The sequence below is a fragment of the Herpailurus yagouaroundi genome, unplaced genomic scaffold (assembly GCF_014898765.1).
Source record: "Herpailurus yagouaroundi ecotype Mexico unplaced genomic scaffold, PumYag 159, whole genome shotgun sequence".
Taxonomy (NCBI): domain Eukaryota; kingdom Metazoa; phylum Chordata; class Mammalia; order Carnivora; family Felidae; genus Herpailurus; species Herpailurus yagouaroundi.
In genome coordinates this window covers 25,159,971-25,232,059 of record NW_024412400.1, presented here as the reverse complement: position 1 = coordinate 25,232,059, position 72,089 = coordinate 25,159,971, and the positions used below count along the sequence as shown (strand labels likewise).

General features: G+C 40.0%; 1 protein-coding gene across 1 annotated transcript; it reads right to left on the bottom strand.

The window, feature by feature from the left end:
* Positions 1-40,904: 40,904 nt before the first annotated feature.
* DAZL (deleted in azoospermia like) lies at positions 40,905-61,067 on the bottom strand. Its single transcript, XM_040480118.1, has 11 exons — positions 60,788-61,067; positions 53,710-53,856; positions 53,343-53,434; positions 52,712-52,763; positions 52,237-52,300; positions 52,007-52,146; positions 50,561-50,632; positions 49,783-49,833; positions 48,391-48,504; positions 47,145-47,243; positions 40,905-42,897 (listed from the first exon to the last, which is right to left on the bottom strand). Exons 1-11 carry the CDS (start codon positions 60,788-60,790, stop codon positions 42,844-42,846), a joined length of 888 nt encoding a protein of 295 aa, XP_040336052.1. The 5' UTR covers positions 60,791-61,067; the 3' UTR covers positions 40,905-42,843.
* Between the last annotated feature and the right edge of the window lie 11,022 nt (positions 61,068-72,089).

Here is a 72,089-nt window from a genome sequence, read left to right as displayed (position 1 = left end):
TCCTCAGATGATTGGAAGGGAGAGCCCTTTGGCCCACAAGGGAGACGATGACAAAAAGTACTCTTGTTACTTTTTGAGAACCAGCAGCTTACCTCACCTTTGAGTTCCTATTTTTGGTTCCCATTATGATACTCAAAAGAAACTTTCATTAACATTTTTACTTAAACAAAACCAAGATACAATTAACAACCGCTTCGGGATTTTCAAGTCCTGACATTCGGGAATTTCCCAGAAAGTGTTTTTAATTTTACAAGTAAAATGTGTTCTGGAGGTGAAATATAGCCCCTGACTCATCTGCCTGACCACACAACAAGTAGTGTGTCATCTATTCCTGATACATAAACCCCCTGGGTGTTGGGGGAATGACCATGATCACTGACAAATGCCAATGCTGTCCCATTTCCAGATGATGGAAACCTGGAAAGCTTTTCCAAATGTGTTTGCCATCAAGACTAACAACAGAGGATACCAGAACTTGGCTTGTTTGGGCTGCCAAACAGGACAAGTGAGGATCAGGCCACATAACCCATTTGGATAAAGGCTAAGGACTGATGTCCTAGGTCGTGTTCCAGATTCTACTGTTGAACAACAAATCATTCCAAAATGCAGCTAACCTCATGGCCACATAATGACACTTTCACCATACACATCCTCCCCAATTCAAGGGGATGGACACAGACACCCACCCAGTGAGACAAGTCACATTGTAAGAAGAGAATGTGGGATGAGAGACCCTGTGGTTGCCACCTTTGGAAATTACAATTTGCCACAAGTCAGGTTCTCTAGAAGCAGAACTTGAAATAGGGATTCTTGTGCCAGTCATTTATTAAGGAATAGGGAAGGAGAAGAAGCTCAATAAGGATGCAGTTTCAAGTGAAGTCTACTCTCAGCCCAATCTTGCAAAGAGCTCTGGAGCATACAGTGTTTTGCAACGTGTGTCCTTCCTTGAGGCAAAGAAATAGGGCACGTGTACACCCACATCAGTCAGCCATTAGCTCAGAGAGGCCCCGGGGTAGGACGCTGTAACTCCCAGGTACCTTAGAGAGAGTCAACTCCAGGCACCCAAGGGTATTGCACAGGCAAGGATTGCCTTGTGAGCCTTCAGCAGCACCCAGTAAAAGAACCGCTATGAACTTGGGTGGGTACAAGGGTTTGTGCTACAATAGCCATGTGAGGACATATTCAGGGGGTAAAGTCTATAAGGAATAGCAGGTTAGGACCCGAGTCTCAGGTAGGCCCAGGAGGTTAGTCCCTAGGATGGAAGATGTTGAAGTGTTGAGTGGGAGGTGTGTTCATGGCGCATCCAAAGTATCTAATCTAAACAGGATTTGGAGACCCAGTCAGAAGACTTGTCAGATTCAGGGCAGGAAATCAATTTAAATTGGCTTAAGCAAAAAGAGAACGTATTGGATCATGAAATAAGAAAGTCAATAAAAAGTGCCAATCCAGGCTGGATCCAGGGCTCAAACAGTATCTTCGAGATTTGGCTTCCTCTTCTTCCCCCTCCACCTCTCTCTTCCATCTCTCTATCTCTCTCTCTCTCTCTCTCCCTCTCCCTCCCTTTTTATGAGCTCTATTAGGAGCTTGTACCTTTTGGAGAAAAGATGGCTGCCAGAAATGCTAGGGTCATATTCCCCAGGCTCAGCAGCCCTGTGAGGAAAGAGCTTTCCTTTCCCATTCTTACGAAAGTCCCATCATTGAGCATCACCAGCTTTGAGTAGCCTGACTTGGTCACATGGTCATCTCTCAACCAATCACTGTGGCCAAGATGATGTGACCCTCTGGCCAGTACTGAGTCATATGCTCATCCTTGGGGCTGAAGGAGTCAGTTCCACTAGAACCACAAAAATTGGAAGTAAAGGAGGAACAATTTCACAGGGAAAAGTAGGGAACAGTTACCAGAAGAAGAAGGTTAAGACAAGACAGGGAAAATACCCCTAGCAGAGGAAATTAAAGAATGTGTGAGGAATCTAGTCACTGGTGAATGAGGATAGCGTGCCTACAATGATCATGGCAGACCCCATTCAGAGTCAGGTGCCTCTGAGCCTAAGTTGCATCTGACTCCTCTGCCCAAGGGCAATCTTGATTCCAGAATTTGGGGCCAGAGTCCCACATGTGAAGATTTAACCACCAGGAGAGGTTATGATTCTCCAGCTTTGGGGCGGGGGCCTCAAAAACAGGAGGCCAAAAAGTCATTACAATCTTATCCTCCAGTTAGATAAGAGATTCTTAGTGACCATGCAAGTTTTTAAAAACTCTAACTGTAGGGGCGCCTGGGTGGCGCAGTCGGTTGAGCGTCCGACTTCAGCCAGGTCACGATCTCGCGGTCCGTGAGTTCAAGCCCCGCGTCAGGCTCTGGGCTGATGGCTCAGAGCTTAGAGCCTGTTTCCGATTCTGTGTCTCCCTCTCTCTCTGCCCCTCCCCCGTTCATGCTCTGTCTCTCTCTGTCCCAAAAATAAATAAAAAACGTTGAAAAAAAAATTAAAAAAAAACCTCTAACTGTAAATTTTGTTTGATCGAATATCACATGATTAGAGGTCTGAAAAATAAGATCTACGAAGAAAGTCAAAGAAATTGGTATTAATTAGCCAGGGAAAATAAACAGAAACACACACACACACACACACACACACACACACACACACCACAGAGATGGAAGAGTATTTTTAATTAAGTCATCTTCCTTATTTAAAAAGATGGTAACTAGCCATTCTTGAGCTCTACTGAGGATGAAATAAAAAGCAAATGGGCTTAATTGCAGCATTGGGGAATTAAACATAAGAAGGAATTCTTTGTTCAACACTGGCCTAAATTTTAAGCTCTATTTAATTGTAAGCTTCCTCTGGGTAAAAAAAAAAAAAAAAAAACTGTGTCTTCTTTATGTTCCCCAAAGTTTGAAAAGACAGAGGGGCGCCTGGGTGGCGCAGTTGGTTAAGCGCCCGACTTCAGCCAGGTCACAATCTCGCAGTCCGTGAGTTCGAGCCCCGCGTCGGGCTCTGGGCTGATGGCTCAGAGCCTGGAACCTGTTTCCCATTCTGTGTCTCCCTCTCTCTCTGCCCCTCCCCCGTTCATGCTCTGTCCCTCTCTATCCCAAAAATAAATAAAAACGTTGGAAAGAAGAAAAAAAAATTTGAAAAGACAGAGAACTGAAAACTCTGAAAGACAGAGACCTATACCAGACTCTAACGTTTAAGATTTTATTTATGGCTGCGTATGAATCTGATTTATCCATTGTATCAGGAATATTTTGGCTGCAAGTAAGCTAACTTTAATGATTTAAACAGATAGTAATTGTTTTTCTTACATAACAAAAAGTCTCAAGGCAACAGCTTGCTGGCTCTGGTTTGCAGCTTACAGACTTCTTTTGGTCCTTCCCTCGTGGTTGCAAGATGGCTACTGCAACTCCAGGTATCACGTCCATCTTCCATCAGAAAGAAGAGGGAAGGGACAACAACTATATCTGGAAAGTATATGCTTTCCAAGAACCACAGAGACAACAGGAACTTAGGTCTTATTGGTCAGAATTATGTAACTTGGAACCTCCAGTTAAAAGGTAGGGTAAGGGATTGAGAACAGGAGTTAGATCAGCCATGGAGTTAGATCCACGACGTTGCATTATTTTTGCAAATATATAGCTGTGAACATGATATGAACCAGTAAATATTTGTCCCAAGCAATGACTTCATTTCTGGAATTTAGGCAGACCTCTTGTCTCTCTTGGACAATCTCAGCTTTCCAAGTCAGATAACCATTCATGTCTGGCTCTTTATTTTGGTGTGGGAAGTGCTTCTCCCCAGGCTTAATCATCAGAGCCTAGTGAGACTGTTGATCCAGAAGGAAGTTCTGACATAGGTGTGTGGGCACATGATCTGGGCCAAGCCATTGATAGTAACCCAATCACCTGTTCCCAGAGATTGGTCTATGGGTGGTCATGAGTCCCTAGCAGGGCCAGTCAGTCATTCCCTAGGATTTTTTATTTTGAGTTAGAGGAAAAAAGAATCCTTAAGTTTGGTGGGAGAGCTGGAAATGGGCTGCTGACAAACACCTTCCCCATGTGGAGAAAGTCTATCTTGAGGAGAAAATGGGGCCACAACCACACAGAGATATAGAGTCCAGATAGCATGTGAGAGCAAAGGAGAAAGAACTACTTACAATCTTGTTTAAGTCTCTGAATCTAATTGTGGATGACCTAACACTCACATGAGCCAAAGTTCCCGTTTTGTTCAGATTGGTTTTGCTGCATTTCTATCCACTGCACCTGAGAGTCTTGATTAATTAAGAGGTTGCACAAACACCCACTAATGCCGATGCCATTTATTTGGAATTAAGGAAAAGGTCTGCCAAGGGGAAATGAGGAAATGCTTCATGTACTTATATTGAGCTAATAAGATTTTTTATTATTTTTTTTTAATTTTTTTTTTCAACGTTTATTTATTTTTGGGACAGAGAGAGACAGAGCATGAAGGGGGGAGGGGCAGAGAGAGAGGGAATCACAGAATCGGAGGCAGGCTCCAGGCTCCGAGCCATCAGCCCAGAGCCTGACGCGGGGCTCGAACTCACGGACCGTGAGATCATGACCTGGCTGAAGTCGGACGCTTAACCGACTGCACCACCCAGGCGCCCCTTAATGTTTTCTTTATTTTTGAGAGAGAGAATGTGAGCAGGGAAGGGGCAGAGAGAGGGAGACACAGAATCTGAAGCAGGCTCCAGGCTCTGAGCTGTCAGCACAAAGCCCAACGTGGGGCTCGAACTCACGGACCGCGAGATCGTGACCTGGCTGAAGTCGGACGCTTAACCGACTGCGCCACCCAGGCGCCCGCTAATAAGATTTTTTAAAGCACTTAGAAACACCATAATATGCAAATGTTGCTGTTAGACAATTACAATTTCTATAGTTGTTTCCTGACCTTTTTTTTTAGAGCCCATTAAAAGGCCTCTATGATGAGCAGTGTTTGCCATCTGCTCCTCTACAATGATTACTTTACATGCTGGAAAATACTGCTATAGAAGGGACCTTAGGATGACAGCCTGGCCAGATGGGAATGGGCTACAATAGGAGCTAGACATCTGAGTTCCTATCTGTGCTTATGCTACTGAAGTGCTGTGTGGACTAGTATAAGTTACTTGGCCTCTCTGGGCTTCAGTTTCTTCATCTGTTCACTCAAAGTCATAAACTAAATCCTCTGAGGCCCTTTTCACTTCTGTTCTGTGTCAGTGTGATCATTAGGACTAACACTTGACTTTACCCATAAGGCCCAGGAGTATGCCCAAGTCTTACTGCGAGGACACAGTCTAGAATGGAGACATCCCAACTCCCAGACTGTCCTTGAAGTCAGACTAACCTCCTTGTCAGTTATAGGAGAATGGCTGCATTCTGTTGGGCTGATAGGAGTTACTTTTATTCATCGCAGAGCACCTGATCATTTTACTCCACGTGACCAAGCATAAAGAATGAGGCCAGCTCATAAGCTCAGTCCCTATGTGGGCCACTTAACTTCCTTCTCTTCATGGCCCAGGAGTTACCCCAGTGACAGGGTGTTGTCTTGCAAATGCGTGCACTTGGCAGAGAAGGACCAGGAAAGATGAGGCAGATGCAACCGGGAGGCCTATTGGGGAATAATGGAAAAAGGCACCTATGTCTATGTCTGAAGGAGTGGGTCTCTGAGTGTATGAGGAAGGTGCATTCAAAATCATCACCCGAGTGGGAGGTCAGATGCCAAGGTGAGGGGTCAGCCACCTCCCCAGACCCACCATCATACCAACAAGGACCGTGCAGTGAGGTCCTTGAGGCAGGGGTCAGTGTGTCTCCAAAGTAGGATCTAGGGAGAGAGTCAGAGGTATTTCAGGGTGATTAAAAATAAAGGAGGGGGGAGATACTCAGTGCTCAAACATGTTTGGAAAGTTCTACACTCAACAGATTTGATGATGCAAACAGACACAGTCTTTAACATCTTTGACTCTTGTGCCTCTCCCAGGCAGCTGAGATCTATGGAGATCTTTCTCTCCACGAGAGTCAGTAGTTTGCTCTGAGTTACTCTACTGTAATTGACTAGGAAATCCCTTTTGAAAGGAATTTTTGGCTGATGAAAGTGTCCTGGAGAAATACTTAACTAGATGATCCCAGTAGACCAGAGTTCTCCAAACATTTTTGACCCTGACCTATGGGATACGGGGAAATATATTTCATCCCATGGCCTGGTACAAGCTCATTTATATGAAAAAAAAAAAAAAACCCAAACAAACAACTGAAACAAAACATTCAGGACACAAAACTGACCCCTTCTTTCTGTGACATATCCTGATAGCTACACCTTGTTCTGTTCTGGTCTGTTTGGTTCAGTTTCCTTTAAAAAAAAAAAAAAGGTTGGGGCGCCTGGGTGGCGCAGTCGGTTAAGCGTCCGACTTCAGCCAGGTCACGATCTCGCGGTCCGGGAGTTCGAGCCCCGCGTCAGGCTCTGGGCTGATGGCTCAGAGCCTGGAGCCTGTTTCTGATTCTGTGTCTCCCTCTCTCTCTGCCCCTCCCCCATTCATGCTCTGTCTCTCTCTGTCCCAAAAATAAATAAAAACGTTGAAAAAAAAAATTTAAAAAAAAAAAAAAAAAAAAGGTGGTGGTTGAGACCCACTCAATCGATCCAGTAATGAATCACAAACCACCGTTTGGAAAACATGGCTTCTCATACTTCCCATGGCTATTTGTTGAGTGCCTGGGTCTTTGCTTCCTCTGTGTGCAAGGTGTTGTGGGTGCTGCTTTCCTGATCTGGAAAAGATAGGTGGAAACTACACAGGAACAGAACTGGGTTTAAATTCTGTTGGACCCAATTCTACCAGATGATGTAGAAAAACTTACTGGAAGAAATGCTCCCAAGTAGAGCCCCTTGGAACAGCGGCAGCTGAAAATGAGGGGGCTGGGACCTAACCAGAGAAGGTGTCCCTGAGCCGGTGATGTCGATCTGCGAACTGAAAGAAGAGACACATTAAGTGAGTGAAGAGGGAACAATAGAATGTGCCACAGCCACACAGCCGGTGGGAGATGGCAGGAACGAGGCTGAAACGCAGCCAGGGCAGGTTAAAGGAAGCCAGGCTGGTGGAGTGCCCACGGGGGTGTCCTAGTTCTGGCTGCAATCACACAATACCACAGACTGAGTGACTTACACACAATGGAAATTTATTTCTCACAGTTCTGGAGGCTGGATGTCCAAGGTCACGGCCCCAGCAGACTCCATGTGATGTCTAGTTAGGACCCTCTTCCCAGTTCAGAGATGGCACCTCCTGGCTGTGTCCTCACACAGCGGAAGGGGTCAGGAAGCTCTGTCAGGCCTCTTTCATGAGACCATTAATCCTATTCACGAAGGTTCCATCCCCATCCATGACTTAAGCACCTCCCAAAGGCTCCACCTCCTAAAATCACCTCCGGCGTTAGGATTTCAATATATGGACCGGGGTGGGGGTCACACAAGCATTCAGCCTGGCTGAGAGGATAAAGCAGTGGGTGGGACACACAGAACCCAGGAAGGTTTCCTTTCATCCCCTGGAGGTTTCGGTAGGGTGGACAGGATCAGATTCACATTTTGAGAAGCCTGTTCTGCCAGCAGTGTGAAGGAGGGGTCGAGGGAACGTGTGGAGGTCGGGGCACTGGTCATCCAGATAGTTGACGAGGCAAGTGTCCCAAGGAGAGTGATGAGGGGTTGAACGGGAGGTGCCGTGGAAAAGGGAGAAGATGGCAATGTGGGGAAGACTTCCGAGGCTGCGTGGAGAGAGCCGAAGTGGCAGAAACGACTCCCTCGTCTCCAGCTCACATGGGCACAAAGCCTCCTGTAAGAACCAGTGTCGGCAGTGAGCTGTGGAACAAGACCCACTGCTCGGCCCTGTCCCCGGTGGCGCCACATACTCTCTTGCCCATGCACCCTGTACAACACTCCCTCTTGCTTTCTGCCAGCCCGGAGATCTCCGCTCCCCTCTCTTGGTGTCCCCTGCCCTATGCTGCAGAGTCCAGTGCACTCGATTCAGCCCACAGGGAGTCTGCACGTTGCAGAGTCAGGCCTCCCCAAAGACCTCACGTAATTCAAGATTTACGTAATCCAAGAGCAATCCTTCTAGAAGCGTGAGGGGTAATTCTGCTTCGTGGCTGTGACTCCCCTACCTGCCAGCAGCACAAACCTACCTTTTAACCCGCTCAGTTTACAGCTCAGAAATACTACCTGATTCTTGACCAGCTTTTACATGTAAAAGGTTTGAATTATTTTGTATCTTGTATATAAAGTGAGACTTCCTAGCTACCTAGAATACACATAATGTGAGTTCAGATCGACTTGTCACTTGGGGTTTCTGCTTCCCTGAGGCCTCTGCAGTCGGCAGGGGGCCTCCAATGCCAGAACCAGCTGTTCAGGCCCACATCTGTCCAGGTCTTGGACCTCCATCCCATGCCCTGGCCTGGCCCTTCCCAACTTGGTCAAGAGCCACGAGCAGACCTTGAGAAGAAAGACGGAGCTTCCTGAGCAGAAGCAGGCTCAGAGGACTGTTTGGAGGCAGCAAAATAGAACAGAGGCTTGAAAGATGCACTTGGTCAATGCAATGGGGCTCAGCACAGTGTGTTTGGGGGTCACTGATCAGGTAGTCTCAGGTATGACGGCAAAGGGTGGGCTGTCTAGCATATAACAGGCGTGCAGTAAAAGTGGCTTTTTTTAATGTTTATTTATTTTTGAGAGAGAGAGAGAGAGTAGGGGAGCAGCAGAGAGAACGGAGATAGAGAATCCCAAACAGGCTCCATGCTGTCAGCACAGAGCCTGATGTGGGGCTCGGTCTCAGGAACCAGATCATGACCTGAGCCAAAACTAAGAGTCGGATGCTCAATGGAATGAGCCACCCAGGCATCCCTGCAGTAAAAGTTTTTTGAATCAGTGAGTGAATGAAAACATTACACAGGGTCAGAAGTTACTTGTCCTGTTTAAGTACTGATTTGTTTTCCAACATTTCATTATGAAAAATTTCAACTTAAAAGTTTAAAGAATTATACAGTGATCACCTATATACCATCCACCTAAGTTCTATATTTAACACTTCACTATACTTGCTATATCACATATCTATCCATCAGTCCTTGCCAAGCTGCCAACACAAGTACACCTCACCCCAAACATTTCAGCAGGCATATTAATAACTAGAGCCCATCACATTATTGTTTACATCCCTTTTTCATGTCTGAGGTAAGATTTACATTCAGTGAAATGCACAAAATTTAAATGTGCCATTCAATGAGTTCTTCCAAATGCATCCCAAGTCTCTATCAAGATCCTGAACATTATCATTACACCAGAAAGTTTCCCCCAATCCTTTCTCATTCATGCCCTGCCCTGCCCCTCCAGAAGCAACCGCTATTCTGTTTTTCTTTTGTACCTTAGATTAATTTTGCCACAAATAGGTGGAGTCATACATTATGTACTCCTTTGTGTCTGGCCTCTTTTCACTCAGCAGAATGGTTTTGAGATTTGTCCTTGTCGCAGGTGTATATTAGTTGCTTATTCCTTTCGATTGCTGAGCAGTATGCTTTTGTATGAATAGGCCACAGTCTGTTTCGTTTATTCACTCTTCTGTTGATGGGCTGTGCTGTTTTCAGTTTGGGACTATTATGAATAAATCTGCTATGAGCAATCTTGTTAAATACTTACTTTTTATTATAATAAAAACTAAAATGCCATGAACTGGAAACCTCAATAAAAATCTCCAGCTATGCCTGACAGTCCTTTGGATGGAAAAATAAACAAATAAAAGCTATCCTTTGTGGTAGATGTCTATTATGCCAGGCCATCTGCAGACAGTGTTCCTCCCATCAATCATTCCATTTCATCTTCACGGCCCCACTTTCCAGATTAGCAAATCGAGGCTTAGAGCAGGGAACTGACTTGTCCCAGCTCTTACAGCTTGCATGTGGCAGACCCTATTGTACCTTTTGGAAAGTGGCGTGAACATCAGTAGTAATCTCAAAGCCGAGAAAAGATGACTATGATGTTTTGTTTTTTCAGTGATCACACTTTATTATAATGCTGACATCGTTTTTATTTGCCTTCTGTGATGGGCCTTAATTACAATAAGGGAAAGCCAAAAGCCAAGGATGACAACATCAGAAAGAAAGGCCATCTCTTTACTAAGAAATCTTCAGGAACAGCAAGGAACTTAAACAAAACCCTTTCCTATTACAAAATACTGAAGAGTAAGAGCTCCAAAAGATACATGCTCAGCCAGCTTTTCATCCACATATAAAAACAGATCTGACCAAATTGGAATGTTTGCCAGGAAACTTGTAAAGGAAGGACAGATTCACCACTACTGTTTATCTAGTCTACACTAAGTGCCAGGAAGTCCTGCTGGATCACTTAACATGCATTTAACTCATTTCATCTTCCAGCAACTGCAATACGTATTCTCCCCTTCTTCCTTAGTAATGGAGCTGCTAATGTTTAACTGGGTATTTGGACTCACAGAATAAAGACATTTCTCAGCTTCCTTTGCAGCTAGGTTTGGCATGTGACTGAGTTGTGGCCACTGGGATGTAAACAGAAGGGGCATGTGCAACTTCCAGAAAGAGGGTGACTTTAAAGGGAGGTGTGCCCTTCTTTGCCCCTTCCTCCTTCCAGACGAATAGAAGCAGATGCAATGGCTGGAGCTAGAGCAGCTATTTAGGACAATGAAGTGGAAGAAATGTGGTGTGAACGGCAGGATGAAAATGTAGAAAGCCTGGGTATTTGACACCCATGGAGCCCCTAAACAGGTTCTGGACTATATGTTGCCACAGTCTGTTTATGTGAGAGAAAAATGCACTTTTCTTGTTTAAGCTACCATTAGTCTGTGCTTTCTGTCATTCTAGTTGAATCTAAACCTGGTACAGGAGGTACTGTCATCTCTGTTTTGTAGATGCAGAGATTGAACCTCAAGTTTGCACAGCTTGAGAACTATGCCCCACCTTTGGAGTTGGTTGATTCCCCGACTTCGTAAGCAGATAGTGGTGAAGTGCCAAAAAAAAATATCCCCTTCGGGTTTTGCTCCCTGGAGCCACACTGCATGTCCACAGAAAGGGACATCATGTCATGACTTCCTTAAAGCCTAGCCCTGGAGAGGCTTCAGATCCCTGGGAGTGAGGCCAGGTTTCCAAGAGCCACAGATCTGGGTATCTGACTCTGAGAAAGTTCCTTAACACTCCAAACATCAGTTTCTTCTTCTCTAAGATGGGGAGGATGGCGATGGTATCTATGACGAAGTTGCCGGCAGGATTAAGGAAGAGTATGCACAGTGCCTGGCACTGACTAAATAATCAACAACTGGGCGTTTTGATTATTAGCTCCTGAAGCTGGGATGGAGTCAGGCTCTAATGATCTCTTTTTCCCTATCTTCCTTTCTTCCATTGTGAGGCCTATCCCCTCTTATATTGTGAGCCTTCCTCCCCAAACAAGATTAAACCAACACCCCCTTTCTCCTTGCAGACTGGGCTCCCTCCCCTCCCCTCACCTCTGCCCACATAACCCCTCACACAATTGATCGCCCCTTGGACTCAGCGGGAAAACCAAACATGCAGTAAATGGCTGTCAACCCCTAGCCATGGGCCTAAATTTTCAAACACAAGGATGTTTTTACAAGAAGTTTGATATTCCTAAAATCAGGACTTACTTATCATTTCCACTGCTCATTCTTAAAATGAATTGGCTCGAAAAAAAAAACACAAAACCTTCAAGAAAACTGTAAGGAAGCAAAATTTGTCTTTAAAGCCACCCTCTAAGTCAAATAGGGGATATTCCTGCAGAACCCACATCCTCTATGGTTCTGTGTAGCAGAGGAGATTCCAGCACAACTTCTCTGGGTGCTACTCCCCATGGAATGAATGAATGAATGAATGAATGAATGAATGAATGAAACATTCCGATTTGATAACGAATACCACATGGATTAAGGCAGTGGTTCCCCACCTGTAGGTTATGAGGCATTTGGGTATAGGGAGGGCACACAGTTTTTGCAAGGAGATCCTCATGTCTTACTGTCCACGGACTCACTTTCTTATGTCTCTTCCACAGGTTATACCACTGATTTTCAAATGTATGTATGTGCTGTTGTGATGAATAATATTTCATTAAAAGCATTATATAAGCAGGCACTTGGGTGGCTCAGTTGGTTAAGCATCTGGCTCTTGATCTTGGCTCAGACCATGATCTCATGGTTTCTGGGTTTGAGCCCTGCTTGGGCTCTGCGCTGACAGTGCGGAGCCTGCTTGGGATTCTATCTCTCCCCCTCTCTGCCCCTCCCCTACTAGTGCTCTCTCTGTCTCTCTCACAGCATTAGATAAGCATTAGATAATCAATAGATACGAAACGTATAACCACTATCACGCAGGAATTAAACCTTGGGTTAATGCTACTCAGCAAAAACTTTGAGAAACAGTCCCGCAGGCAGTGATTCTTATAGTAGAGTTTCAGACACAGAAACAGTCCAGAGAATGGATACGTGGAGGCCTCCAGACCATTTGGTCCCCTTCAAATCACACTGAGCTAGAGCTCACCTGCTGTGTAGTGAGGCTGTACTGAGAAACACAAACCTAGAGCCTTGAACTGGAGCTGCTGTGCCCAGGGAGCACAGCATGCATGCCCCCTTCCCTCTTCTCATGTGGAAACGAGGGCCAGGTCCCATGTGCATCAAGAAGCAGGCACGTGGCAATCATAACCAGGGCAGAAAGGACAAGAAGCAGAAATAGCGAAGGAATGAGCAGCGGTAACGTCTGCAGGCAAGCTCTCTTGTTTCAGCCAGGACTATCCGATTATAAGCAACAGAAATGGACTCTGGACAACTCGAGCCAGAAAGTATGTACTAGAATTAAAGATGAAGAACAAGACCTTAGGAAGGACAGACGAGAGCTGATGGCAACAGACGTTTTAGGAGAGCTCCAACCATTTTCCATCCATGTGGTACTTCACCAAGATTGGGATTCTTTGGAAAAAGCATAGGATTAGGTGGAAGACCATGAGTGAGAAAACCACGAGGGAGCCTCCTCTCTACCCCCACCAAGACTGAAGAAGGCACGCCCCTCGAAGAAAACCAGGGTGCTGGCACTAGAGAGAGGGGGAAAGATGTTGAGCATGGAGGAAACAACAGATGTCTCTTCTCTTTCTAGGACTCCATCTCTCCCTCTGTAAAATGGGATTACATATAAGCTACGTTGTGATAAAAGATAACACAGAACATAGTGTGGCACATGAGAAGTGCCTAATATGTAAGTCTCCAAACTTTCCTTCAGAGAATGAAAATGCTGTTGTAGGCTCTGTATCTTTACAGAGCCTACATCTGTAAAGCAGCCATGCATCCTCGACATAGACTGAAGAACCTGCGTGTCCAGCCACGCCATTTTACAGGTCTCCTGAACCTCACCCTAGGGCAAACAGTGGATCTCTGCATGTTTGATCCATCACTTCCTGCTAGGGGAATAAAAAATAAACTGATTTTTGCATGAGTCCTTTCTTATAGGCAGGCCAGGGCTCTGGAGGCAGTCAACCCAAAGGCCAATTCATCTGAAATCAGAGGCTATAATAGAGCTATTACTTGTTTTTGATATTAAAGATCTCCCTCTGGCATACGGTGTTCTTTATGATGCATGGCCAACTGCCCACTGTGGAAGCTACTACAGCCTGAACAATTTTATTCTAAAATCATATCATTTTGTTTTTATTTCCCACTGAGACACACACACACACACACACACACACACACACACACACACAAAATCTCTTTCCCTTTAAAAAAAAAAAAAAGTGACCATAGGTCAGTTACATTTTAACCTCACATTTTTCAAATTTGAGGATTGTTTGTTCCCATCTGGGTGTAGGCATGTCCCAGGCACTGCCTGATGGATGGCCTTGGTTTTTTCTCCATTCTTTTTGGCTCTATTTTTTTGCCAGTTTGAACATTTTTGCTTTGTTTCAACATCTTCTTTCCATTAAGCCAGACATTTCTGTTGCTTCACTATTTTAGTGTTTTTTCCTTTGTCAAAAGTATGAAATTTGACAGATCATTTACTGATAATGAGCTATTGAAAGATGAGGCCATTTCAAATTATGAGTTTCAAAATCTAGCTCTGGCGAATTTGTTTGAAATAATGAACTCTTAGACCCTTTCCCCTTTCAGGGTTTTTTTTTTTTTAATGTTAAAAATAAAGTGATAATGCTGGACTTCTCATCCTGTTAAGGATTTTGGTTTTCATCCTAAGAACGATGAAAAGACACTGAATATTGAATGATATTTCACAGAGAGTAAAGTGACCAGATTTGTGTTTTTAGCATATTTCTCTAGCTATTGAAAATGGATTGGAGGATGGGGCTCAGGATTGAGAATGAAGGCAACAAAATAGATAAAGTTTGTGTTAATACGGGCAGGAGATGATGGTGACCTGGATCAACAGGGCGGCAGGAGAGTTAGAAGGAAAAAGATAACTCAAGGGAGCTGTCTGAATTCGGTGATCAGCACAGACAAAGATGAATCAAAAATTAAGGAGCTAAACTAAATAATTCCACACACAGACAGAATTGCATTCCGAATTACAGTTCTTCCTCAGAGCAAATATTATAGCTAAGATATAGCCATTGGTGTTCCATCCATTTCCTTTGGATTTACTTCCAGAGTCAAGAAAGTCAACATCCATAGACCTAAATTCTTAATGATTTTAAATGATAAAGTTCATTTAAAACATACATATTGAGGGGCACCTGGGCAGCTCAGTCGGTTAAACATCCAACTCTTAATTTTGGCTCAGGTCATGATCTCAAGGTTCATGAAATCGAGCCCTGAGTTGGTCTCTGCGCTCACAGTGCGGAGCCTACTTGGGATTCTCTCTCCCTCTCTCTCTGCCCCTCCCCTGCTCTCTCTCTCTCTCTCTCTCTCAAATAAATTAACTTAAAAAAACTAGACATGTTGAAAAACTAACCTCTTGAACGTTTCAAGAAAAAACCCATTCTTCCCCTTCTCCACAACAGACACCCTTTAAATTGAACAGTAAGCATACTTATTTAGGAAAGAAACAATCTCTTTATGTTTTTCCTCCCAAGATGGATGGTATTCTTATTCAGAGCTATAAGAATGTCCAGGAGGTTGGACTGTCTGATGTCTTGGTAAAGTGAGATAAACATTCTCAGAAGCATGATTGTGGGTTAAAAAAAAAAAAAAAATTTCCATAGAGGAGTTCTCCTTTGGGAACAGACACTTTTCTTTATATTTTCTCTAGCCACACACAGATGAAAAATATGAAAAAGGCATAATATATCAATTATGGAAACAGCTACATTTTAAAAGAACTCAGATTTTTTTCCAAATATATCTTAAATCTTCAACACAGGAATTCTAGATGGAGACAGGAATGAATTTTCTTGCTTCTAAAAGCACTCTGATCTCCTTCTTGTTAAACATTTTGCACCACTAACACTATAGATTAGCTCAAGAAAAGTATTTGTGGATGAAAAACTGTTCAGAAGAAGGCATTGTATTAGTTAAACTATCTGCCTACAAATAACCAAAACTGATTCCTGCGCTCTTAGAAAAAGAGGGGAGTAACTGGAAGGATATCTGGGGCTTGCTGACTTGATGGTAGGCTGTGGTCCCAGCACCAAGGGGGTTCTGAAAAGGACCATGTCCCAGGAAGTACCTGGTGCAAACACCTCCTTGTCCTGAGATGCACCATGGTTTCCAGATTTCAGAGCCTGGAGGGGAAGGTGAACCCAAGTGCCAGAGCCTTTTTCCCTGACTGTGTTCCTCCCAAAGCCTCACATGATGGAAAAATCCAAAGGCGGTGGGGATGCGAGACAGCTTTCGAATGACTAATGTCCACTCCAGGCACTCCTCTCTACTCCAGGACCACCTCTGCAATTGTCCTTCACTGGGTTCCTTGGATTTGGCTAACTTATACAAAACAGTTATCAATTCAGAGCCTACAAATTCGATATGACAAGAACTCATACAGGGGGTGGAAAAGAGTTTAACAGTGGCATTGACAAAGACAAAAAAAAGGTTTCTAATAAATGAAAGGAAGGTTGTTTAACTACTTAAGAGAGAATTAAATGCTTTGGAACCCTGATGAATTTATTGGTAGTCAAACCACTTAAAGTAGGTAAGCTCCTGGGGCTGGAATTTGATTTTCAAGGCAAGTCTTTACTTGGTAAAACTTAGTCTTTAAATTGTAATGCTTAAATGTGTTTCTGAACTGCTTTTGAACAAGTAAAGTTTGATTTTTTTTTTTTTAAAGGAGAAACTTTATTATTCAGACTCTGCACTAATTCAGGCTTTCCTTCCTACCAACAAGCCCCTTTTAAGATGGTTCCTGACATCACTAATATTGTAATAAATGTTTCAGTAATGAAGACTATATATAATATATAATAATATAATATAATATAATATAATATAATATTATAAAAACTTCCCAAAATATTTTCATGATTATTACCTTATCTCATCTCCACCACCATAATGTATATGAGGTAGATAAATTATTTTCATTTTCCAGATGAGGAACTTGACACTCAATGATACTCACATAACTTATCCCAGGTCAAATAACGAGGAAGTGTCCAGTGATTACTCTTCTATTACATGGCCCCTTGTTATTATGGTTTTGCTTTTTCATCATAACTCACCTCTTTATTATTGTTCCAAAGGCAAACTCCAAATCTGAAATAATGGAGGAAATCAATGCCAAGCCTATTTAACAACAAATGTTTACTGAGGGCTAGTACTGGCAAGGAAACGGGCCGAGCTGCTGTAACAAAGAGACCCCAAGTACACAAGAGCAGTAGCTCAAAAAGAATAGAAGTTTGTTTCTCTCTCACATAACCTTCTAGGGCAGTGGCATTTCAGGGTGGTTCATCCAAGGACCCAAGTTTATTTTAGCCTGCCCATCCTCTAGGGCAGAGGTTCCCAAATTTTCTTGGTTCACAGCCCCCTCAGCATCTCAGTCGTTTTTTCACAGCACCCATAGGTCAAAAGAAATGCTCAGAAAATGTGTATTAATTAGTCAGGTCCAAATAATTTAATAATTGTATCTTAACAACCTATGACTATTTTTTATTAAAAATGTTTTAATCGAAGTATAGTCAACATATGGTGTTATATTGGTTTCAGGTGTACAGCATAATGATTCAACAATTCTATACATTACTCAGGCAAGGATGCAGAGAAAAAGGAAACCTGATGCACTGCTGGTGAGAATGAATACTGGTGCAGCCACTGTGGAAAACAGTGTGAGCCTTCCTCAAAAAATTAAAAATAGAACTACCCTACAATCCAGTAATTCCACTATCGGGTATTTACCCAAAGGAAGTGAAAACAGTAATTTGAGAAGACATGCATCCCTATGTTTATTGCAGCATTATTTATAATGAATAGCCAAGATATGGAAGCAGCCCAAGTACCCATCTACAGATGAATGGAGAAAAATATAAAGATGTGAGATATATAGATATGAGATCTACCCCTTTGCAACAACATAGATGGATCAAGAAAGAAAGAAAGAAAGAGAAGGAGGGAGGAAGGAAGGAAGGAAAGAAGGAAGGAAGAAATAAAGTGTGAGAGGAGCACCTGGGTGGCTCAGTCAGTTAAGCGTCCAACTTTGGCTCGGGTCATGATCTAACAGTTCATGGGTTCAAGCCCTGCATCAGGCTCTGCGTTGACAGCTCACAGCCTGGAACCTGCTTCAGATTCTGTGTCTCCCTCTCTCTCTGCCTTCCCCCACTCATGCTTGGTCTCTCTCAAAAATAAATAAACATTTGGGGCGCCTGGGTGGTGCAGTCGGTTAAGCGTCCGACTTCAGCCAGGTCACGATCTCGCGGTCCGTGAGTTCGAGCCCCGCGTCGGGCTCTGGGCTGATGGCTCAGAGCCTGGAGCCTGTTTCCGATTCTGTGTCTCCCTCTCTCTCTGCCCCTCGCCCGTTCATGCTCTGTCTCTCTCTGTCCCAAAAATAAATAAACGTTGAAAAAAAAAATTAAAAAAAAAAAATAAATAAACATTAAAAAATATTAAAAAAAAAATAAAGTGTGAGAAATAAGACCACCACTCCAATCAAAGGAGGGATGTGGAGACTCAGAGGACAGTAGAAGTGAGACTTTAATCAACGTTCTTGCAAGAGCAGGTGTCTGATGGACAGGCACACTCAGGGAAGTTACAGCAGGCAATTTATCTCCTAGCAGGAAGTCCCTCCCCTGAATCCTCATTGGCTGAATACTACAGAGGTTACAGCCTTACCTGACTTTGCCTATGCTCATGTAAGACCAAAGAGTAGTCTGATTGGAATAAATGTACATTCCTTGAGGTGACTCAGAGACTTCAGTTCTTTGGTGCATGCTCACTGCAAAGCCCACAAAAAATAAGCCTGCAAAATAGAGAGGGAAAGAAGAACTAGGAAGTGAAGTGTCTAAGGGTTTGGGGCTCCATTGTGGGGCAGGGGGACCCTACATATTTCCAGTAGGTTGTAAACCTATTGTTAACAAGACAGCACAGCTTTTATTTGGCACTTCTGAAAATGAATCATCTCACTTACTTCTCACAGAAAGGAAGAAAGAAAGGGAGAGACAAACTAAAAAACAGACTCTTAACTATAGCGAACAAACTGGTGGTTACCAGAGGGAAGGTAGGCGGGTGGGTGGGTGAAATAGGTGAAGGGGATTAAGAGTACATTTATCTCGATGAACACTGGGTAATGTATAGAACGGTCAAACCATTATATCATACTTGTGAAACTAATATAACACTGTATGTTAATTATACTTGATTTTGAGAAATGTACACTAATCTTGAAGAACCTAGCAACTACTTGAAAAAATAATACATACAGATTGAAATGAGAGATGGTGTTTTGTTTTGTTTTTATATATAAATACAAACAAATATAAATAACCACAATGTCTTAATAATGGGATGAGTGTGCCTTTTGGGCACTGCACAACTTCTCAAACCTTGGACTCAGATCGGATATCATCATCGTCATTTCTTATCCCACACTGATTTATGAGTACAGCATGCTTTTTATCATAACAACCACCTGAACCCCAGCTTTATGAGACATGATGTCGTGATCTAATGTTGAAACTGTGAACTATCTTGAACTAGTCATTTTATTTAGTATCTGGCAGAGGTTAATGAGTTTCCCTCAAAAATCTAAACTATCCTGTAGCATTCCTGTGTGTTCACTGAGGTTGCCCAGGGTGTCTTTGCACACATCTAGGAGAACCACTCTACCATAGTGTTATCCTTGTCTCCCTGGCTGTGCAGTCACTGTGCTAAAGTTAGATATGGCTTCTTCTGCGGGAGCTATACCTTTTGGCCTCTCGGGTAATCACTTCCTAAGCTCTCCCCAGACTACTATCATTACGTAGTACCCATGGGTTATGCAGGAAGAATGAATGCTAGTGAGTTTACCAGCAATTTCCTTGCTACCATGCCTCAGCCGGGTGGGATCCAAGCTTCCCCACCCCTGCTTGCCTTACCCCAGTGAGAAGCCCAAAACAAAACTCGACTCACTTAAAAAATAAAGGTGATGATTTGTAGGCTCCTGTATTCCTGTTTGACATAGACCAGACTCTACACTGGGTTGAATTGTGAGGAATGAGATGTCCCTGCTTCCATGAATGCTCCATCCAAACACTGGGAACTGTGTGAGTCTGAAAGGGCAGGGCGTGCAGGACAATGAACTGTAATGGGAGCCAATTGTCTTGGAGCCCACCGGCTCTGATCTGAACCACTGAGCGTCTCAAGAATTGATTGGTGTTGAGGCAATTCTATGTAGACAGCACAACACACAGACTTCAGGCGGAGGTGGGGGGTGGGGGTGGGGGTGGGTAAGAAGTCCAAGTGTCTTTGTTTGGACTGAATTTGATTTCTGTTTCAAACCTCTGTTCTGCTTGGTGATAGAAACGAAATTGCAGGCAGTTCTGGGTTCCCTACGACATTACGCTGAACAATGGGAAATTGCTGCTGTTTGATCATTTCTAAACAACAAAAATGGCAAATGTATAGCATTCAAAGTATAATTCAACTTAATTGCTCCCAGGTTTGTGTCTACATTCTATGGGACTTATGTGGTGATGCGGTCGGGGCCACTGGGCCCCCTCAATCACTGCCCGCTCTGTAACGCCCCTGGGACTGGTCCATGAAGATCTCTTCTCTGTCCTTGCTCCATTTCCAAGGCCTCCATGAGGCTGCATCCCTCTCAGTAATTCCCACAGCCCCTTTGGGTGCATGTGAGATGTGTGTGGTGGGAGCAAGGCATAGTCTCCTTTCTCAGTAAGACTTACTAATATCCAAGTTCTGTTCCCTACTCCTCACATCTCTTCCCCACTCTCTTGCAATCTCATTTATTCTTCCAAATCTATTGTTTCTGGCATAAACTTTGGGCCTTAATTCATTAGGGCTCAGATTTTTAAGCTCCCGCATCTCTAAAAAAATTTTTTTTTTAATGTTCATTCATTTTTGAGAGAGAGAGACAGAGTGGTAGTGTGAAAGAGGCGGAGCGAGAGGGAGACACAGAATCTGAAGCAGGCTCCCGGGCTCTGAGCTGTCAGCACAGAGCCCGATGCGGGGCATGAACCCACGAACGGTGAGATCATGACCTGAACTGAAGTTCAATGCTTAACTGACTGAGCCACCCAGGTGCCCCCAAGCTCCTGCATACCTTTAAAGCCTTGTTGCAGGAAACAAAAAACATGTGCTTCTACTTTTATGCCTTAATGTCCCTCCTCTGACATAGCAGATGCCTCCGGTGTAGCTTGAGGGAGAAAGCCTTTGGGGTAAAAATGATTACAAAAATTAGTATCAACATATCATCCTGCTGTGTAGTGGGGTGCCTCACCCTTCCTCGTGCCTATGTCTTATCCAGGTGTCCAGAAAGACATTGGGCAGGGAGTCAGGAGACTGTGTGAGAGTCCTGACTTCACATTTCCAAGCTGTACAACCATGGACAAGTCACTTACCCTCTCTCTGCACATCAATTTCCTCAGGCCCTCAGAGTCAGAAAATGTATCACCAATAGGCGCAAAGTTCATGCTGTGTGGTCAAAGATATTTAGGCAAGGGAGAAAAACATTTTCCAGATTCAATCAAAGTGTAACTGCCTCCGGTTACATTAGGAGCAGCAAGACCAAATGCTTTAAAAAAAACAAAAAACAAAAACCACCCAGAGATAGTATATTTGAAGCAATCTGTGTATACTTTATTCCGTCTCATCTACCCCCACTGGCCAACCCAAATGAAAAAAGGTACAAAGCACATTTCTGGCTTGACTATTGCCTGTTTAGATACAACCCATGGTGAAACACCCATTTTCCCACTCAGCTGTATTCCTGTTTATTCCTGTTAACACATGGTCTCTAAAATTGGCAATGACTTTCTCTTTGTTAGATTTACCTTCCTTTCGGGGGCCAGCCCAGACTCCTGGGTGGATTCATTTCCCATTGAATTACCAGAATAGGGCAGAATCTGATAGGAAGAAGTGTGTGGAAGAAAGCCCTGTTCCCAGGCCCTTCCACCAGGGGATTCGTCCTCCCATCCAGCCTGGGGGCCGTGGGGAAACTGAAACGGGACATCCTGTCCCCTCCATCAGCATTCTTTCCCTCACCAAGCAGCAGTATTGCCTTTTGTGCTGTCACACAATTCAGACGAGGTGGAGTAGCCAGTGTGGCACGACTGGAAAGACCCCACGGCAGAAGTGCCCCTTTCTCCAATGCTGAAGCCAAGGGCCTGAGGGCACACCGTTGTTTGGGGTGCCTCTGCCTATGGTCCTTTTAAAGAAGAAATACTCCAGGAATGGGCTGAAACACCAGGCAAGTTTGAAGCACAGGCTTCACAAATTTCACTTTTGAGGAGACAGGACAGCCCGGATCTACATTAACCAAAAGTACAAAAGGGGGCCCTGAAGACACACAGCTTCGCCAAGGACCAGCTTTCAGGCATAGGAGAAAGGGCAACGTCCAGGGCACCTATTTTTCTGTGCTGAACAGTATGGTCCCCTTGCCACCACCTCAGCCACACGGTGATGGGCCTGGCCTTGCGCCTGCCCTTGTCCTGAGCGTGGAGATATCTTTGACTCAGAAGTTGTTAGGACCTTCCACTTTCTAAATGTAGGACCCCGGATAAATCGCTTAACTTCTGTCTGAAGCTCAATTTCTTCATATATAAATGAAAGTAGTAAACCCACCTACCTGACAGGGTTGTTTTGAAGCTTAATCAGAAAAAAATATGTGTCTAAGGGTTTTATAAAGCACCATATGAATATAAAGATAGTTTTTCCTGACTTAGAATCTTTTGGAAGAGAGCTTAAATAAATCCTTTACCCTCAACCTCTACTAATTCAGGAATCCTGGACAAAAGGTCACCTACCCTCTGCTTGAATCCTTTCTAATGATGGGAAACTTGCTACCCTTCTTTGATGAGAAATTACAACTACCACAAAACTTTATGACTTGAGTTTGCTTCTTTTAAATCACAGCCACCTTGCATAAGCTCCAGAGTAAACGGGAAGAGTGGGTTTTACTCCCCTAGTAATTGCAGAAGGATCATCATGTAGATTCAGTTGACCAGATGTTTACAGACATTTTTTTCCAATTCTGAAGTGATTATATTCATCTCCCTTTTTTGAAGGTTAAGTGCGTTTGTTTTGTTTTCATTATCAGAAACACATTAAAACCAGCTTAGGGACAATGTTCAGAAAAATGAAAGGAAAGGTAAATTCACAGTTGTTCAAGGCAGTGTATCCGTTGTATGAACAAGGAGTAAAAAGTGGCCCTAGGACTACTTCACTTTGGCTATTTAATCTTTTTTTAAATATTTATTTAGTTTTGAGAGAGACGAGAGAGAGAGAGAGACAGAGCGTGAGTGGGGGAGGGGAGAGAGAGAGGGAGACACAGAATCAGAAGCAGGCTCCAGGCTCTGACCTGTCAGCACAGAGCCCGACAGGGGTCTTAAACTCATGAACCATGAGATCGTGATCTGAGCCGAAGTTGGACTCTCAACCAACTGAGCCACCCAGGCACCCCCACTTTGGCTATTTAGAGAGGACTCCTGTGACTGGTAGAAATGGGGAAGAAAGCTTTGTCCATTTCTTTTTAGCCCAAAGAGTTCAATGAAACAAACATATCAGAGAGATTCCTAACTTAAATCTCTGCTGTGAAATACTATTGAGGACACCAGTATGTGCCTTCCAAAGTCTAGAACTTTCTTTAGCTTTAGTTGCAGCACAAAGGAAAATTGGTTTTGCTTTTGGATTTAAGATTTGGCAAGCATGTGAAATTAAGTACTACTTTGGGGAATTTTTAGAGGGGAGCTAGGATTTTAGGAGTGTTAGGGCTTATAGTTTAAATCTGCAATTAGTATGAACATGCAAAGGTCAGCCTATGGAGACGCACGCACCTGTGATCTGTAGATGGAAACGTAAGGACAGAAGTTGGCAGACAGGGTTTTGCGAAAAGTTGTGCCACAGAGGTTCAAGTTCACACGCATGTATTGCATCAGTGATCTAAAAAGAATCATAGAGATTCAAGAGTGAGGCATCATCAGCCCAGAGGGATGCCATTGACCTTGAGCCTCACAAAGTAAAGGACAATTTTGGCTGAAAATATTAGTCATCAACTCAGTAGTGATTATCTCCTCCTTCTTTGTTAATGGAAAACTAAATCTGTTCAGAACTGCAGCAGATAGTTCTGGAAGCTAGGCTAGGCCCCACTGAAGTCTCAAGGTGTAAATCTTGATTAGTCTAGGTCCAAAATTATAATTGTTTCCATTGTCAGTGATTGTTTTAAGATGAGGCATTTGACACAATTCTGGCTAATGAGAGGTCTGCAAGAAGGACTTCTAGGAAAGTTTTCCTCACTCTTAAAAAGGTGAAACCAAATCAGACTTTCTGATTCTAGCATTTGGATATCGCTGGGAAAGACTGTGATGCTTAGAGCTCTTGTAGCCATCTAATGACCATGAGGGGACAAACCTGAGACAAAGGCAACATGCTTAGGAGAATCTTTTTCATGTTAGGAAGATGGAAAAATCTTGAATCCTGCACTATGTTTTGCTGCTGAAGCAATCAATGCTGGTACTGCCTCCCTACGGACTTATTATCATGTAAGAAAATAGGTCTTTTTCTTATTTATGGAGTCATTTAGAGATGAGACCATAGACTGAGACTTCCTAGGTTCAAATCTTAACTTCACTGAAACTTTACTTAAATATTTTATATAATCAAAGGAAAGACTGTCAGCATGAGTGGTGGTCAGGCTTCAATGAAATAAGGCAGCAGCCCTGCCTTCTTGGATAGGATAGGTTCTGCTGCTATACAAGTTAAGACCAAATCTCAATGGCTTAACACAACAAAATAATATTTCTCATTTGGGTTACAGGTCCAGTGCAGGTCAGCAAAGGGTTTTTTGCTTCCCCCAGTCTATCTGCCATCTTGGAGGAACACCTTTTGGAGCATATGGCCTCCATGATTTCAAGACAGGGGAAGAGAATATGAAAGAGCCAAACTGGTTCCTAGGTGCCTCACACCCTCACACCCATGCCTTCTAGTCACATTCCTATTGGCCAGAACTCATCCCCAGGACTGTAGGGGGGGTTGGGAAATGTGTGTGGCTATTTGGGAAGCACTACTTGTTACTGCCATAGACACTAACCTAATTACAGGGGTGGGGGGTGGGGGAAGATGAAACAAAGGGTTGAAGTTGAAAGCCTTTCTGCCAATCCTCACATTTATCAAAAAATTCCAACATCCAAAATACCCCAACCCACAATTATAATATTTTATTTTATAGGCAAGTCTTCACTTTCTCATTTGATAATCTTAGTACATCTTTGTAAGGAACAAATTAACTCATACTTAAGCTGCATATCAGAATTACATCTGCTGTCATTTCTTTTTAATAATGAAGCTTGAAGAATAGATGGCAAGCGCTAGCATTGGAGAGACTGGCTCCAAATTCCTTGATAGTGTGAAATACAAAAGAACAAATGTATAGATTCACCATAATAATATGCGGATGTTTAAAACTGAGTGGGCCAATCTGGACGAAGCTTCTCTTACTTTCTTAACACTTTACACACACAAAAAAAAGTAGCAGGTAAGGAGGGGAAGTCCTGGGCTTCTTTCCATTCAGCACTTTGGGCAGAAGCTGGGACAATGGAGCTGTCAGAGTAGTCATCCCCGCTGTGCCCAGCCAATTTGCCTGAACTTGAAAGGGAAGTGTTAACTTTATGGAGTGCAAGTCCATCCATCCTCTGCCTTTTTCCTCACTGAGGCTTTCAGCAGTGCCTGAAAAGTCTCCCCCCAACAAGGGGAAGAAAAGGTGGTTGTTTTATTCCTAATTGTACAGAGCAGCTGATCAGTGTCTGCATGACTTCTTGAACAATGAACGTATTTCAGGCCTTCTTACTGCTTGCTTACTTCATTTAAAATTTAACAGATGTCAGTTGTGACACAAACACTTTCTCCCTAGGTGATGGATTAAAGCAAATTTCATTTTAGGCCTGGCACGAAAGCCATGCTATAGTGTGTGTTGAAAGACCATTATTTTAAAAGAGAGAGAAAAAGAAAGGATAAACCATTTGGACTTAAAATGCTGTGATAATGGAAGAAAACCAATTTCCACAAAGGCATTGTTCTGGAAAGCTTTGCTGGCTTAGGGCGCCACCTACTGGGTCCTGTGGCGGATTACACAAGGGCTGTTTCAAGTCACTCGTGCTGTGGGCACAAAGGCAATGTGTGTGGCTGTGAATGCAATTTATGCGGATTCCCATGCCCAGTGAGATTTTGTCTTCAAATTCTAGGTCTGCTTCTAATTAATTATGAAACCCTGTGCAAGCCTCTCAATCTCCCTGAGCTCCAGGGTCCTCACCTAAATGGAGGTTCTTGAAGTCTTCTTTGTGGAATTGCCCAGAGGACTCAGAGAGGGTGTATTTGAAAGCGGGATATAATCCAAGGCTCAGGGACTCAGATACTGCGGGTCATGATGTCATAACATCATGAGGCCCTGCGTATTTTGTCTTCCTCCTTTTGGTAGAGATGCAGGTTCAGAAGTATGTTTCCCAACAATAAGGAAAACAACAGCGCAAGCATGAAAATAAATGGCAGTAGGCAGCAGTCCTCAAGGTTGGAGAGGTGACAGGAAAGTGTGGGGACTGTAATGAACTGGACAACACTTGTCTGGTTTCAGGGGATGGCCACCGTCAGCCCAGTCGATAACGGTCAGTTTCCTGTTTGCCAAAAACAACCCCACTTACCCAGGTGGAATCTCCTGCTTTGTAAATTGGTTCAATTTTTGAAACTCTACAGGACCTAAATAAGCCATACGTGGGAAATGAATTCAGCCTGTAGGTCTCCAAGCTCTACTGCTGTTCTACAGAAGTGTAAGAAGACAGGGCTCCTGGAAATGAGCCTGCTGCCTGAGGGCTGCTGGGTCTGGGGGAGGGGAGCACAACCCTCCATTTCTGGGGGCATGAATCTAGCGACAGGAATGGGAGCTGGTCTGAAATCACCATTGTGCCGGCCCTGAGGTGAAATACACAGCTAAGGAAGCCTCTCCTCTGTTATTAGTTGCCTCTTCCTGCTCTCCCTCCCTTTCTCTCCTGTTTCTTGGGACCTGTCTCCCTTAAGCGCCAGGCCCCCCTGCTGAGCCCCTCCCAAGAGCCAGACAATCACTGGCCAAAGGGAAGAGTGCCAGACCGGGAGTCAGACCCTGCAGATACTGTCACTTGGGGTGTGACCTGGGGCCAGACACCTCTACACCTCTGAGTCTTTGTTTCCTCATTTGCAAAGTGGGGAGACAAACACCTTCCCTGGCTTCTTCTCAGGATGGTGCCTGGGTCTGGGTCGAATGAGATTATGTGTGAGGCAGTGCTTTTGAACTTTTTTTTTTTTCAACGTTTATTTATTTTTGGGACAGAGAGACAGAGCATGAACGGGGGAGGGGCAGAGAGAGAGGGAGACACAGAATCGGAAACAGGCTCCAGGCTCTGAGCCATCAGCCCAGAGCCTGACGCGGGGCTCGAACTCACGGACCGCGAGATCGTGACCTGGCTGAAGTCGGACGCTTAACCGACTGCGCCACCCAGGCGCCCCTGAACTTTAAAGTGCTGAACATTATTTGGTTATTTGAAAACTAGGCCATCTACCCTTGAACAATTCTTAAATGCTGGAAATACAGCATTAAGAATGGATCATCCATTTATTTGGTCAATCATTCATTCAACAAATACTTACTGGGCAGTGACTAAGACAAACACGGATCTTCCTGTCCCAGAATGTACATTTTGAAGGAGGAGGAGGCAGGGAACAAGAAAAGGATGAAGGAAGAAGGGAAAGGAAAAAAGGGAATGAGGGAGGAGGAAAAAAAGGAGGAAGAAAAGAAAGAAGGAAGCTTGAAACAGGCCATGATAAAATTATTTACACCACTAACATTGACAGACTACAAATCAGGGTCCTTTCCAAGGCTGACTATTAAACATTTACCATCAACCACTGAACCAGAGGGCTAGATCTCAACAGTGAGGAGCCACGGAGGGATTCTGAGCACAGCAGAAAGATGATTCGCTATACATTTGTCAAAGATCAGTCTTCCACCATGTGGAGAATAAACTGTAACCGGACACAGTGGCAGCAGGACTGGCCTTGAAGGTCATGGCAGTAATCTAGGCTGGCGATGGAGGGGCTCAGATCAGGCCAATGGTAGAGCAGCAAAGTGTGAATGGATTCAGATAGGTACTGGAGCAGGGTGCACAGCATTTGTTAATGGATTGGCTGGGGGAGAAAGACAGAGATGGGCTGTAGCAAGAAGAAATCAGCAACATGTGAGCATTCACCAGCTGCCTCCCTACCCTCCTGAGCTTTGCATTTATCACTCCTGTGAGCTGCTGGCATAATGAGAGAAGTGGTAGAGATGAAAGTGAGAATGGGAAATCTGAGAGAACAAGTCAGGAGTATGGCAAGAGGGCCAAAAAAGACAAGACTGCTGGTATGAATAAACTATCTGATAGACAGCTTGGGAAAGAGAAAGATTTGGAAGACAGCAGGTGTACTAAAGAGGAGAGCCTTGAAGGAGACAGATGATTGAGTTTCTTTAGGGCTGATGGTAGATTCTATCTTTCCACCCTTCCTGTACGGACTACCTTGGACATGTGACTTTGTAGATAGATATTCCTAATAAAAGCACAGAATATATTTCACCATAATCCTTCCTTATCGTTATCTATGCAAAACTCATCTATGGAGTTTTCAGGAGACTGACAGTAATTAAAGTGCTTTTACATAATCATTTGCTTTACTGACATCTGGGATATTCTATTAGTCTCATATAGCCTATTTTTCTTTCTCTGGTAAAACTTTTAAAGAAAACTGGGGAGCCTGGGTGGCTCAGTTGGTTAAGCATCCAACTTTGGCTCAGGTCATAATCTCAGTTCATGGGTTTGAGTGCCACATCAGGCTCTGTGCTGACAGCTCAGAGCCTGAAGTCTGTTTTGGATTCTGTGACTCCCTCTCTGCCCCTCCCCTGCTCACATTCTGTCTCTCTGTCTCTCAAAAAAATAAACATTAAAAAAATTTTTTGGAAGAAAACAATGAGCTATTTCCCACCTATGTGTCAATGCACATTCTAAATCACATTTCCAAATTATTTTTATATTTATTGGTTTAACTTTATTTATTTGAGAGAGAGAGAGAGAGTGTGTGTGTGTGCACACGAGCTGTAGAAGGAGAGGGAGAGAGAGAGAGAGAGAGAGTGAGAGAGAGAATCTTAAGCAGGTTCCTCACCCACTGTGGAACCTGATGCAGGGCTCGATCTCACAACCCTGAGATCATGACTGAGCCGAAATCAAGAGTTGGATATTAAACTGACAAAACCCTGTTGGTTAATTAAAAATTATTTTTAATATCAAAGTATTTGGGTTCCATTGCTGTAATCCAGTTTTTTTTAAAATAATTTATTATTTTTTTAAAACGTTTATTATTAAGAGACAGAGACAGACAGAACATGAGCATGGGAGGGGCAGAGAGAGGAGACACAGAATCCGAAGCAGGCTCCAGGCTCCTGCTGTCAGCACAGAGCCCAACGCGGGGCTTGAACTCACAAACCGTGAGATCATGACCTGAGCCGAAGTTGGATACTTAACTGACTGAGCCACCCAAGTGCCCCGCTGTCATCCAGTTTTTATCAAAGTGAAGTCTATTGGTCAACTGTAACATAATCATAAAAATCATTTGGGTAACTTTCTAAAATTACAAATATTCTTTCCTCTCTTCTTTCTTTCCCTTAACAAACAGTTCTGCTAAAATGATTAGCTAGAACAGAGCAAGACAGGCATCTGCACCAGCAGCTAAGAGTACAAGGAGGGAAAGTCTAGATGGCATGGTACTCAGAGCAGGTGACAGGGCCCAAACAGGGAAAGGAGGATATCCACAGAGAAGTGCCCGAGCAGGGTAAGCATGATGTTGATGCGTGGGTGTGGCCTGCAACAAGGTGACAGACTTTGAGCTGGGTAAAGAGGTGCCCATTCAGAGAAGCAGCATGGCATGGGTTTTAAAGCCCAAGTGGGGTAAGGCAGGCCTCTATGTTGGAGGGAATGTGGCCCAGAATGTGGATTCAGAGCTCAAGCAAGGTAAGAATTTATCTCCCAGAAGGGTGTCCTAGTGTCCTGGTACAGGATGTCAGAGCCCAAGTGTGGTGGGGAGAGCACCTGTATTAAAAAGGGGGTGGTGGTGTAGAAAACCATATGATCATCTCAACAGACACAGAAAAAGCATTTGGCAAAAATCTAATACCCATTACTAATAAAAACTCCTAGAAAACTAAGTATAGGAGGGAATTTCCTCAAATTGATAAAGGACATCTATACAAAACCTATACTGGACACATCATACTTAATGGTCAATACTGAATGCTTTCCCCCTATGATCAGGAATAAGATAAAGACACTTGTATTTAACATTGCATTGGAGGTCCTGGAGCATGCAATCAGACAAAGAAAAAGAAATAAAAAGGTATTCAATGTGGCAAAGAAGTAAAAACTACCTTTATATATAGCAGACATCATCACCTATGTAGAAAACCCAATGGAATCCACAAAAAAGTTAGAAGAATAACTAAGCTAAGTTAGTTAAGGTTGCAGGATAAAAGACTTAGCTAAGGTTGCAGGATAAAAGATCAATATAAATATCAAGTGTATTTCAGTAAGCAAATAACAATCAGTAAACAATTCATTAAAATTTTAATTTTAAAAACAGCATTTAAAATAGCATAAAAAATATGAAATACTTAGGGCTAAATCTGACAAAATATGTGAAAAATTTGTACATATTGCTGAAAGACATTAAAGACCTAAATAAGTGGAGAAATATACCTCATTTATAGATTAAAAGACTCAACATTGTTAAGATGTTAATTATCTCCAAAATAATTATATATTCAAGATAATCTCAATCAAAACCCCAGCAGAAATTTTCTAGAAATTGACAAGCTGATTCTAAGATTAATATGGAAATGCAAAAGATCTATACTAGACAAAATGATTTGGGAAAAGAACTAAGTTAGAGGGTTAATACTACCTCATTTCAAGACTTATTACAAAGCCAAAGTAATCAAAACAGTGTGGTATCAACATCAAGTATTGACAAAGGTATTTAAAAAATACCTTTTATTCAACAATAAAAAGGAACAATCAAAAACATGGATGCATGTCAAAGTATGTGGAATGCAAGAAATCAGGAAATAAAAGAGTATGTCCTGTATTATTCCATTAATATAAACCTCTAGAAAATGCAAACTAATCTATAGGACAGAAAGCAGATCAACAGCTGCCTGAGGAGGGAGGGTACAGGGAGGGAAAGATTACCAAAGTGCACAAGGAAACTCTTCGGGGTGATGGATATGTTCACTATGTTGATTATGGTGATAGCTTCACAGGTAAATGCATATTTCAAAACTTACCAAACTGTACCCTAAACGTGTTTATTTTATGTCAATTATACCTCCAAATGTTGCTAAAAAAAAAATAAGCTCAGATTAATTCAATAATTAAGAGTCTGACAGAAGGAAAAATCAATTAAGATTTTGCTTGTAGTTGGAAAATAAATAGAGCCAAATGGGTAAAAATTTGCTGTTCAACCCAATTAAATGTCAGTGAAAAACTGGAAATTGCCATTTGTGCAATGGTTTTGTACAGTGTGAATCTACAAGTTAAAGTACCATGCAGGTATTTAAAAAATCATTGTGGGGGCGCCTGGGTGGCGCAGTCGGTTAAGCTTCCGACTTCAGCCAGGTCATGATCTCGCGGTCCGTGAGTTCGAGCCCCGCGTCAGGCTCTGGGCTGATGGCTCAGAGCCTGGAGCCTGTTTCCGATTCTGTGTCTCCCTCTCTGCCCCTCCCCCATTCATGCTCTGTCTCTCTCTGTCTCAAAAATAAATAAATGTTGAAAAAAAAATTAAAAAAAAAATTAATCCTAAATAAATTGAGAAGATTGAAAATTGTGCCTAACCCTTTGACTATGTGTGCATTTTAGTCAAGAACTGGAAAAATACATGGAAAAATAAAAAGAGTTTGTGTTGAGGTGATGGGACTATGGGTGACGACTTTCTTATTAAATCTATGTAAACAATAAGTAATATAACTAGTAAAAAACGGGAGTGAAGTATTTTTAAAGCTATTAATTTGAAATCAATGGCCTAAGGCTGTTTATTCCTAATTACCTTTCTACAACGATTAAAAACCAAACAGATGGTCTAGGGAGCAAAACCAACACTTTTTGAGGAGTTCAGATAATCAGGGAATTGATTGCATCCACAAATGAATCCCTAGGTATTGATTTTAAAGGAAGGCTTTCCTGGGGTGTCTGGGTGGCTCAGTCGGTTAAGCGTCCAACTTCGGCTCAGGTCATGATCTCGCGGTTCGTGACTTCAAGCCCCACGTCGGGCTCTGTGCTGATGCCTCAGAGCCTGGAGCCTGTTTCAGATTCTGTGTCTCCCTCTCTCTCTGACCCTCCCCCGTTCATGCTCTGTCTCTCTCTGTCTCAAAAATAAATAAAGGTTAAACAAATAAATAAATAAAGGAAGGCTTTCCTGGGAATGATGAAACCCAACAGTAATGACAACTGTCATTAAAACCAAAAGGCTTGGGGCGCCTGGGTGGCGCAGTCGGTTAAGAGTCCGACTTCAGCCAGGTCGCGATCTCGCGGTCCGTGAGTTTGAGCCCCGCGTCAGGCTCTGGGCTGATGGCTCAGAGCCTGGAGCCTGTTTCCGATTCTGTGTCTCCCTCTCTCTCTGCCCCTCCCCCGTTCATGCTCTGTCTTTCTCTGTCCCAAAAATAAATAAACGTTGGAAAAAAAAAAAAAAAAACCAAAAGGCTAGATTGAAATATTATTCAAAGCAAAAAGGTTGGCACCACCACTGATTTTTATTAAGCCTCTTCCATTGAAAAGCCCAATTTTTGTAGAGTGCTAAGGTAGGACTTGAGACAAATCTGTAAATTTACCACTTTAGGCTTTTTAAAACTTTTGCACTAGGACTCCTGGTCTCCTGAGTGCCATGGCAACACCAATCAGGAAGGAGATAAAACTCCCCTCAGCTCAAACCTTTGTTCATGTCATTCCTGGGGCCCCCTAGGTGTCCACTGAAGATGATAAAAACTACAGTTCACAGAGGCAATTTGCATTCATTCCACAAGCCTTCCCAAACATCCACTTGTGCCAGGCTTTGCATGCTGGGCTTATAACCACGAGTAACACACAGTTGCTGCCCTAGAAGAATTTACAAAGAAATAGGGGTACTACAGGTGGTGTGAAACTGCAAAGTGCATATAAATGCTAGCTTATATAGCTTAATGTGATCTTTTTAATGTCAAACACTTTTTTTATTTTATTTCTTCTGTTTTTACATTCTTACTGTAGAAAATTCAAACAATTCAGAAAAGAAGAAAATTTAAAACTCCCTAAAATCCTAGCATCAAGAAATAAACATCAATGACACTGGTAAAACACCCTTCCACTTACACATTCATGCATTCAATACATGGGAATCATACTCCAAATGCTATTTTTCAGTATGGCTCTTCTAAGCAGCAATGTGTAGTAGATCTCCTGACATGTTTGTGTACATCTTTTTTTAATATGATGTTAGCTATAATCATTCACTACTTGAAGTCAAAATACCTTGGCCTGTCATAAAAGCCTGCACCTCCAACTTATCATGTAGGTAATATCTGTCTTTTGTTCCAGGGTGGAAGGAACTCTGATCTTGGAATTGAAAGATCTTGGTTCTTGTGCTGACCCACTTTTGACCCTGGGCCATCATTTAAAACTCCAATAAGCTTTAACTTTTCTCTTCTGTAAAACAAGAGTGGTGTTTATTCTACCTACCTTTTTTCATTCAGTCAAAAAGCCTCAGTGCCTTCGGCTAGCTATTCCTTCTCACAAAAGTGTGCTAGGAACAGAGGAAACAACAAACCATCCTTTAACCTTCAGGATTCTACAGGCCAGTAAAAAACAGAGAGAGAAAAAAAAGGAAATTACAAAACACTGTTTTGTAATTTTGAGGTTCCTCAAAAAATTAAAATAGAACTACCTTATGTCCAGCAATCCCACTTCTGGGTATATATCCAAAGAAAATGAAATCAGTATCTTAAAAAGATCATCCACACTCCCATGTTCACTGCAGCATTATTCTCAACAGCCAAGATACAGAAATAGTCAAAGTGTCCCATCAATGAATGAACAGATGAAAAACTGTGGGATATATATATCAAATATATATATATATATATATATATATATATATATATATTACTTGACCTTAAATAAGAAGGCAATCTTACCATTTGTGACATGGATAAACCTGGAGGATGTTATGCTAAGTGAAATGAGCCAGACACAGAAAGACCAATGCTAAATGATCTCACTTATATATGGAATCTAACAAACTCAGACTCAGAACCAGAAAGACTGGTGGTTGCCAGGGGTTATTAGGTGAAAGAAATGGGAAAATGCTGGTCAAAGGGTACAAACTTTCTATCATAGGAAGAGTAAATTCTAGAGTTCTAATGTATAATATGATGACCATCATTAATAATACTGGATTGTATATTTGAAATTCGCTAAGACAGTAGATCTTAAGTGTCCTGACCACACACAATAAAAGTATGAGATAGACATATTAACGAACTGGATTGTGGTAGTCCTTTTACACGTATATTAATTAAATCATCAGTTGTACACCTTAAAAAATCACATTGTATAACCGAGATATAATTTTTACTTGTCAATTATACTTCAAGAAAGCTTGAATAGCAATGGATTCTTAGATATAAGCACAAAGATATAAGCTTAGATATAAGCACAAAAAGCAATATTGATAAATTAATTTCATCAAAATTAAAATTTTCATGTATCAAAGGACATTATCAAGAAAGTGAAAAATCCAACCTACAGAATGGGAAAAAATATCACCTCTTGGAAATCATCTCTGGTAAGAGACTATCCAGAAAAACATGTATGTGTAGTTATGTATTAATACATCTATACCTATATCTATCTATATATTGAGAGACAGAGAGACAGAGAGAGATTTAAAAAAATTTCTTTTTTATTTGAGAGAGAGCATGAACTGGGGAGAGTGGCAGATAGAGAATCCCAAGCAGGCTCCACGCTCAGCACAGAGCCTGATGTGGGCTTGATCCCACGACCCTGGGATCATGACCTGAGCCAAAATCAAGAGTCGGATACTCAACCAACTGAACCACCTAAGTGCCCTGAAAGAGAAATTTTTAACAACTCAACAGTAAAAGTACAAATAGCCGAATTCAAAAATGGGGCAAAGGACTGAATAGATAGTCCTACAAATAAATGAAAATGGCCAACAAGCACATGAAAAGATACTCAGTATCATTACATATCTGATAAACTATTATCCAAAATATATAAAGAACTCTTAAAACTCAACAACAAAAAAAATCCGTTAAGAAATGGGTCAAAGCACTTTTCCAGAGAAGACATCCAGATGGCTAATAGGCACATGAAAGATGCTCAACATCACTCATCATCAAATACAAATCACAACCACAATGAGATACCACCTCACACCTCAGAATGGCTAAAATGAACAACCCAGGAAACAACAGGTATCGGTGAAGTTGTGGAGAAAGGGGAACACTTTCGCATTGTTGGTGGGAGTGCAAACTGGTGTAGCCACTCTGGAGAACAGGATAGAGGTTCCTCAAAAAAAATAAAAACAGGGGCGCCTGGGTGGCGCAGTCGGTTAAGCGTCCGACTTCAGCCAGGTCACAATCTCGCGGTCCGTGAGTTCGAGCCCCACGTCAGGCTCTGGGCTGATGGCTCAGAGCCTGGAGCCTGTTTCCGATTCTGTGTCTCCCTCTCTCTCTGCCCCTTCCCCGTTCATGCTCTGTCTCTCTCTGTCCCAAAAATAAATAAACGTTGAAAAAAAAAATAAAAAATAAAAACAGAGCTACCTATGACCTAGCAATTGCACTACTAGGTATTTATCCAAAATTATCCAAAGGATACAAAAATGCTGATTCAAAGAGGCACATACACCCCAATGTTTATAGCAGCACTATCAACAATAGCCAAATTATGGAAAGAGCCTAAATGTCCACTGACTGATGAATGGATAAAGAAGATATGGTGTGTGTATACACACACACACACACACTGGACTATTATTACTCAGCTATGAAAAAGAATAAAATCTTGCCATTTGCAACAATGTGGATGGAACTAGAGTGTATTATGCTAAGTGAAATTAATCAGAGAAAGACAAATATATGATTTCACTCATATGTGGAATTTAAGAAACACAACAGATGAACATAGGGGAAGAGGAAGAAAAATAAGATAAAAACAGAGGAGGCAAATCATAAGACACTCTTACATACAAAGAACAAACTGAGGGTTGCTGGAGGGGAGGTGGGTGGAGGAATGGGATAAATGGGTGATGGGCATTAAGGAAGACACCTGTTTGGATGAGCACTGGGTGTTAAATGAAATGATGAAATCACTGGGTTCTATTCCTGAAACCAATACTACACTGTATGTTAACTAACTTGAATTTAAATTAAAAAAAGAAAGAAAGAAAGAAAGAAATGGGTCAAAGACCTAACAGACACCTCTCCAAAGAAGATATACAGATGGCAAATAAGCATATAAAAAAGATGTTCCACCAAACCCTATGTCATCAGAGAAATACAAACTAGAACAAGATATCACTACACATGTATTAGAATGGCCAAAATCTGGAACACTGACAACACCAAATGCTGACAAAGATGTGGAGCAGCAGGAGCTCTCATTCATTGCTGGTGGGAATGCAAGGTAGTACAGCCACTTTAAAAGACAGTTTGGCGCTTTTTTTTTTTTTACAAAACTAACAGTAACTAACTTACTATACGATCTGGCAACTGTACTCTGATATTTATGGAAATGAATAAAAAACTTCTGTCCATATCAAAACCTGCACATAGATATTTCTAGCAGCTTTATTTATAATTATCAAAACTTGGAAGCAACCAAACATCCTTCAGTAGGTGAGTGGATGAACTGTGGTACATTCAGACAATGGAATACCATTCACCACAAAAAAGAAATGAGCTATCAAGGCACAAAAAGACACAGAAGAAACTTAAATGTGTATTACTGGTGCAAGAAGTCAATATGAAAAGGCTACATACTGATTATTCCAACCATATGACATTCTGGAAAAGGTATAACTATGGAGACACCCAGAAGATCAGTGGTTGCCAGGGGTTGAAGGTGAGGGTGGGGTTCGAAACACAAATAGGTAGAACACAGAGGATTTATACAGCATTGAAAATACTCTGCATATTATAATGATGGATTCATGTCATTATACATTCATCCAAACCCATTGAATGTACACCAAAAGTGAATCCTAAAGAAAACTATGGATCTTAGGTAATTATGCAACGTAGGTGCATCTATTTTAACTGCTCTGCTCTGTTGGGGGATATCAATAATGGCAGAGGCTACGTGTAGATGGGGGCAGAGGGTATATGGGAAACCTCTGCATCTTTCTCTCAGTTTTGCTGTGAACCTAAAACTGTTCTTAAAAAAATAATAAATATTTAAGTTTTTTTTTTTAAGTAAAACCATACACACATACAAAAAGAAAAGAAACAAATTATTTAGTGGTTTAAACCAAAATTCAATTTAGTGGTTACCTCTTGTTGAGGAGAAGGAGGGTGTGGTCAGAGAAGACCTGGTCTAAATTAATGCCATGTTCTCTTTCTTAAGCTAATTTGGGTATTTATTATCATTCTCTAAAGGTATACTTACTTAAAATTTAAAAAAAAATAAAGGTATACTTATTTTTATACTTATATGAGTTATATGTAAAAATTTTAAATACATGCACAATATGAATCTCAATATGCCCAAGATTGTCTCTGGAACTTGAGTTTTTAAAACGTATCAGTAATAGTATTCATATGCCATTAACATTCTTGTTAAGGAGGAGACATATTAATTCCAAGGTGGGAAAAGCAGCAATGACAGGCCATACTTCTCTGAAGTCCATGAGTAGTATACTAAATTTTTCCAAGAGGGCTAAAGGTAGAGTTCCTCCCTCCAAGAGGCAAGTATGGTATCTCTGCCTCCATAATGTCCACTCAGCACCTTCCCCGCTGAGCCTAGTTCATTATTACCCTTGGCTTGCCTGCACTTGGCCTCAGAATCCACCTTTTCTTCTGCAGTCACTCCCTCTTCCTTCTTCCCATTCATTTTTGGCCACATCTTGGCTTTCAGATCTTGTTCAATCCACTTTTCAGCCTGTTCATGAGTCTCCCTTGCCTTCGACAACTAACATTCCTGAGTACAAACTTGGCAGGAAAAGATGAATCATGCCAACAAAATCCTTTATTAAGTATAAATGGACCACAGAATTGTTCTCCAAATCCAACTATCCCCAAACTAGGGGTAGCCAGAGATGATATACTGAGAGATCTTCCTCTGGGGTAGCATTCCTCAAAGTGAGTACTGCAGAGATTGGAATCCCATAAGAAACATGTTAAAAATACAGATTACGGAGTCCACCAGCCAGGCCTTCAGAATAAGAGCATCTGAGATTAAGGTCCAGGTGTCACAATCTCTGAAAAGCACCCCAGATGATGACTCTGATGTTCTTTTGACTTTCCTGATTGATACTGAGGAAACTTGCCCCATCATACATAGGGCTGATCTAATCATGGATATAACCTTGTTAGATGAATGTACGTGTTTTCATTTTGTCAAAGACTGACATACAACCAACCAGAACCAAGCTACGTTCAGGAAAAAAAGTGCAGTTAAACTTTTCTCATTTAGCAGATTTAAACACCATTCAGATTTTACCTACAATGTAAGGAACTCAAAACACTAGGTAGGGGATCAGCTTAGACAAAAACTAAGAGAAAATGGTCTCAGCATTTTAAATTCTCTCTATTCTCATTAGTCCAGCCATTTATTCTGGGGAGGTGGTGGTGGGTTGGTAATACTAGGCTTTTAACAAGTATGCGAGGGCAGAGGTACCAGCCCACTGTAAGCAGGTGATCTGGCTATACCAGTGCACATCAGTTGACTTCTCAACCCTTTCTTCTACAGTAAATAGTTTTGCCCAAGATTGAACCAGAACAGAGTATGTTTCTATTCATTCTATTTTGGGGAAAAGACAATACATGCGATTAGAACCTTAACGTACTTTTTTTTGCTAGACTTGTTTTCTGTAAAAAAGAACTGATAAAGGATTATAAAACCTCCAACTTTCTGAACTGCTTGAAATGTTACTATTGCTTCAAATTTATAAAGAGCTTTCATGACCTCAATATCCCAGTTATGCAAGCATTTGTTCTATTGTTAAAGACCTACTGAACTGGTATCTGGGAATTTTTTATGTGGGAAAAGGCATATTCCTGGCACACAGCCTTAATGGAGGTGCACATAAGATACAAAGCCTCCATATGCCTTGGGAAAATGAACTAGAGACTCAACTGGAAAACTTTGTTTCAGACCAGTTAAAAACATAAAATATAGCTACCATAGAGCTTAATTGTACAGTGCTAGTTTCAATTTCTGTATCAAGAGACAATTTTTTGCATTTTCGTGGGATTGGCCCACAGCTACAGCCATATTGGACAGATGTTTTTAACTCTAAATGCAAGGCAGAATTACCTCTCATTTCGTTACGCAGATTGAATATTTTGCATGAGCATTCAAAAACGCATGTTTATAGTTTGAACTTCTTAGGTTTATTGTTTTCTACTACCAAATGTACTTTCTACAGATGGAAAACTCAGAGTCTTTGATGATGGGTGGTGAGGAATTGCTCAAAAAGATTCAGTTACACACCGAGAGACGTATTACACGTAATGTTGGGAAGAGCTAGATTATACAATTATCAAAATATGTACAAGAGCAATCCTCATCTAGAAGAAGTGTTTCAGGGATTCCAAATGATCATACTCAACAGCTGGGCCTATTTGCAAGACTTGGTCAATGGAAAACACTGCCACTTTTCTCCCCCTTATAGTCCCCACACTCTCTATTGCCATCTTTGCGCAAGCAGAGTGGCACACCGCCTTATCGCGGCTGCTCCTTATTACTCTCAAAGCACAGCAATGAAAGCAGGCAAGACAATTAAGCAATGTGGCAGCTCATTTTTATGAGTTTACCTTTAAAGACAACCAGAGAATTTTAGAGAAGTGGATAGAAGGTTTACAGCTACAGGGAACTGCTGTGGAATATGTATTTTTGGAAGTCAACAACTTCCTTGAAGTCTAAGTTTGCTAATTGATATTACTTATTTTCAACAATACAAAGGTTACATGTTCTTAAGGGGAAAAAAGCACACAGAATACCCTTCTTACAAGGGTGTCCAATGCTTTTGGCATCACCTGATTTTGTCATAACTTGCAACATGTTACAAAAAAAAAAAGTGTATGAAATTTCTTCTTTAAACTCAAAGACTTGGTTTTGTGTTGAGAATTTTGTAGTAACCCTCAACTTGCAAACATGCCTAAAATATCATGCAGGTTTAAAACAATTGTTTAAGATATATGTAATCTAGTTTTAGGATCTCAAAAATGTTACAGTTATTTAGTTTAGTCAAGGCTAATGAAATATTCTGGAAAATGGCCAATATATATTTATGTGTCCATACATACACACACATGTACATTTAAGGATTACTAATCTTTAGCAAATGATTAAACATCAAAACTTCATCTCTAGTGATTCAGAAGGCACTGTTTCATCTTACACAACCTTGATAATACCCAGTTTTCTGGTAATGAGTCCATTAAGAAATACAACATAGGAACCTCCAAAGGGAGAATTTCCTCTCCTCTGGCCTCAGCTGATAGAACTAGGAGTACCGGAGTTTGAGCTGGAAGAGGTGGTGAGTAATGACCTTTTGGACACATCCTCATGCAATAAATACAGTATGAAAATTTAAGCTCTATCATTGACAACTGCGATATCCCCAAATAAAAGGATCACCGAGGATAAGTGCAAAGTACGTAGTAAAATATTTACAGAGTCCAAAATGATAGGGACCTTGGTTCTGAAACTTATTATAATCACATAGGACTTACCAAGCATTCTCACTAGGCACTGTTCTGTTGATGCATGGCATTGGAACTAACTGTTAACCATTTCCCATTCAATCTAAGAGGGATTATTTTCTCATGAAAACCTATCTCTTAATTTCATTAAGAGAACGCAGTACAATACAATGTACCAAAATTTGTTTGTATAAACTAACTCTACCATGCTTCTGAATTTCAAGGATCTACACCTTGTCACATACTACCCACCCAACTCTCCAGCATTTCTTTGGATGATATGACATGAATAAGTAGGTCAAAAATGCACTTGGGAAAAAAAAGTTTCTTTATTTCTATTTATTCATTTACACAAAGACAGTATCAACAATAAGTAATAGGAACATACTTTTAAGTTTTAAAATTAATTTTCTATTTTGAAAGGTTCAGGACTTTGTCTCTTTTTTCTATCTTACTCCTTTAAATACTTCAGTCCAACAAAAAAGCAGAAAAATAAAAAGTTTATTCTCTTACTTTTCTTAAGGTCAGATTGGGATAATTAGAATTGGCTCTTTTGAATTTAGCTATCATTTAGAGTAACCTGGAAATTTATTCACAGAATGATACATGTAAGAATGTTAAAGCACAACCAAAAAAACAAAACAAAACAATGTTTTAAAGGACAAATTTCAGGGCACTTTCAAATTCTGAGGCATAAGAAAGCCCTCTTTGGGATCCTTAAGTTAAAAGATTCTTCCCTTTGATACAGAGTGAAAATTATTAGGAATTATAAAGCACCCATGGGGACTGATAATAGGGCCCATGGCAGCTGCCTTAAGTTAGGGATAAATGGAATCTCCATGTTTCAGTGAAGGGACCAACAAAAGAAAGTCCAGGAAGCCACCTTAAACTCATTTCCATGGCAGGTCAAATGATGCGGATACATGTTTCCTTTAGAAAGATTTTATCCCACTGCCACCTTTCTAAGGCTTAGCCCTCAAACTGTTCTTGTTGCTACTTCTCTTCTTTACACCACCTGTTCTAGGAGCAAAACTCCTGGAAGAATGGTGCTACAGACTGGAAAATCAAGACTGTGGGGACACGAAAGGGGCTCTAGGGGTCAAAATACACAGCATCTAACAAGGAGACTAGCTAATCTAGAAATGGACTCTTAACACTGACTCTAGTATATTCTGGAGATATGCTTACAACTTTAGTGGTACTTAAACATCAAAATTACTTGGACTCTTCTAAGCATATTTTACTTTTAAAAAAGGAAATATACTAGGCTAACAAGCAAAAATAAAAATGTATTTGCTCTTCAACAAATAATATTTTAATGTTTTTATAAAAACAATTCCTTTCAGATACTCTGATTAACCTTTAAGTGACATAAAAAAAAGTTTCAGCATTCTTTAACATCAGTATTTTGCACAATTTAAAATACAGCTATTGAGTGTAGCATTTCAATGGGAAAAAAAAGGAAAGAAAAAAGGAGAATGGTAACTCACTGAGAAGTTTATATACCTAGTAAAGTTTAGTTTGTCTTGGATTCTTTAAAAAAATCTGGCCCAGAATTTTAGTTATCCTAATTACCATCCCAATCAAATAGGGTATCTATGTGTGGATTCTAGATACAAGTAAAATATTTTGAACTAATAAACACAAGACCCACTGATTGGACTGTTTGTTTAGAATCTTTTTTACTGGGTTTGGACAAAGAAGACTTCAATAAAGCCAACTATATACTGAGTTCCACTGATTAAAAATGCAGTCTTAAACACTCTGCTTTTGTGGTAAATTTTGAGAGAAATCATAAGCGTAAAGAACAATATTGTAAATGTTGTACTGTTTGCAGGTAGTTGTTGGAGAAGTGAAATGCTTGTATTCAAACTATCAAAATTCTGACCTTTCAGAATAGGTTTTATAAAACAATTTCCTGAAAATCAGCAACTGCTTTAAACTCTTAAAATATCAATTTCAATAAAAAATATCCTTACAGATAAATCTTAAAGTTATTCCTTTCAGTCTCAATTATTTTTTACTTCAACTATATATTGAACACAGAACCAGTTTCTAAACATCTAATGAAGAACAATCTGAATGTCAAATAAAGCTAGGCAATCTAACACAACTTGTATAAGAAAGTCTCAGTGTGATTTATCAAAATTCAGAATTAAATTTCTAGAATAGTGAAAAACTTTCAGTCTCTTCTTAATATTCAAAATCAGCAACTTCCCATGAGACTAGAAAGTTAGCAGAAGGGATCAAACAGATTTAAGCACTGCCCGACTTCTTCTAAAGTGATGTACTCTTTTATCCTAGAAAAGACAGAAGTAAGTCCTTTTTATTACTTCACTTTTGTATTATCGCTATGACCTAAGATAGTTGCAAAATAGTTAAGCATTCATTTTGGGTTTAAACACTGTTAAGAGAAAAGTAGTCCTTTTGGGGAAGCATTCCTGAACAAATGTAACAAGTGTAACAAATGTACCAGTGAGTAGTTTTATTCACTAATTTAAAAAGAAATCTCAGGAAACAGAAACAGAAGACTTGGAGTCAATACCATTTTACAAAGATTATTAATTAATGATTTGGCAGTGATGCCCCAAAGACAGCTGGCATAAAACATATTTAATTTTTAGAAGTACTGTTTTTACTAAAAGAAGTGCATCTGGTAGAAATCACAGCTTGAGAATACTACAATTCAAACTAAAATTTTATACTTTTAGGTTAAAAGCTAAAAGTTTTGGCATATTTAAAGGTATATCCTTAAACTGTGATGAAGATATATCATTCTTTAGGAAATGAAGAGACAAAGAAAAATACATGCAAAATTTTCCTTTCACTTTATGTTGCCTGCAGATGTGCAGACAGAAGGAAGTGAGGCTGGGGTGCTTGGTTGGCTTAGTCAGTTAAGCATTGGACTTCGGCTCAGGTCATGATCTCACAGTTTGTGAATTCAAGCCCCACTTCAGGTGAGACCCATTTCTCTCTCTGCCTCTCACTCACTTGGTGCCCTCTCTTGGCAGGGGGGTGGGGGTGAGGGTGGAGTAAAGCCTTACAAAAAGGAATGGAGCTATTTTCTTTTCTGTAAGAGCTTAACTGTGTGCCCTTTTCCTAGAGATTAAAAATCAGTTGGCATATAAAGAAGAGTAACTTCTGGAAATTATGTAACCTTTAATATACTCTTTTATATAACAGGCTAATATCCTGTTTAGTTTTAAGCCCAGAAAAGTGGTCATAAATTCAAGTATCTTCAGAGGTCAGGTAGGACATGAAAGATTATAAAGACAAGATAGAAACAGTATATACCCTGCCTCAATGCATTCAAATTCAACTAAAACAACAATATTTAGCTAATCAAAATAGGTCTAGATACCAGACTTCAGACTACCAACTTCTGACTCCTAGCCCAGAGGAACAGAAAACCGGAAAGTTCAAAGTAGGGTTTTTGGTTAACGCCATGTTTAAAGACTACTTTCTGCCTTGTAGACAAATCATTTATAAGTACTACCTATTTAACTTTCAGAACTTTGGGCAAGGTAGGCTGTTAAACAATCCTAGTTCTTTCCTTTTAAATTATACTATGTAGAATGAAATAATAAGAAAACGAATGTCAACTTTAAATGAACATGTTTACTTCCTGTTGAGAAGATATGTTAAGAACTTAATCCTACTATGGCTCTACTCTTTGTGCATTATACAAAGTCCTTAGTATATCCCCATTAAGAAGGTTGGAAGCTTCAGGGTGCCTGGGTGGCGCAGTCGGTTAAGCATCCGACTTCAGCCAGGTCACGATCTCGCGGTCCGTGAGTTCAAGCCCCGCGTCAGGCTCTGGGCTGATGGCTCAGAGCCTGGAGCCTGTTTCCAATTCTGTGTCTCCCTCTCTTTCTGCCCCTCACCCGTTCATGCTCTGTCTCTCTCTGTCCCAAAAATAAATAAACGTTGGAAAAAAAAAATTAAAAAAAAAAAAAAAAAGGTTGGAAGCTTCATCCTACATCCATTCATAGATTAAAAAAAAAAAAAAAGCTTTTCTCCTTTCCCTGTTTTAAGACACAAAGCAATGGTTAAAATTTTCCCTTTGAATGTAAAATGGTGTAGTCATTTTGGAAAAATTCTCACAATTCCTTGAAAGGTTAAACATAGTTACACAACGCAGCAATTACATTCCCAGGTATATACCCAAGAAAGATAAAAGTCTATGTCCACACAGTAACTTGTCCATGATGAATGTTCACAGCATTACTCATCACAGCCAGAAAGTGGAAACAACCCAAATGTCTATCAAGTGATGAATAAACACAGTGGTATATCCATAAATAAAAAGAAATGAACCACTCATACACACTGTAACATTGATGAACCTTAAAACCATTATGCTACGTGAAAAAAGTCAGTCATAAAAGGCCACATATTGTACTATTCTATTTATATGAAATGTCCAGAACAGGAAAATACTTAAACAAAAAAAAAGTAGGCTAGTGGTTCCCTAGGGATAGAGGAGTTGGGGGGGGGGGGGGGAGAAAGAGTAACTGCAAATGGTGAAAGGGTTTATTTTTGGGCTGGTTAAAATACCCTAAAAATGATTGTGGTCATGATGGCACAACTCTGCAAATACACTAAAAAATGGAATTGTGTGTTTTATAAGGGTTTACTGTATAGTATGTGGATTATATCTCAATAAATCTGTTGTTAAAAAAAAAACACAAAAAACCTTCCCTTTTAATAAGCACAATATTCCTCCCTCATTAGAGTGAGTACTTGGTTCCTTTCCATATTCACAGACTCAGACCTAAGGGATCTTAAAAGACCTTTAGTCCTGTGTCTTCTCATTTTAAACTTGTAAAATCTGGAACCTTGGTTAAGATTATCAAGTAATCTATCTAATGTAACATAACCAGGATTAGAAACCAGAACTTTCTTAAATTCAAACACTCACATTCTCTTCCATGTCATCAACTCTTTTTTTTTTTTTTTAATTTTTTTTTTTTCTTCAACGTTTATTTATTTTTGGGACAGAGAGAGACAGAGCATGAACGGGCGAGGGGCAGACAGAGAGGGAGACACAGAATCGGAAACAGGCTCCAGGCTCTGAGCCATCAGCCCAGAGCCCGACGCGGGGCTCGAACTCACGGACCGCGAGATAGTGACCTGGCTGAAGTCGGACGCTTAACCGACTGCGCCACCCAGGCGCCCCTCCATGTCATCAACTCTTAATCAACTTCCATTTCTTTCTACTCAGCTCTTTTCACTGCTTCACTTTATCTCTTCTCCCCCCACATTATTCAGGTATGTAATTTGAACGATCAATTTCTTCTCTTTCAAAAAATATTTTTTAAAGTTTATTTATTTTGAGAGAGAGAGAGAGAGAGAGAGAGAGAGAGAGAGAGAGAGAGAGAACACACACATGCGTGCTCATACAACATACAAGCTGGAGATGGACAGAGAGAGGGAGACAGAATCCTAAGCAAGCCTCACACCACCTGATGTGGGGCTTGAACTCAGGAAATGTGAGATCATGACCTGAGCCAAAATCAAGAGTTGGATGCTCAGCTAAGCCACCCAGATGCCCCACTTTTCTTCTCTTTCGTCTAATATCCACACACAGCTATACCTCATTTTACTCCAATCTCATGTGTCATTTTTTGCAAATTAAAGGTTTGTGGCAACCCTGCATTGAAAGAGTCTATTGGCACCATTTTTCCCACAGCAATTTGCTCGCTTTGTGTCCCTGTGCTACATTTTGATAATTCTAATACTGCACAATTATTACTATTATATTTGTTATGGTAATCTGTGATCAGTGATTCTGAGCTGCTGAAAGCTTAGATGATGATGAACATTTTTTAGCAATAGAGTACAGATGTATTTTTAAAATGTTTATTTTGAGAGACAGTGTGAGCAGGGGAAGGGCAGAGGGAGAGATGACAGAGAATCTCAAGCAGGGTCCACTGAGCTCAGAACCCAATGTGGGGCTTGATCTCATGTATTGTGAGGAGGCAGACACTTAACGGACTGAGCACCCAGGCGCCCCAGCAATAAAGCATGTTTTAATTTAGATACATATACCATTTTTTTAGATATAATACTATTGGACACTTAATAGACTACAGTATAGTGTAAAGAAAACTTTTATATGTACTAGAAAACAAAAAACATTAACTTGACTCACTTTATTGCATATTCGCCCTATTGCAGCAGTATGAAACTGAACCCGCATGATATCTGAGTTATATTCTGCTTTGTGTACCTAACATTTCCTCTTTTTCCATTTGGTCAAGCCAATATTCTCTTTCAACTCCCTTCTTTCACAAACCTTTTCAATTACAAGCTTCTGCTAAAGATTTCTTCTGTAAGGACAAACTACACTATATCAAGGTTTGAGCAGCGTAATGGCCAGGTAAAATTCACTCAGAGAGGTTTTCTGAGTTACTAACATCAAATGCCAAGAGTTCAATTAAATAAATGCTCTATGCAATCTCAAAATATATATTCTACAGGAACAAAGATACTTCATATCTGACAAATATGCTTTTTATCCTGTATAATACTATTCCTTTTATACCTTGAAGTAGTCATCTTGAGTAACAAGAGAGTTTCTCAGTCTGTTCTCTGGATTAAACAGACAAGATACCACAGTCTGTATGCTTCTGTCCACAGATTTCTGAAAAAAAGAAGTTTTTCCAACAATCTAAGGACTATTCCTTTTACTTACTTTAACAGGTTTTTCAAAGAAAGTTAAATACATGTACTTCTAAAGAATTCTTATGTAATCCATACTACATATTAAATGTGTTACACATTACATTTTCATGTAATTCATTACATATCACTTAATATGTAACTTTTCTATCAAACTTTAAAAATATTTTAGAATCTTAGTGATAACAGTACTGGTTATAAAGCTCAATTTAGTAAAACCCTCAAATATTTCCTCAAGGTTCTTTAATTTTCCCTGTTAAGAATCAGTAAACTTCAGCATTTGAAGAAAATATATCTAGGATAAAACCTGATAATTATAACTATTTTAATATTTTTTCAAATTCTAATCATGAATCAAATCAAGGAATTTTTCTACTCTGCAGTTCAGTAGTTCTCAATTATTTTTAATTTCCACTAAGAAACACGTGGACAAAGTAGCTGATGTGATGGGAATGTGCACACAAACTCCAATGGGAATCCTTCAATGTTATTATGCACATTCCCATCACATCAACTACTTCCACATTCCCACCCATTCAACAAAAACAGGACAATTCAAGAGTGAGAGCACTGTTATATGAATTTGTTACAACGATAAAAAAAGAAGAAATTGTACCTATTTTGGTATTTCGATTATTACTAGTGACTTTACCACTCTTGAGAGCTGCTGCCATATATAATGTTATGAAGAGAATGCCATAAATATTTGTATATTACTATTCAGCTAAGTAAATGTTTAAACTGGTTAAAAAAAAGAGGTAAAATTCATATTAATCTCTTTTGAAGAGAGGATTCTTGAGGAAGCTATCTACTACATTCCACCAAAGTATGTTTGTACGCATTAAAGTATGTTTTAAAAAACAATGAAAATACAAGAGAGAAAAGGACTACTGAATCAGAAACTATATGTAAACACTGAAAGTTTGGGGGTGCCTCAAGTTTCATGAACTTTCACATAAAATGCCAAATTATTAGTCAATTATTTAAGCTGTTATTTTTGGCTTCCATATTTAAATTTGAAAAGAGATACTTGCATCTCTAAGGGCCATTATAAAAACTTCAAAAAATAATTATGAAAATATAAACAAAATATAAAATTAGATGTTTGCCTTTTGTGGGCCATTTCCAGAGGATGGAGTAGCTTCATGAACTGAACATTCACTTTGCAAAACTTCAGCTCCTGGATCAACTTCATTACAGTGGTAGTTAACAGCGGTATAAGTCTACATTATAAAAGTATAATTAAAAAGATGTACATTAGATACATTTCTGAACAATCTATTCTTCAAAATTAGCGGATATTGAGCATTTAAATGTGGGTTGTGTTGAAGCTGAATTATGTTATTTCAGAAACTTTATTTTGAACTGAATAACTGAATTGCAATAAGGCAGTATTTTATTTTGAAAAGTCTTCTAAACTTCAACATAATCAGATTAGAAGAGCTCTAAGAAAAAGACACCCCAGGGGCGCCTGGGTGGCGCAGTCGGTTAAGTGTCCAACTTCAGCCAGGTCACGATCTCGCGGTCCGTGAGTTCGAGCCCCGCATCGGGCTCTGGGCTGATGGCTCAGAGCCTGGAGCCTGTTTCCAATTCTGTGTCTCCCTCTCTCTCTGCCCCTCCCCCGTTCATGCTCTGTCTCTCTGTCCCAAAAATAAATAAACGTTGAAAAAAAAAATTTTTTTTAAAAAGAAAAAGAAGCTCCAAGGATGCCTGAGTGGCTCAGCTGGTAAAGTGTCGACTTTGGCTCAGGTCATGATCTCGTGGTCTGTGGGTTCAAGCCCCACGACAGGCTCTGTGCTAACAGCTCAGAGCCTAGAGCCTGCTTTGGATTCTGTGTCTCCCTCTCTCTACCCCTCCCCTTCTCATGCTCTTTCAAAAATAAACAAACATGTTAAAAAATTAAAACAAAAAACAAAAACCTTCAACATCTAGTTACAGAATGAGAATTTCCCAGTGCCTGAGAATTTGAATTAATGTCATATCATTCAAAGGTCCAATCTTGATGAAGGATACAAAGTAACAAATACTAAAGTGTTTTAAAGCTAACACCCTCTTTTTGTGTTCTTATATATAACATCTAACAGTATTAACAGCAAAACATTTGCTTCTCTTCAGCAGATTTTTTTTATGGAGAGAAAACTAGATAGATTCAATACAAATTCTAAATTCACTGAATTAGAATTAACACAGGTATTAATACTACCTTCCTTAGATTATATATAATTTAGCACCTATTGTATGCAGAGCAGCCATTGCCTGAAAGCACACAAAAACCACATGAGAAATGAAAAGCGGTTTCTCCCATGGAAGAATATACTTGGGCTGACATTAATAAAACATAGCACATAATGTGAAAGGGAATTTAAAAATATTTTTAGGCATATATGAAATGACAGAAGTCAAGAAAAATATGATAGTTAAAAGTTAAAACAAGAAAATATTTTAAATAAAGAAAAGGGAGTATACGTTTTAAAAAAAGAAAAGAGAGTAATTCTCCTTACCGGGGGTATAACATAACTCCTTTGTTCCCCAGCAGGCCACTGTGGTGGCATCTTAAAAAAACAAACAAAACAAAAGGAAGTAACAATTAGTTAACCATTCTTACACATTTTCACAAAGATAGACAATGTTGAGGTATTTGTCATGCTGGTTCCTTGAAGTTGCAGTAAAAGAAACAGAATGGAAGAATGAAATACTTTAGGTTTCTAATACCTGAGGGAATTACTGTTACTTTATACATAAACCCTAATTTTTCTCAATTTTCTGGTGTTAGCTTTCAGAAAAACTCAAAGATAGTAGTTCTCTGGATTTATTCCCATAGCTAATGGTCATGGGCCATAGATATGGTCATATCTATGGTCAGAAATTCAGAGAACTACTACTTTGTAGTAGTCAGCTAAAATAAACACTACTAAATATAATTGGAATTCAATGCTCTAAAACCGGAGTTATTTTATTTCATCTATCCCCCTAAAAAAGCTTATAAAAGTTAGTTTGGATGGTTCAGCTATTTGCTAGCAAAAATGGAAGAAAACATGCTGAAATACAGAAGAGGACACAAAATCTTATAAAACAGTGTAAGAAATCTTTATGCTAAGTATATTCCTGTCAAATCTTTTTCCCTTATTTTTAAATAATTAAAGGTCCTAATTCTAGACAAATTCTAACCTTCTTATCTTAAGCATGTTCTACTAGTTTAAATGACAAACTATTGGAGAAATTCATATAAATGCCTGAATAATATTCCAAAGTAAATCATTTTGTTCCCTTTTAAATTACCTGATAATTATATACAGGCAGCTGATATCCAGTGATAACCTGAACTGGTGAACTAGGATAAGGAGGATATGCCTGCAAATAAAGTTTACAGAAAGAATGGATTAACATGGAAAATTCTTGAAAATAACAAAGTAAAACTTCCAATACAACAAAAATATGAATATAAATCATATTTTTCTATATACGGAATGCAGAATTCTATTGGAGTGATTGGCTACATTAAGAAAAATTCTCTGTCAAATGTTAGTCTTTTGGGAGAGGAGAAGGGATGAATGAGGGAAGAGACTGATTTTGCCCATTTACGTTTATCTTATTTGTGTATTTATCCCCACTGAGAAGTTCTTCCTTATACTGGTGATAAGGCTCTAATTAAGATAGATTTCCATATTAAAGTTATATTAATACATCTGTTATTTCTTTGTAAAAATATTTTTAAGCAGTTTTGTATTCCTTGACAATATCATGGAGTAATGTGTAGTCCTCCTACACACTTTATGGCTCTTTCTGTATTTATTTCTACAAGTTAAGGGCAGTATATAACCCCAAAACTGAAATGAACAGTAGAATGCCTTTCATCTTTCAATAAATATTTATTAAAAGCATCTATGTAATATCATACATGAATACACCCAAGTTAAGTAATAGCTCACAGCAAACGTTAGGAATGAGTAGGGCTTTTCTTCTAACCATGTTTAGAGCAAGAAAAATAACAAAAGGTATACCCTGTGTTTAGGGTAGATGGAAAATGTAAACAAATGAAAGACACTACAGAAACACTTCTCTACAATTTTTCTTTTCTTGAAAATAAAATGTCTTTTAAACTGAAGAAAATAAAATGAAGAAAATCAATCTTATTCATCATCAATAAGAGATAGTAAATATTTCAAATCCCATTTCAAATATTCAAGTATCCAAACAAATTATATGCCAGAAAACTCACAGAATTTACAAATACAGTTAACTCATCAGAAACCTATCCATTCTAGAACCAGAATACATCCAGAAGTCAGTAATCTATAGAAGACATCTGAAAATCATTGAAAATAATGAATAAATAGAACTGCCAAACTTAAAGAAGAATAAATCAGGCAAACACATGAGGAAAGCTGCCTTCAAATATTTTAGGAATTATCCTATGGGGGGGAAGGGAAATGAATGAGATATATATATTCTTCATGGCTACAGAGGTCAGTTCTTAAAGACTTACAAACTATATAGAAGCATATTTTAGCTTGGTGTTAGAAACAATACTAAGAACAACAGATTTCTAACAAAAGTAATAGATTTCCTTCTCATCACTCAGAGACAGTATTACCACTTATTATGGAAAATATGCATCTGATTTGAGGGTAAAAAGTGAGACTGGCTTACTTTTAAGGTGCCCCCATCTATAAGATCTGCAATACTATTTAAAAAAAAGAAAAAGGAATGTTAAATAATTTTTACCTGAACATACTGAGTTATAGGATTCATCATGGTTGGAGGCTGCATGTAAGTTTCAGTGTTTGGATTACTCCAGACACTCTGAAACTGCGGTGGAGGAGGAGGATTAAAAACCAAAGGACGCGGCTGCACATGATAAGCACCTTTTTAAAGAATAATACGAAAACAAAGACTACTTTTAGTTTCCTGAAAAGCTACATATGTTAATAAGAACAATTCTTCTCCTTACTCACATAAATTTTGTTTCCTGATTGCAGGTCCCAGTTTCAGCTTTTTACCATGGAAATTTATCTGTGACTGAAAATAAAACCATAATAAAGCTAAAATCAATTTCAAAGACTTCTAAGACTTTGGTAAATACCCCAAATCTTCTAAAATTTCTACCATCGGAGATCATCACTGGTAAGAACATACCAAATCAAAATTTATCAGCACGAAGCGACCTTACCCTCACTACCCAACTGTTGAGAGAAGTCTTGGAATTTGATCAAAAACCTTTACACTCTGTCTCTAACCTTTCCTGTGTCTAGCTCATGAAGCTAGATGTCCAGTTACAAATAAACAGGTTCTGACTAGTTATGTAAGATTACTCTAGGTTTGGATTTCAAACAGGAAGTTTATTTCTATATTTCATACAAGGCTATATATTCAGGACTCAACACTAAACACTGCATCCATAAACTGAGATTTTTCCATAAGATTACTTACTTCTACTATCTTCTGCACATCCACATCATTATAAAATGAAACAAATCCATAGCTACAAAGAAAGATAAATGAAGTGTAAAAATCACCACCAGAACAGTATATGGTCTAAAACTTCCAGTATTCTATGAAGTAACTGACTGATATTATACTGATGAAGGATGAAGAATATACTGAAATAAAGTTTTAGATGTACATGATCAGTCATCTATAAATACTACCTTTTGTCTTCTTCCCCTGATCTAGGGGGAAGACATGCGTGAAGGTTAACACAGTGTGGGACATCATTCATTAACAGAAAATTCACATCTATGAACCTGAATTTAACTTACTATCTATTGCAAGATGGTTAAAACTTAAGATACCGTAAGATACATGAAAAAAACAGCTCTGATAGAACTGATTAATCCACTTACGTAAAATAAATGAAGGTAGGAAATATTTACATACAAACGCTATGAAAATGACTACATAGAAGAGTTGGCAGCAAACTTATCTTTTATATGTAAGAAACAAAGCAAAAAATGTATACAAGTGTAAGAACACGCATTTTAAATTCTTCTATGCTACTCTATATAGAGACTATAGCTCACATATTTTTTATACTTTATACTGAACATTATGTTTTACTCACCCTTTGGACACACCAGTTCGATCCGTGATTATCTTCACTTCTTTTACTGAACCGTATCTAGCAAAGAAACTTCTAATTTCGGTTTCATCCATCTATGGAGAAGAATTTGACTTCAAGAGTAAAAATTCAGCATTCAAAAATTTCAATTATACTATAAAAAAGATTTGAAAATGTGGAGGTATCTCTCCTAAGGATCCCCAAACCACCTGTAGCTCTTTGTCAAAGATACTTTTAGTCTCTATAGGTTAAACATGAACCCAATTCCAAACCTGCACGAAGTACAAAAAAAACCTTATGTTTGCATCAGGACCCAAACCCCAGTGTTCACTAAATATTTTCTTAAATAAATGAAATAGGAATACAATACCCTAACATCAATTCCACCAACAAAAACGGTGTTTGGCATGATTTTGCCTTCTGGTAAAACATAGCCTTGGCTGGTTGTAGCTGATGAGGACTGAGTGCTGGCCTCTCTGGAGATGGTAGAGTTTGGAGTCTCAGGATTTGCAGCAGACTGTAATTTGGAAAGCAGATATCATCACTAAACCATGATGTGAAACACAATCTTTGTATTTAAAATACAGAGTATTTTCATATGAATTACTTTCATAGTAAATTGACCAGTAATACAGCTTAGTTCAGGTTTAGGATTTAAGGTAATCAGAGTAGATCAGTATGAAATTTTAACAAAAGAGTACAGTACATTCTTAAACCCAGTATTGCTTATCATCATCTCTTACACTAAAGTAGAATACTGACTTTATACTGACTTTGTGAACTGGAAAGTTGAGATTTGTAAAAACAGTTATTAAACTCATTCTATTGTATGCCAGGTAAGCAAATTTTCACTTTACTGAGTACCTTATTAAAAAGCATGGTAAATCTTTAAAAAAAGATAATTTTTAAAAATCTGCATCAAAAACATACATCAAAGCTTTGTTTTCACTTATTTTTTATTTTAAAGAGAGTGCAAGAGACAATGAGCACATACCCATGGCACAAGCAGAGGACAGGGGTAGAGGGAGGGAGAGAGAACCTTAAGTTGGTTCCATGCTCAGCACAGAATCTGACAAGGGGCTTGATCCCACAACCCTGAGATCATGACCTGAGACAAGATCAAGAGCCAGACACTCAACCCACTGAGCCACCCAGACACCCCTACCACAAAGCTGTAAACAAATTTCTTTTGCCTCCTCTTTCTAGTCACCAAAATTAACACGCATTTTGTAATTAAATACTCTTTGTGTTAGTACGCATTTACTTTGGAAATGGATCATGAAAAGATTATTTGCTCACATATTGTAATACCTCCTGCTAAAAAAAGGGCTTACAATCCTTTCCCTTAGTGCTAGGGTGTTCAAAGCATCTTTTGAAATAACATTTTTCCTCTTCACTAACACCAAATCAGTCCCCACTGATAATTCTAATTTTCACAGTGGGCTGATAGATATAAATGATACTATCTTTATTTTCAAATTAAGAGACCCACACATGAAACTCATTTTTCTGGATTCTGGTCAGAACTCTATCTTTAGTTTTTCCACATAAGATTAATGTAAATTTTTCTGAAGCAAAATTTACTGGTAATATATATGTCGGAAAAGCAGTCTAACATAGTGAAAATTGATTTAGTCAGGAGATCTGGGTTCGTGTCCTTTACTAGGTTATAACCCCTTATTTGGTAGCTATTTATATCTGGAAAATTGCTTTGAGAATAAAGTGAGATAACATCTGCAAATTTATTTTGTAAAGTATAATGTGGTACACCAATATAAGTTAGTGTTCTATTATCTGCATTTATTTTCAATAGTTTAAAAAGCTTCTTTCTTGGTTTTACCATTTACTTACTTATTTTGTACATACTTTATTAATTAACAACCAATTTCAACTGGAACTTCAAAGAACCAGTTATTGGCACATCCATATATTTGAAATTCATTTATGAAGTACCTATTGAGGGGTGTCTGGGTGGCTCCGTTGGTTAAATGTCTGACTTTGGCTCAGGTCATGATCTCAAAGTTCATGAGCCTGAGCCCCATTTCAGGCTCTGTGCTGACAGCGTGGAGCCTGGAGCCTGCTTGAATTCTATGTCTCCCTCTCTCTCTGCCCTTCCCCCTCCCCAGAATGAATAAACATTAAAAAATTAAAAAAAAAAAAGAAGTAGCTATTGATTAAGAGGGAAGTACAAAAGGCTGCAAGAGAAATAAACCCATTACATCTCTGCTTATGGAGAAAAACAGGGACAAAATAAACCAACTGATACATATATTTTTAAAAAGCAAGCACAGTAATTTCTATAGAAATCAGTGACAATAATAAAGTAGGCATAATTCCTATTTTTTTAGATGCTAGAAGTTACTAGTAAATTTAAGATTCTATAAACTTCTATACTGATTAGAGATGAAATCAAAACTCAAATCACCAATCGTGTTTTAGTTTCTATTAATTTGTACACATACAACTGATTCTTGAACATGGATTTGAACTGTCCAGGTCCACTCATTCACAAATATTTTTCAAAGAAATACAGTACAGTACTGTAAATACGTGGAGGAACGGTGGGTTGGTGTCCCTAACTCCTGCATTGTTCAAGAATCAACTGTACTTGCTATTTCGTGTTTCTATTTGGGTGCTTCCTAATTCTTTCCTCTTAACTATAGTATACTAATATTTCATAATAATGAAATAGAGTAAAAACCTTCTGAAGTTTTCCCATTTTTTTGTTTTCTAGTTTTAGTTTTTTTCCTACATGGGACTGACTATACTACATACTCCACGTATCTTTAACTATTAAAACTTGACTAGATTTCTCTTCACTATAAACAACTTACCAATCTCTTTCAGTTAGTTATTTCGTAAGTTCAAAACAAATCCAAAAGTGGCTCTGAAATTCTAACAGACTTTCTTTTCTCCTTCTCAATTTCCCCTTCATTTGTGGATGAACTCTGGATACCTTTCTATTTGACAAGGTATAGTATTATCTGCTGTGAATGACCACGGATGAATGTTTTAATTTGAAGGCATAAGGTCAGGCCAGAAAACTATACCACATTATAAGGGGTTATGAGAATGTACTGATTCTCAACCAGGGGAGATTGTGTGATGCAGGGGCATTTTTGGTTGTCACAACTGAGGGGTACTCCTTGTAATTGGTAGCAGAGGCCAAGGATACAGTATATATCCTATAATGCAAAAAACAGCTTCCTACAACAAAAACCTATCTGTTCTAAAATGTGAACAGGGTCGCAGTTGAGAAACCCATGATAGCATCCCCAGAACTGAAGATGAAATTTCTAATTCTCATATTCTTTTTTTTTTTTTTTTTTAAATTTTTTTTCAACGTTTATTTTTGGGACAGAGAGAGACAGAGCATGAACGGGGGAGGGGCAGAGAGAGAGGGAGACACAGAATCGGAAACAGGCTCCAGGCTCTGAGCCATCAGCCCAGAGCCCGACGCGGGGCTCGAACCCACGGACCGCGAGATCGTGACCTGGCTGAAGTCGGACGCTTAACCGACTGCGCCACCCAGGCGCCCCTCTAATTCTCATATTCTATTTAACAAAAGTAAAATGGATACTTGAGACATTAGGTAACAATTTGGGAAAAAAGGCCATTGTATATTATAGGAAATTTGGTTTGGGATTGAGTTATTCAAATTCACGGTCTTGTTAATTGAGATATTAAACATTATATTCAGCAAATCATTTTCTTTACATCTTAAATTAAGACACTACCATGTCTTAATCTTTAACCAGCAGGTGGTGCTCAAAGCTAACAAAGTAAGCAAAGTAGTCCATTTTAATAAGACATCAGCAGGGATTTTTTTTTAAACTTCTGTGTGTGTACTTGTATACAATTATAATTTATATACACAACATCCAAAACCAATAAACAACCTTTAATACTTTTAAACTACTGCTAAAAATACTCCACAAATAAATGCTTAGGCTAAAGCAAAAAGTTTGGTATTATTAAAGTATTAATATTAACCATCAATAGCATACAAAAATAAATTTCATATAAATTAAATATAGGGAGTAATGATTTTTCTTAATTATATCTTCAGGTGAGTTGGCGGGTTTTGAGAAAAGTAATGCTAGGATATTAAGTAGCAGGAAACTTGGAGGCCTTCATATACAGAATTCTCATCACTGGTATTTACAGTAATACATTCCCTGGTGTACTTGGATAACGAAATGACAAAAATACCTAAAAGCTGAAAAAAAACCTTATCATTACTAAAGCTCCTGGGATGTCAGCTCTTTAACATTATTTCATTCAACTTTTATAGCTACATGCAAGGCAACTGCAATCTGTAATTGACCACAAAAACAATCTATAATTTGTAGTCACTAGAGTTATATCCACAGAAGACACTAATAAAAAAAAAAAAGCATAATAGGAAAGAGGAAATGAAAATCAGAATAAAACCTTGTAAGTAAATCCAAGACTGGACTCTTAGAAACAATCCAAATAATAGACAAACAATCCTGAGAAAACCAAGAGAGAAAAAGGCAAGAAAGCAAAAATATACATTTGTGTTGAAAAAAGGTGGTATGACCACAGATTATAACAGAATCTTGATGAAATGGCCAACTTTCTAGAAAAATGTCAATCTTGAAAACAATCTTAAGAAAAAATACTTGATTCCTAGCTCGGTTTCACTGTGAGTTTTTTTCAAATTGTGAAGAAACAGATAATTGGTGTGTGTGTAGAGGGCACCAAGACAGAAACAATTGTACACAGAAGACAGTATGTATGAGAAAGATTCAGATACTTTAACTGAAAAACATTCCAGAGAAAAGAGAAGAAAAAAGGGTATTTTTCAATTCATTTTACAAAACTAACACCTAAATAACAAAACCTAATCAAAATGGTCTACCTCTGCCCCAACACAAAGATGCAAAATTCCAGCAGTATATAAAAAACATACAATTAAGAACAATTTATATTGAAAACTCCAAGATGGTTCATTCTTAGGAAATCTGTTACTGTCATTCACCAAAGGAAAGCATTTTATAAAATACATCCATCACTGAATTTTTAAAAACCCAAGTAAAACAGAAATCTTACTCTCTGTTGATGTAGCTCTAAGCTAACATCAGGCTTAAAAAGAAACAGCAATTTCCACTGAAATTAGAAAATAAAGGCAACTCCTTACCGCTATAAATGACAAAGAATGTTAATGGAGTTCTTATAAATCCTTAAAAAAGATAAACATCCAAATAGATAGATGGATTAAGAATTTATAAAAAATAAATTTTGAAAGCTAATGACAAACTTCAACTTCATTAATGAGTAAAAAAAAAAAGCACATCAGAATGTATTTTCCACCTATTATTGGCAACTTTAAAAAGTGTTAACACCTCTCACTGGAAAGAGTGTGGAGATCATTCTGCACACAGAACACGTACTGGTACATGCTCCATCAAGAATAACTCAGAAAGATGTACTGTAATTTAAAATTGTTATAAAATGGGCATAACCCTTTCACTCAGTTGTTTCCATTCCTGGTAATTAATTTCAAGGAATTAATAAAATAAGTATTCCAAACCATTCACACAAAGATATTTACTATAGTACTGTTTTAATACAGAAAAATTATTCATTATAATTCATTATTCATTATTATTCATTATTTAAATTTGGTAAAACAAGTAATGGTATAATCTTACATCTTAACATTACATACTTGAAATCATTAAAAAAATTTTTTTTACATTTATTTTTGATAGAGAGAGACAGAGCGTGAGCGGGGGAGGGGCAGAGAGAGAGGGAGAGACACAGAATCCGAGGCAGGCTCCAGGCTCTAAGTTTCAGCAGAGAGCCTGAAGCGGGGCTCGAACTCACAAACCACGAGATCATGACCCGAGCCGAAGTCGGGCGCTTAACCGACAGAGCCACCCAGGCACCCCACTTGAAATCACTTTAAATATATCTTTGAAAAATAATATTCATTATATTAAGTGAAGGATGCAAGATATAAAAAAGTATTATGTAGCATGGTACAAGTTTTATAAAATAAAACTTAACCTATCTACGTGCAATACATGCATAAAACAATCTGGAAGGGCATACATATAGCAAAACTTTGTTAAAGGGTTTGGGACAGACCGGTTTTCTTACACTGATTACTTTCAAATGAGTTAATATGCTACTGTTATAATCAGGGGGAAAAACGCTATTAGCATTCCCCTTTTTCTCTAAAAATGGAGAGGAAAAAAATACTGTACTTTTTTATGAGCAATTCAGTGATTAGATAATGACATAAATAATAATACGTATAATTGCAGATTTTTATATACAGGATAATACATATAATTGCAGATTTTTATTTTAACCTTTATAGGTAGTAATATAAACTGTCTATAAATGTCCTCCGTTTACTTCTAAAAATGGAGAAGACGAAAGATTACACTGCAAATCCACAGCGTCTAGAACACGTCTGTGACTTAAGGGTATGGGTCCAAAGTTTCAGAGTTGCACCTCGTGGTGGGTCACCGCCAAGCATTTACCAAAACTCACCGAAACGTCCCTCGCCAAGAGCAAGGATTACTACCGTGCGGACGTTTGGTTTAAACTCCTGCCGCATCTCGAGAGAGAAAGCGTTTCCCGAGCACAGAACTCGGGCCTCTCGGGTCTGCGGTCCCGCAGGAGCACAGGCAAGCCCGGCCTCGTACGGCTAGGATGGCGTCGGGCGAGTTTTCCGCCTGAGGCCGCCGCACGAGGGAGCCCCGGGCGCCAGGCCAGGCACGAGGTGCCGCCACCGAAGCTCTCGTTTGTCCCCGCCGGCCGCCCGGTTTCCCCCGACGTGAGCACCCCGCGCCCCACCCCCCCCCAGAGCCCGCCGCCACCACGTGCGAGGGCGGGAAAGAAACCACTTGCCGAGGAAAACGCCGGCCCTCAAAGTCCCCAGCCCAGTTCCCGGAGAGCCGGCGCCAGCTGGCTTCCGGGGGCGGCAGCCCGACGCCATCTCGCACCAGACGCGCGACCTCCTCTCCTCAGGGTAAGCGCGGGAAGGGAGGCCCGCTGGGCGGGGTGGGGGTGGGGCGGCCGCGCGGTATTCACCTCCCCCCCCCCCCCAAGTCCCCGCGGTCCACACCGCAGGCCGCCCTCACAGCGTAGCGGGCGCCTGCGGGAGGCAGGCGGGGCGGCGTGAAGGTCGTGGCCCTGCACGTGGTCGGCCGGAGGGACAGCGAGCCCCAGGGCCATTCCCCTCAGCGACAGCCACGGGGAATTCCTCCCCTCCCCCACGCCTCTAGGCCGCCTCGCCCTCCTCTCTCAGGCCATCTGTGGTGCACCCGGGCCGGCGCCCCAGAACAAGGAAGCGGGGTGGCCCCGATTTCAGCCCCCCTCCTGCGCGGCGCCAGAAAAGCCGAGTTTCCGCCACCCGGGAGATCCCCACCCGGGCGTGCGCCCCGCAGGCCTCCTCCTCCCCAACTCACCATGATGGCGGCAGCTAGCTGTTCCCGCTGAAAGGGCTCGAGGAGGAGCGGAGGCTGGGCTTCTGGCACCACTCTTAGGGCTGCCGTTCGCTCTGCTCTTGCCGCTGCCCGGCTTCGACTTGGGCAAAGGGATAAAAGAGGACTAGAGGAAAATCGAAAGCGAGCGGCGAGATCCAGGAGCCCTAACAACCAAGTGGCGATGCTGAGGGGCGCAGGCGAACTGAGGCGTGGCCTGCGGGGCTCCCAGAGGTGGCTCTTGCGCCGGGTACTGGAGCTCGTGGTAGCCGCCTCAGCCAATGGGTGACAGCCCCCCGCCCCCTGCGGGGGGCGCTTGGGGGGGTACCGGCTCCCCCACCGGGGGTATGGAGGGGGTGCGCGTGGGTCGGCACTCCGTAGCCAGGGAGGCGCCGACCTGAGACTTATGGGCTGACAGACCCCCTTTCCCCTGGACCCACACGTCACCCCGAAAATGCCTTTCAAGCACACTTGAAATAAGCGTGCATCCTTAAATGTATATGAAAATTAAAAAAAAAAAAAATTTAATGCATCTACGCTCTAGTTTCAAAATGGCGCCCGAACGCCCGGGATTAACCCGTTCCCGGTTATCCCTGTTGTCGCCCCCCCAAATCGATTAAATGACTACAGAAATAGAAAATAGAACCAAGTCTGTAGACTACGGGGAAGGAGACCCCCGAAAGTCCAGAAACATGGGCGCTTTTCTGTCAAGTTTGAGGTAGATGGGGTTGGATTGGACAGATAGGGCAGGCCAGGTTGGTTGGCGTTCAGGGCGTTTATTATTTCAAGAAACGTGTTGATGGTATCGACTGGCGATAGCACGGTACCGCAGATACAGGATAGAACGAAACGGGCAAACATTTCTTCCTTCAGGGAGTTTAAATTGTAAGGGGGCGGGTGTATTTTGTAGGCCTTACAGGAAGAAACTAGGCCTGCTTAGAGAATTCTAGAACATTCTCAAGGTCTGAGAAACCAGGCCTAGAGCAAAGGTGAGCTGTAGGGCAGTTGGTGGAGCAAATCACACCCCTTTGGAAACTACTCTAGTATTCTCTATGCATAGGGGATAACCGGCTATGACTTTTATCCTCAAACTTCACTCTTGTACTGATGAAAAGCATTAAAATGTTACTTTGTGAGCTGGAATAGTGGTGGACTTCTGTAACCTGAAAACCTTCACTACCAACACCTAGCATTACTGGATAAAATAATAACTAACCTTATTTTTAATATTCAGCTGAACTCATAAGGAATGAAGGGAAATCTCAAGATATCAGAAATTTACCTGAAAACCAAAGCAGTGACTTCTTGAACTAATTCTTCTCTAGTCCTATGAGGGCTGGGGTGTAAGATGACCAGTCAACTAGTTTGCCCTGGACTTTCCTGGTTTTAGTACTGAAAACCTCCCTCACTTCATGAAACCAGGTCTGAGGCAAACCGGGATAGTTACATGCTAAGGGCAGGCAGGCGTGCAAGATATTGTTAGTCTCTGACTTGAGGCCTGGAAGTATATAGGCAGGAGGTAAGGGTTTGAAGTAGCTCAAGGTGGAGCTAGAACTGAGTACAAAAACTATTGTCCCTGAAAGGCATCATCCTCAGGAAATGGGTAGATTAAGGAAGATATAACCCCCCCCCCCCAGTAGATAAGCAGATGAAGAAGTTTGTCCCATTTCTGCGTGAAAAGAAAAAAAATTATTTAACTGTGATGAAATTTTGAAACCCTATGTCTGCATTTCACAGAGAATTTGAAGTTTAGTTTTTAGCACTTGCATGTTATTGGAATCTCAAAACCTAGAAATTGATTCTTCAACCCCATCCTCTTCCCCAGAAAGATCTAGAAAAGGAATCTGGAATGCCTTGCAGAAACAAACATAAAACCACCCTAGAGGGATGTTTCCAAAAAAGGCTCAACAGGATGGTCATAAGAAAAGGACCCTTGGAGATAACACTCACAATGAAAATTTTAAAACATTATTCAGAGCAATACACTCTGTGTATATTTTACATAGGTGTATGGTGGTTCCACTATTTTAACACGCAAACTTAAAGTAGGAAACTAATACCTTGAGATATTTTAACTCTGTACAACTCCTCCATATTTATAATTATTATTCACTATTTTAGTTCTGTCTTGTTTTCCTTCTATAAATTAGACATATTTTTTAGACCCACCGACATCTGTAAAAGCATTTTGCTTACCATTTCCTTGCATATCTCAGCTCTTCTTTCTGGATACTTTTCCTTGTGCCTAAGGTAAATTCTGTGGAATTTCCTTTAATGAGAGTGTGACGTGATAAGTGCTCACATTTTTCCCCACCTGACATACTTTTATTTTGCTCTTGATCATTAAAGATCATTCTACTGGATATATAATGTGGTCTTTTTTTCCCCTTAGAATATTGAACATGCTATTCTATTATCTTCTTGTTTCTGTTGCTACTGAGAAATCTGCTATTAATCTAATCCCGGTTAAGATCTATTTTTCTTTAGTGTCAATGATGTGACTGGGGCAGTTTTAAAAATTTCTTCTGGAGTTTTTTAGCTCTATGGATTTGTGGATTAGCTCTCAGCACTTCTAAAAATTTTCACACATTTTCTTTCAAAAATTAACTGGTTAGGGGCGCCTGGGTGGCTCGGTCAGTTGAGCATCCAACTCTTGATTTCAGCTTAAATAATGATCCCAGGGTCATGGGATTGAGCCCCAAGTCAGGCTCTGCACTGAGTGTGGAGCCTGCTTTAGATTCTCTCTCTCTCTAGGGGCGCCTGGGTGGCGCAGTCGGTTGAGCGTCCGACTTCAGCCAGGTCACGATCTCGCGGTCCGTGGGTTCGAGCCCCGCGTCGGGCTCTGGGCTGATGGCTCAGAGCCTGGAGCCTGTTTCCTATTCTGTGTCTCCCTCTCTCTCTCTGCCCCTCCCCTGTTCACGCTCTGTCTCTCTCTGTCCCAAAAATAAATAAACGTTGAAAAAAAAATTAAAAAAAAAAAATTCTCTCTCTCTCTCTATCTCTCTGTCTCTCTCTCCCTCCTCCCTCCCTCTGCCCCTCTGCCCCTCTGCCCCTCTGTCCCTCTTCCCTGCTCATGCATTCTCTCTCTCTCAAAAAAATTAACTGGTTAAAGAATTTAACCTATATTCTTTTTTTTTAAATTATTTTTTAATGTTCATTTTTGAGAGAGAGAAACAGACCATGAGTGGGGTGGGGGGGCAGAGAGAGAGGGAGACACACAATCTGAAGCAGGCTCTAGGCTCCAGGCTATCAGCACAGAGCCTGATGAGGGGGTTCCACCTCACAAACCGTGAGATCATGACCTGAGCCAATGTCGGATGCTTAACTGACTGAGCCACCCAGGCGCCCCTGGAATTTAATCTATTTTTAATTCTTATAGTTATTTTTGTCTAGGTTATGATTTTTTTCAAATGTTGGTGGTATTTACCTGAAACTTTATGAAATCTTCACTTAATAGAAAAAGAATTGTCATTTAAAATCAGTAGCTGTTATTTTATTTTTTTAGAGAGAGAAAGAAAGAAAGAATGAGTGGGAGAGGGGCAGAGAGAGAGAGGGAGAGAGAATCCCAGGCAGGCTCCACACAGTCAGCTCAGAGCCCTACAGAGGGATCTATCTCAGGAACTGTGAGATCAGGACCTGAGCAGACACCAACAATCAGATGCTTAACTCACTGAGCCACCTAGGCGCCCCTCAGTGGCCATTATTGAAATCAGTAGCCATTTCAATGTGTTAAGAATGGTAGCACAATTTATATATTGCTTCCTTATCCTCCAAAGACTGAGAGGGAAGGGAGAAGGAAAATGTCTGATATTTTTTTAACTCTTCTGCCAGTTCTTTTGTGTTCCTAAAGCCTGGGATTTTGATTAGAAAGTTTATAATTAGTATAAGCAATCTCAAACTTCATTTACAAACCATTTTTATGATTTTTTGTTGTGTCTGCTCTGAATCTCTATATTATTATTTACCTAATTAAAAAAGAAAGACTCATCGTCCTAAGCAGTAGTATTTATGAAATCACATTTATTGTGTTAGTTACTTTTTTTTAGTTATGCACATTAAAATTTAAAACAGTGTTTGTCCATGGATCACTTCAAATCATACTTTCCCAGGGCAACAGGTTACATACTTTTGGATTAGGAGAACTCTTTTAAGCTTTGGATATGCAAAATTAGGTCCAAGGAACTAAGGGGTAGAGTGTCAAATTGTTCTGCATAATGAGTGAATGTAATTGAATTTGAAAAGGAAACCAAGCAAGGCTAAAAGTGGAAATCTGGGAATTTGGAGAAAAGAGATAAGCTTCAAAAGCAACAAAAAGTTGATGCGTAAAGTGAAAGATGCAATCTGAGTCATTCTAATCATCTGAAGGCTTTTAAAAGTTTATATTCCCAGGCTTTACCCCACACCAATTAAATCAGCTGAGGGTGAGACCCAGACATCAATATTTTTTTAAAAAGTGTTTCTCAAGTTACTCCAATATGCAACTAAATTTGAAAATCTTTGCTCTAGAACTTTGCCACTCAAAGTGTGGTCCTCAGACCAGTGGCTTTGTATCACTTGGGTGCTGTGGAATCTCAGGCCTCGCCTTAGATGTACTCAATCAGAACCTGCATTTCAATAAGATCTCCAGATGACTCACAAGCACATGAAAGTTCAGGAAGCACTGACATAGAGAACATCTGCAATAAACAACTCGCATCTGTGGACTTGAGAATCCTTCACGTTTTGGAGGAGAGACTGCTTTCCCAGCCTCTCTTGCAGCTAGACCTGGGCATGTGACAACATCAATGAAATACACATGTCCTCCGTTTTGAATAGGGGACTGATGATGCCACAAAGCAGTGAGTACCGAGAATACATGTGGAGAAGGGTGGCAACAGCAGCAGCTGTGGCATCAGTTAGAACCGCACTGTCTAGTCTTGTCAGTTGTGCAAACTGCTCTGTAATTCACTGCCCAGCAGTGGCACTGAGGCTTCTTTACTGGAACAGTTCTGCCACGGGATTTTGTGTGTCATTTCTTAAGGCACAAACTTCCAACCTGGTTCTTCAGTCCTTTTTGAGATTCCTTTCATGCTTAAATCAGCCAAAACTTCTGTGGCTATTACTTGTAACAAAGAATATTGACTGAAATAGGTGATGAATGAAGTCAGCCAAAGCACTTTAAAAAAGCATTTTTTTAAATGTTTATTTATTTTTGAGAGAGAGAGAGAGAGGTAGAAAAAGACCGAGACACAGAATCTGAAGCAGGCTCCAGGCTCTGAGCTCTTAGCACAGAGCCTTATGTGGGGCTGGAGCTCACAGATGGCGAGATCCTGACCTGAGCCAAAGTCGGATGCTTAACTGACTGAGCCACCCAGGCGCCCCAGCGCTTTTAAGAAAAGGGTTAACAGCTAAAAGATTTATGCCTCTTTGCTCTGTGACTCAGTAACATAATGCCCTGCTATTGTTTGTAATCTTGAGTAAGGTTCTACTACATACACAAAAGCTTTGTGCTAGTGGTGTTTTGTGAGGGATATCAAGGAACTGGTCTGTTTACCCCTTCTATAGCAACATGGTATAACCAGGAAATGCCTGCTGGGCAGTCGGGCAATCCACAGATGAAGTAATTTAGCAGAACAGAAGCTAGGGGCCAGAAGTGACCTGGAAAAGCATAAATCATACTCTCAGAATTCTCAGATAGGAAGAGATGTGTGCTGTTCCCACTGCATGTAGGCTGAGTTTGAGCCAATTCCATTTAAATGGGGTGCCTCAGCTTCTATTGGGTCTGCATTCACATGGCCTAGTGTAGCAGCATACATCTCCAGTTCACTTGTGCGTACTTGCAGAGCTATCTGTCCACTGAACAATGTTGCTTAAGCCCTGCTTGTTCACCTTTAACCCTAGTGCCTGCATAATAGTTTATTCATTCAACACTTAATTTCTGAGGCAGGTTGCCTGAATTTTGTGGTTGGTCTGAACCAAGCTGCCCTAATCTTCACAATGGCTTCATAAGACCTGCCTCAATATATGACTGTGAAAGTGATTAACTTGTTAAAAGTAATGATAATAATTTCTGAAACCGATGTAGTGTTTTCTGTGCACCAGGTACCATTCTAGCCATTTTATTTTTATTAGTTCATCTAATCTTTATGACAATAATAGGTGCTGTTATTATTCTAATTTTATAGAGAATGAAGCAAAGGGACAAAGAAGTCCAATAATTTGCCCAGGATCACAGAGGTGGTAAATATCAGAGTGATGGTTTCAACCCAGTTAGGCTTCTGAATGTGATTTCTTAACCATTATGCTATATTAGCAAACCACATGGTAGAAGAAAGCTAATACAGTGAGACAAAGTTGTATATTACAACCCTGGTTTCCATGAGAGTGGCCAAATAAAGAAGGAGGCTGTGGGTCTTTTCCCATTAAAAATATTTTTTTTGTTATTTCTGATATATCTACATTAATAAGTAGGATCAGGATCAGAACTTCAGATGTTCCATCAAAATGAAGCAAAACCTCTGAATCAACACCCACACCAACCTATACCAATGAATTGCTCCAACACAGTCGACCCTTGGCTACCCACTTCACAGAAAAGAAATTTTCCTCTGAATTTTGCCTGTAAGAGAATCTCTTAGTCCTTTTCTCAAGTGTTGAAATTAAATCTAAAGTGTCTGACAACCTCATCTCCAGCCCTGGCCTGTACCACTGGCTTCCAACTCACACATAAATTCCTCCCCATCACTTTGAAACTGATTTTCTGAGTCCAGAGGCATCACTGAGCAGGCTTTCATAAATCAGAGAAGCAGAAGCTGTTTGACACTTGGAGGAGCAGGGAAAGAAAGCCGGTAAAACTTACCCATCTTCCTTTACTCTCCTCTAGTCACTCTCACCTCCATTTCCATAGTTTTATTCTTTCTGTGTTTAGATTTTTTTCTTTTGCTCACCCATTTTTGAGAATACACAAATCTGTTTCTCTTTCTTATAAATAAATAAATAAATAAATAAATAAATAAATAAATAAATGCACTAAAGGTAAGGTTTAAGTTCCCTTTGAACCACCAACTCTGCATCCCAGATCCCTTCCCAGAGGTAACTACTGCTAGTAGTTTGATATGAATCCTCTCAAACATTTTAATAGGCATTCCCTTTTGTATGCTTATGTAGAATATTTGATGTTTGTACTTAAGGTACTTGTACTAATAGAAAATATGTAGTTCTTTCAGTAGACTTGTAGAAAATATACAGTTAGGTTATATATTTATACTCAATATGTAAGTATATTTACAATATATAATAGTTTGTGTGTTTTTAACACAAATAGTGTCATGTTGTATGCATCTTATAACTTGATTTTTTTCCTTTAATAACAGACTTCTAATATCTGTATAGAGGCACCTAATTCCTTTTAACTCTGGCATAATTTTGCATAATGTGGATATATCATAGCTATATAGCCATTCCCTGGTCAGTGGACATTTAGGTTATTTTCACTTTTTCATTGTTATGAATAATATGCAAAAAACCTGTCTAATTGGAGCCACATGAGTATTTTTCTGCAGTGAATACCAAGAAGTATGACTGCTGGGTTATGGGATATGCACATTTCGAATTTTAATAGATAGCATGAAACTGCCCTTTGAAGTGCTGTACCAATATATACCAATTTACAGCTGTGAGTAAGAGTCCCATTTGCCTATTCACCTGCCAATATTGATATTATCACACTTTAATTGCCACCCTGATGGGCAAGAAATGACATCTGTTTTCATTTTACTTTGCATTTCCCAGATTGCTCATGGAGTTGAGCCTCTTTCTATTTGTTGACTGTTCAGGTTTCTCTTCCGTGGATGGCCTGTTTCTAGCCTTGGGCCAATTTTCTTTTGGGATATTTATGTTTTTCTTATTGTTTTGTGGGAGGCTTGCCTCTTTATTTTCCTTGTTGGCCTCTTGGGCAAAGGGTGCAACAGTGTTGGTGCCTCCTTGAAGTTCCAGTCCAGTGTAACGAACCAGAGTTACATCCATTTCCAAGAATGTCTTTCCCCAAACTAAAGAGATGTAAGCCACAAACAAGAGAGAAAAGGAAATCTCTGCTGTAAACACCCAACTATTGACCCTTTCAGTGCCTTTGCACATCCCCTCTTTCCTGGACATCCTCCTAAACAAACCAGATAGAGATTCTACTTAAATCAGTCATTCCCTTATTTTCAAAGAACATTTCTTTAGGATCTCAAGGAATTGCCAAAGAGGAAGAACTGTTAGGGGTGTGATTTCTACTGAGCTTTTCTGTATATTGTGTTTTTGTTAGGCAATGTGACAATTTGAAAGAAATCTGCTCAGAGCAGCAACGTACTGAGGTCCAACAACTTTTGAAGCTCTATTCTTGCCCCTGGTCCCCTTAGTTTACAGTGAGAATGTCTGTAGAGAAAAGAAATAAGGGGCGCCTGGGTGGCTCAGTTGGTTGAGCGTTAACTTTGGCTCAGGTCATGATCTCACAGCTCGTGAGTTAGGGCCCCGCGTCGGGCTCTGTGCTGACAGCTCAGAGCCTGGAGCCTGCTTCTGCTTCTGTGTCTCCCTCTCTCTCTGCCCCTAACCCATTCACATTCTGTCTCTGTCTCTCTCAAAAATAAATAAACATTAAAAAAAGAAATAAAAAAGAAATAAGACATTAGTTGAATAAATACAACATTCACAGGGTTAGCATGTAGAACTTAGCAGGTAAGGCTCTGAAAATAATTAACAAATTAATTTTTGATCACCCTATATAATGCTAAGTGAAATAAGTCAGAGAAAGATATCATATGATTTCACTCATATGTGGAATTTGAGAAACTCAACAGATGAACATAGGGGAAAGGAAGGAGAAATAAGATAAAAACAGAAAGGGAGGCAAACCATAAAAGACTCTTAAATACAGAGAAAAACAGGGTTTCTGGGAGGGAGGGGGTGGATCTAATAGGTGATGGGCATTAAGGAAGGCCCTTTTCAGAATGAGCACTGGGTTCCCTATGTAAGAGATGAATCACTGGGTTCTACTTCTAAAGCCAAGACCACACCGTAGTTAACTAACTTGAAAATAAGTTAATAAAAAAAACAATAATAAAATCTGTGATCACCCTAAAAAGGAGAAGCTGTTTCCTTTTCCCCACCAAGAATTTTTCCTGTGTCCTATGTGGAATTGACGGAAAAAAAAAAAAAAAAAAAAAAAAAAAAGCTATAATTCCAGGATCACTCTGACTTCCTTTTGGCAAGTGCTTTGTTTTGTTTAGATGCAGCAAGCATTTCAGCCAACCTGGACAAGGGAAAGGAGGCGAGAAGACAGAAGAATAGAACATAATTTGAAAGAAAATCAGAGAGGAAAGAAAGAAAAGGCACATGAAATGAAGAAAATAGACCTATACTTAAAAAAAAAAAATAGTGGAAGGAAACACTCTTTTGTCATTTCCCACATCTGGTCAGTCAGACCATAGGACATAATCTGGTTAAGAAAAAAAAAATCGGATCGTATTCTCTTTGTTTTGTGCCTGGATGATTCCAATCCCTGTATGACTAGAATCCATGCCAACTCATTCTCCATTGACTACTGTCAATATTTTGCTTTTTTTGTTCTGTTCACAATCTTTCCAGTGTCCGTTAGTTCCAGCTTTAGCATATTAAATTTAACCTTTTCAGCCTGGCTCTTAGGACCCTTTAATATATGACCTCATCCCACATATCTCTGATCAGATTGTCTCATCAACATTCCCTTCTCATTCTGCCTTCTCTGTATTCCTTCCATTTGGAATGCCCTTGATTTTCCTCTCTGAATTCGACCTATTCTTGAAGGTCTAGTCAAATTTCTCCTTCTGTGAAATTTTCTGTCCACTCCACTTTTATCTTCTTCTCTCATAGCTATTTCAGTGTCCATAGTATGTCATGTGCAATTTTATTTTATTTTATTATTTTTTATTTTTTTTAACGTTTATTTATTTTGGGGACAGAGAGAGACATAGCATGAATGGGGGAGGGGCAGAGAGAGAGGGAGACACAGAATCGGAAACAGGCTCCAGGCTCCGAGCCATCAGCCCAGAGCCTGACGCGGGGCTCGAACTCACAGACTGCGAGATCGTGACCTGGCTGAAGTCGGACGCTTAACCAACTGCGCCACCCAGGCACCCCATGTCATGTGCAATTTTAGATGGCCACACCTGTGAAACTTAAAAGAGTATAGCAAATCCTTGGATTTGCATTAGTTTTTCATTGTCTCTAGCACTTAATGACACTGGACAAGCTACTTACCCTCTCTGAAGCTCCATTTTCTTGTCCATGAAAGGAGATAATACTGTTACCTTAGAGGATCAGTGGAAGGATAAAGTAGGTGAAAGGATAGGTATGTAGTGCTTAACACCATGCCTGGCCCATAAAAAAAACTATAGCAGATATACCAGTAATTTCCTTCCTGTCATCATACCCCTTTCGGAAAGAAACTACTTTCTTTAAACTACTACTTTTTTTTAAACTACTTCTGCCACAGCCCCAGAAGAGATACCTAACATCTTGGATGCTTTTTGGATATAGGTAACTGAATGCCTGATTAAAAGTGACTAAATAATACTGATATTTAAAAATTATATATATATTATATATATGTACATATGTATATGTATTAAAATGAATTCTAGATGTAAGCAGTTCCAGCAATTGGTTTTGAGGCTCAGTGATATCAGAGCTCTGAATTGGCACCTCTGGAATTCTTTGCTTTGTTCCATAAAGAATGACTTATCAAGAATATGGAAGGAAGACAGGGATTCTCTTCTAACATCTCTCTTTTATTTGGGAGGAAAATATTTCCTAATAGACTTCTTTTTAGATCTCACTGGACAGAGATATCATTTGTGATGTATCCGCTTCCAGCTCAAAGGGAGTCTGGATTAATGCATATCTGGCAAAAGGGAAATGCATTTATAATACTAACCTGGACTAGGTATGATTCATCCTCTGGGCTTGGACACATTACTGCCTGAAAGTGAAAGTGGGTTCTATTATCAAAGAAGAGGGAATGGCTGTAATGTAAGTGTCAACCATGTCTGCCCTTTGGGCAACACAAGATGGCACATTGACCTCTTTCTTTTGGCTACAACTGATTGGAAATGAACAGTGAGCTAAACTGAATCAAGGACCAGTAATTCCTGATTCCAGTGCTTTAAATTCTAAGGTATACCTTGTATTTTTCCAGTAAAGTCTCCTTTTAGTGCGTTTCTGTTTCCTGAAATCAAAGCCACAGACTCATTTAAATGATCTCAATTAATAATCACTAAAATAAAAACTG

Coding starts and splice junctions, on each gene's coding strand:
- DAZL (XM_040480118.1), bottom strand. Junction 53,435..53,709: donor TTGGTGGAATTGATGTTAGG/GTATTGTATTCC, acceptor TCTTCTCCATAG/ATGGATGAAACCGAAATTAG. Junction 47,244..48,390: donor CTGGAAATGGCCCACAAAAG/GCAAACATCTAA, acceptor TCTTTTTTTCAG/AAATCTGTGGACAGAAGCAT.